We start from the raw sequence: 72,089 nt of genomic DNA, 5'->3' as shown, positions 1-72,089 counted from the left end.
TGGTACACCACAATTCTCTAAGGTTCTGGTTTCCTGCGCATAGTTCTGTGCATACGCAGAATCCCTACAACATGGCGCACCTAACGTTTGGTCTTAATATCTGAGATGCCTTAGTAGTGCTTTTATTAGTCCACAATGCCCTCACTCTGGTTTCCGGATAACGGGAGTGACGGTTTAACCTACCTAGGTTTTAGGCTATAGGTTCTTTCAAGCTTGATAATAAAAAAGGTTACACTAATCTAAGCCCAAGTGCTACTGAAGATCTCGTTGTATCTTCTTTTTCGTCCTAATGGCGGTAGAAATTCCCGCTCATAGTAGGGTGTCTCTACGTGCTCATTTGAGGACGTATGGGGTGCCTGATGACGGGATGGCAGTGGTGTTTGTCGTTAGTGCAAATGCCACTTACCCTTATGAGTTGTTTTACTCTTGGGTTACCTTTGAGGCTGTGGAAGATATCGATAAAACGTTCCACAAATACACTGCTACGCAGGTGCCTCTTCATTATACCCCATATATGGCTTTAGAAATTCCTATTTCTACCTGGCAGCACACTATTTGGTTTAATGGCGCCCTCCCCCACACGGTCACCCCGGCGAGACTGGGTCCTTTGTCAATTGAAGGAGCTACTTGGCCCGTGCTGGCCGGACATACACCTCATCCACGCTACCTGACGGTAGGTGTGGATAGCTTACGTATACTACACACAACCCTGATTACGGTCCATAGGGCTTTAGTGCAGTATGTGTCGCGCACTGTACAGGTGGGGGCACCTACAGTTGCGGGACAAGGGGCTGATCACCATCATGCGGTGGTGATCAGTCCTGTAATGGTAAACGCGGTTGTTGGCAAGCGCCCCCAGAATAAGGATGAGTATCCTTATTGGCTTGCAGAGAAATTCGATCAACTAGAAGCCGTGTTTCCTAACACTAGTCCTGTGGAAAAACACAGGATACTCACTATTACTTTGCCGAAAGAACTAGTCCCGGACATTGTCGATTGTGACAATTGGGGCAAGGTCTTTGCCGCGACCTATTCGAAGTGCTTCGGCACTACGTCTATGTCGGTACTACCTTCCGTTATCAAAAAAGTCCAGGAGGATCATGGTGCGGAAGCAGCTATTGAGTTGGGAATGCGGCTTATCGACAGCTTCGATATAGTATGTTCCATGATTATGGGAAATCTCAAAGGAGATGCCATGCAGTTTCAAGTGGGAAACATGATGGCACTAATTGCGGATGAAGATAAGCCGAGGGAGTTTGCAAAAGTTATTGCAAAAGCCTATAGGATGGTTGGACGTAGTGCACTAGGCGTGAAACCCACCATCAAAATTCCTGAAGTAGTACAGCACACTAAAGTGAGTTCGTCTACAAAAGACGATAAACCCAACTTTCCAAAACAAAATTGGCGAGCTAAGAAACAAGATAAACAGCAACAGAAACAGGATACTCGTCCTGCCTCTCCTGTTCAGGTGTATGTTGAACGCACTTATGATTTGCGTGATCGTTCTCGTATTAAGTCACCTGATAGGTTTCAGGTTCCTGACCAGCGCTCTCCTCGTTCTTCACAGGAATCAGCGGCTTCACACTTTGGTGGCGGAGACCGTGGGAGAGGCCGGGGTGCTCAAGGTCGAGACCAGCCCCGACAGGCGGACGGAAAAGGCAAGCAAGAAGATTCTGCACGTCCACGTCCTCCGTTTCAGAAAAAGAAAGTTGCTGCTATCTCAGCGAAGTATGCCTCAGATGGTACGGACACAGCTTCTGAACATGAAATGGGCTCTGACGCTGCTAGACAGCGCGGCGGAAGTTACAGTAGTGCGGGGAGCACTGCGTCCATTTCTGGAGGCGACAGCAACTAAAATCTATGTGACAGTAGAAACTGCTGATACTCGCGTAGCCCCCCCTGAGAGATTATTTGACGTAGTCCTCAATATTGAGGGTGACATACAACAAAAAATTAACGCGGTATTTTGGGATAATCTGACGACCACCTATGATATACTATTGCCGGAGAAAGATTGGCCCCCGGCTTTCGTTCTAGACGCTCCAAGGGGGGAAGAAGTCATTCTTCCTTCTTTTGGACACGTAGTGCCCAAGGAGGAGTCTGGGAAGTTAGCCGAGGAGTGGGCACGGGTGCTAGCACCTGCGTTGTATCGTAATCAGGTGGGGTGGGATAAATGTTCTGCCCTCCACGAAATTCCATTGCGGTCTGACCCCCAGCCACAACCTCAATACCCTATGCGTCGGGAAGCTAGGTCTCACGTCGCGTCAATCCTTGAACAATTGGAATATCAGGGAGTAATTGAAACGTGTGTGTCACCCATGAATAATCCTTTATTCACTGTGACGAAGCCTGATGGATCGTACCGCCTAGTTTTGGATTACCGGCACTTAAACTCGCACTGCCAGAATTGTGCGGTGCAAAATACACATAGTTCGACTCTCGTCGATAGTCTTGTGAGAAAGAGGTTCAAAACCACACTCGACTTGTCCAATGGCTTTTATTGCCATAACATATCCCCTCATAGTTATGAGTGGACCGCCTTTACTTCGGGTGGTAAACAAAAAGTGTTCAAAAGGCTTCCTATGGGCTATAAAAATAGTCCTGGGGTATTTGCTGCCCGTGTGGTCTCTCTCTTAGAGATGGTAGACCCGGAGGCATACTCGTACGTTGATGACATATACTTAACAGACGACGAGTTGCTTCCACACCTTGCTCGAGTGGACAACATAATTACTATGTTTGCGGACTTTGGTTACAAGTTTAACTTTAAGAAGTCCCACATTGCCGAGTACACAGTATTATTCTTGGGGTACGAACTCAACAATGAGGGCCGCGGCTTGGCTCCGCAGTTCCTTGAGAAATGCGCACGCCTTCGTATCCCTGCGACATTGAAACAACTACAATCATTGCTGGGCTTTCTGAATTTCGGTCGAACCTACATTCCTGAATATGCCCAGCGTATCAAGACACTATATGCCTTGGTACAACCAACTTTTACCAAATCTTGCTGGCTGCCAGAGCATTCGGCTGCATTGCACTCTTTGCAGTCTGACCTTCTTACTGCGAAATATTTACAAACTCGTGATAACCACACAAACCTGGTCATAAGAATTGTACCGGGTGTGGAGGGGTTCACGTACTTAACATACAATGAGGGCGACACGGTCCCCATTGCTTACAAATCTCATTTATATACTTCGGCTGAAATGCGTTTCTCCACTGTCGAAAAGGTTTTGACAGCAGTTCAGATGGCAATCCTGAAAGAACGAGCGCTATCACAGGGGAAACGCATGATGGTGGTGACACCATTTCCTGCCCTAGAGGCAGTCACTAAAGCAAGTGTGCCGAATTCTAAAGCTTTGCATCCAAGGTGGATACAATGGGCGACCTCCTTAGCCTCGCCTGATGTCGAATACATCTTTGACGCAGGGCTACAGACTCAGGAGAGTTTGGAGTATGAATTAGTTCATCCGGCTCCACTTACATTGCGCCCGTTGGAGGAGTTCCATTGTGTCATATACACTGATGGGTCCGCGCAGCCCGCAACTGGATCAAGGCACGCTTATTCAGCGGCTTGCGCTATTGTTGTTGGTACTTTCGTGAATGGAGAATTCATACAGGATGCGGTGCATACGCAGACTTTGGGTGATTGTACAGCACAATTGGCGGAGCTTCGTGCTCTGGTGCTTGCACTGGAGTTTGCTGATCATAGAGTCACAACTCTTATAGTGAGTGATTCTTACTATTGTGTTCAGTCTTACAACGACAATCTGATGTTTTGGATCGTGAATGGATTTCGTGATTCAAAAGGTAGCACAGTGAAGCATAAAATGCTTTGGGCTAGGGTGGCTGAACTAAAAGGCAGTCGACCCCTTGTGAATGTTATTCACACTCTTGGTCACCAACGAGTTGGCGTCCATGCTGTCGGTAACAGTTTGGCTGACGAGGCAGCTAAAACAACAGTGGCAACATACTTAGTAGCAGCAGTTACAAGATCCAAAAGTAAGATCGATGATGACATCTTGGCAGCCATTGCTGCTTCAGAGACTGGGACAAACTTCCCTAGAGGTTTCCCTTCTCGATACCATTATCACTTAAGTCCTGATAACGTCCCGTTAGTGAGGATTAATGATGTTGGGGATAGAGTTATTCCCAATGCAGACTGCAGGCCTGCTTTAGTGCAAGCTGCGCACGAGGGTGTTGCGTCTGCGCACGCCGGAGTGTCCGCAACTGTGTCACTGTTGCAGCAGCGTTATTGGTGGTCCGGTTTGTACAAACATACGCGGACTTATGTCCTCAATTGTGGTATTTGCCAACAATTAAAGCCGTCTTCTGTGGCGCGTCCACCACAAACGCAGCTGCATATATCTAATCAACCACTAGCGTGTGTTTATTTAGATCACTGCGGTCCTTTTTCCTCTGACACTGCGTACAAGTATATCTTGGTTGCAGTGGATTCGTGCACACGTTTTCTTTGGGTGTGGCCACACAGGAGTGCTGACGCCCGGACTGTCATCAAAGCATTGCGTGTCTTTATAGGGAGTTTTGCATGTGGAACCCTTCACTCTGATCAGGGCCCTGCATTCGCCTCTAAGGCATACAAAGAAGCTATGAGAAGTTTGGGGGTCCAAGTCGAATTTTCGTCTCCATACCGGCCTGAGGGCAATAGTGTTGTGGAACGAATGAACCGTGACCTAAAGCAATCATTGACAGCCAGGGTGTTAGGTACTGGCAAAAACTGGCTAGCTCATTTGTATGACGTCCAACGTGCACTTAATAATCTCCCTAGAAGGTCTCTGGGTGGGAGGACCCCGTACATGATGCTCTTCGGGGTTCGAATGTTTGTCCCAGACTTTGAGGGTCTAGACATGGCGGCGGCGGCCGCGCCTTTTGACTTAGATGACCACTGTACTGTCTTACAGAATCTTCAAGAAGGAAGAGACACTCTAGCAAAAGAGCACATATCCTCTGCGTCCGAAGCTGGACTTCAGATTCCGGTGATCTGGTCCGTGAGAAGGTGGAGAAGAAGAAAGAGTTTGGCCCCTCTTATCGTGCACCAGTGCCGGTGCTTGGAGTTGAGGGTACACGTACAGTTGTTTTGCCTCCACTTCCTGGTCACAGAGACAACAGGTACATTTCAGTTGACAATGTCAAGCTACACAGGGTGGCCGATACTCCATAGTCTGACACCTTCAGTTTCTTGCCCTTCAATGATGCGCAGTTCTGTTGTGGTGCCACCATCTGACATCGTGCCTGAGGTTGCCATTGAAATGCAAGTACTTTCTGATTCTGCTGTATCGCCTACGGATGGTGATTTGCCCGATGATGCTGAGTATTCTTATCCTGCTGATGTTCCATTGCCCCTTTTGCATTCATCAGAAATTCCCCAGTCTAATTCTTCCTTTGGAACTGAATCATTGACTTCCACTGCCCCTTCCAAATTTTCAATATTCTTTGCCTGGTTCAAGAGACAATTTTTGGTTCCCCCCTGGATTTACATTTGGCTGGTGCTCATTTGCATTTTTTTGTTCATGTCCATTGGCTTTGTGGTGGTGTTTTTTAGGCTTATAAATGGACACTACCTGAATGAACGTTCTACAATTAGATTCATTAATGGAACTTTGGCCCCACATTCATCGTCACACATCATGAAGAGGGACCAGACTTTTGTGAACATCACCGCCTGGCCTGTCCGTGATGGAATAGCATGGGATGCAGTTAAATTTCAAATTCATGGTCCCACGGAAGTGATTAATGTACCATCTGTATATCGTGTTTCTATGGTTGATGGGGTAAAACAGAACATTCGATCTGATGATTGGGATGTAAAAACTATATTGACACTGTTTTCTGATTTGAAATACTATGCCGCATTTGATGCTGAGGATTTGTATTTGAATACTGAAAACTATGCAGAGCAGTTTTGTTATCAACATTATGGTACTCATTTTCTTCATAGGGCTAACACATTTCGTAGTTTAGTCAACTTTACTCAGTGGGAACATTGCCCTGCCCCGATGATTGGTAGTTCAAAGACTTTGGTCAACAAATTTTCATATTTTTCAGATTTCAGTGTGTCCAATAATGCATCCTTTTATTTTAAAATTAAGGACGAACCTATTTCAAAGGTGCGTTTGACACACACTAAATTGTTGTTTTCTAAGTCCTTTATGGACGATTTGGCAATTGGTGGGTATGACGTTTGGAGAGATACTATTGATCTCAAATCGGTTTGGGGCACTAAGTCTTGGCAAGTACAAGGAACAGAAGCTTTACATCGTGCCTGCCTCATCCCAAACCACATGTTATTTTTAAATTCCACAATTTTTCAGACAACCTGTTTTGGATTGGCGATATCTAGAAAATTAACTTCTCTCTCGATCCCGGATCTGAGTGCTTATCCTGATTGGGAGAATCACACAGATCTGTCCCTTGCTATGTTGCAATCTTTTATTTCGAATTCCACCTTCAATATTAGTGCATTTGACCCTAAAGGTTGGTTGGTATGGCAGAGAAGTTCGGATACCTGTCAACGCAGATTTTTGGGGTTGGTTCCCGGATACATACAGGATAGAGTAGACCCTCGTTTTGTGTCCTCACATACTGTCACTACCTACTCGGTAGGTAAATTGTGCCAGACATGGCTGCAACATTCCACATTGGATTCTGTAAAAATTCACTTGTCCCGTTTACATGACAAAATAGATTTGAATGATTTTGTTAAAGGTCCCGCATTGGGAAGATTCAAAAGGTGGGTGTATGCTGTTTACAACGAGGTTTGGAAGTTGTCGCAGATTGAGGCTGCTTCCAGGCTCCGTGCTATTGACCAGGCCAATATGGAAAAAGTATTGGCAGTGATAGATAATAGTATTAACACCTTATCTTCAAGAATATATACATTAGATAACATTGTTTCATCTGTTGTAGATGTGTCTGTGTTATATCATGGTCAAAATCAATTACGATCGATTATGCAATTTGCTTGGACTTTGCAGACGTTAAAGGCGGGGAAAGTACCTTGGGATTACATGAATATTTCTTCTTTATTCCGCCCATTTAATCTGACAGCAAAGCAGCAATTCATGTCCATGAAAGATGCTACGTATTCACTACTACATATAGAAAAGTTAGAGCCTTTGCCTTTTTCAGTGGCTGAGACTGATTATGCAGTGTGGCTCATCCATGGGATGGTCACTCTCCCGATTTCTATGTATAGGTTTAGTTCGTGCATGAAACATTACGCCTTGGGCAGATATGAAAAACTTGGTTCTGCATTCTTGCATGAAGTCTGGTCTCTCCCATTTACATATCGATGTGAGAGAGACGGCAAAGAAGTTTATTTGAAGGGTGAGGAGTGTACGTCTGCTCCTGATCATTCCGTAGTGTGTAGACATATCCAATTACATGGATCGTGTAATATGAATGCCCCTAATTTAGCATGCGTGTTGAAGGGCATTCCTGTGCCAGTTATAACGTCGTCATTTACGCTGCTTGCAAATGGTAGTTATTTGCTTTTAAATAGTGAGGCTTGCTGTGGGATGTTAGCTGGAATTCCCTATATTGTTTCAGTTTCACGGAGGGTAATTTGCTGTAATAACGTGCTTTTCCCACCCCCGCAAAGCCGGCTTGATATATCCATCGGGCCGACGATTCCAACCTTGAAAGCAGAGTTCAATAGGATGAGCAGAATAAGGGCTCTTTTGTCTCAAAAGGAGGTTGCGTTGACTTCGTCCCGTGAAACATTTCTCCTTCAAGTGGCGAACACTCGCACAGAAGTTCAAGCTCTTTTGAATACTGACCTCCCCCTGCATTTTGGTACATTAATACACACTATCTTCAATGCTTCTTCCGCGACTGGTCTGGTCCATTTTTTTAAAATTGTAGGCTCTGGCCTTGTGACGTCTTTCCAGTCTATTTTTGGTATAATACCAGCTATTTATCATTCTATTTTTTCTGGTGTTTTTGGAGGGTTTCCTCTGATTCTCGCTTTAATTGCTGGCATACTCCTGTTGGTCTGCGCTCTACACTATGGATGCACGACTTGCGCTACTCGACCACGGATTCAGCCTGTTCCATCTGCGTAGCCGGATGTGGGAATCCTATGGGACTTTACCACTGGCTTCCTTGAGTGTCGCTTATGGATTATCCTTCCGGTTCCCGTTTTTCACTTGTGTACAGCCTGTTTTTCACTGTCTCGAATGTCCGTTCCAATGGGCTCTTGATATGTGTTTGTCAAACTTGGTGTCGCCTGACCTGGATTTTGATCGACTGATGTATCCCTTAGTGGTTCATGAGTTTGACTGTTCTGGAGTCGGGTTTATGGCCTTGGGTGCGGCGCATGGAGTCCTTGGTTTATGGGATATCGAGAGGGCAGCAGTTGACTTCCTGGCACGAAGTTACATCGAGATGCCTGCTTCTTGTCCACGTGGAGTGCTTGATACTCATTTCCCTGTGGAACACGTGTGTTCTTTTTCGTTGCTGAATTGGATGACAGACAATTTTGCGGATGACTCCAATGATTTTCTACTGGAAGCTGCGGCTGCATATGCTGCTTATACTTTCCTGGATTGACAACTGTGCTCACAATGTCTGGTGGCGAGTCATGTGGAGTTACATTTTTTCACAAGGGATCGTTGGCCTCAATGGACGATGGCTTGTGTTTTTATATATTTTTCTCTTTGAATTTTTTTTTTCTCTCTCTCATTTTCTGAAAACTCACATTTCGAGCTCTTTAGTCGGCATCGTTGAATTTGAACTCTGCGTTCTATTAAAAAATACGCCCCTGGTTGTCCCGTGGTTCGATCAAAGGGGGATGTCACGTGGTTTTAGGCCACTCCCTATTTACAGTGCTAAGTTAGCTCAATCACGTTAGCTGTTAGACAGCCATCTTGCTGCTTTTGCTGCCTTTGCACCCGACACTGTTGTTACATGTTATTCATTTGAGAAATGCAGACTCGCTCTTGTCTCAAGTGAATGTTATTTATACATCGTTAACAGTTGCTAGTGCCCTTGGTCTGTACATCGAGTAAAGAACTGTTCTAGGACACTAGACGGTGCCGGCTGATTGTATTCAGGGTGATCGTACCACTGTTTAGTCATAACATGCACGCAGCTGCAAATACCAGAAAGTCGTAGGCTTTAATATTACAGCGCAGCAGGTTTTTAGACACATTCGATAGAAGAGCTGAAGCAGAGAACACTGAGCTGATCCTGTGATGTGATACACCTAAGCTGATCTATACGGTATGGGGTCCCCTATGCAAGCCTATGAGACCTTCTAATAGTCTAATAATATTTTATTAGTTGCTAGAGAAAGGAGGGTGGTTGATTTCCACTGTCATTATTAATATGATCGCTCCTTTCATTTTCTATGGTATTGTAACAATGCTAATGGTAATGATCTTAACCATTTGTCTGCTTATGTTAGCCAAAGTACTGTATAACAGGACTCGAGGTTTATGAATAAATTCTTTAAACTTTACTGTGTCTTAGTTATTCTGTTGTGGACTGATATATAAGTGCACACGGGTATTTCGGGTTCCCACCATTCCTGAGAATAACTAAGTCGCATGTTCTGGGTTGTCTATACATTGGGACCGCCGAGCTAAATCTCGGATAACGAATGTGACACTAAGCTAGTCGGATAAGGGGTTCTTAGTTCTGAGGGGAGTTTCTGGTACACCACAATTCTCTAAGGTTCTGGTTTCCTGCGCATAGTTCTGTGCATACGCAGAATCCCTACAACAGATCCTGGGGGTCGCCATTTTAATACACCGCAGAGTTGCATACACTCATATCAAGACTTGGGGGGACCTGCAGGGCAGATATCACTTTGTGTAAGGCATGGTGGGTGGAGTTGCCTTGGTATTAGGGACCGTTTATGCCCCCCTGCCTTTTTCCTGGGGACTAGCGGAGAAAATTATGACCCCCTGGTCAGATATGCCTGAGTGTCTAGCGACAGTAGGAGGCGATTGGAACGATGTTATGGACATGGCCAGGGATAGATGGAGGTCGGGGGATCGCCTGGAGGTCCAGAACCCCATTAAATTATTCTCTTTAGTGACAGGCTTGGATTGGGTTGACCCTTGGCGCAGGTTGCACAGTACCAAGCAGGGCTACACCTACCTCTCGGTAGTACATGGCTCCTTCTCTCGCCTTGATTATTTATTCATCCCACGTGTCTTTGATAGCAGGGTGGTGGCGGCGGACATTCTCCCACGGGGTCTATCCGATCACTCACCAGTGGCCCTTACTATACGGGCAGGGAGGTCCTATGGGCCATTCCGGTGGCGCCTCTCGGCCTGGAACCTCCAGAAGGAGGATTACAGGGAACGGATGGAAGATGCCATTGATCAATATCTGGCCAATAACGTGGGTTCGGGTTGGGAGGCCGCCACTGTTTGGGAAGCTATGAAACCCACTATTAGTGGGGTGTATATCTCCTATTGTGTAGTATCCCGAAAATCACGTAGAGAGACCCTGGTGCGTGCGGAGGCTAATATCATCAGGCTGGAAGTGCGCAGTGGGGAGGAGGAGGAGGGCAGGCTCACCGTCAATTGTTACTTGCACAGCAGGAATATTCTCATATCCTATTAGATGAGGCTCGCCAGGCATGGTTGGCTACCCATAGCAGGATCTATCAGTGGGGTGACAAATCTTGTAAGTTGCTGCATAGATTATGCCAGGGTTCACTCCGCCCCCAGGTTCTTCCGGGTGTCACGGGGCCGGATGGGTTACCCTTGTTAGACGCGTCTGCATTGCTAGTCGCTTTGTGGAGTATTATGCTATATTGTACGCCCCCACGGAATGCCCATCAGCGGAAGTCATTGTCCGATCTTCCTCCGATGAAGCATGAGAGGAATTGGAGGGTCCTCTTACAGAAGAAGAATTGGGGCGGCTTTAGGGGATCTGAATCCTGGCAGGGCTCCCGGCCCGAATGGCTTTCCGTGCGAATTCTACAAAAAATACTTTCTGCAGCTGGGGCCACACTATCGCGGGGTGATGGAGGAGGCCAGGGAACGGGGAGACTGCCCGGTGATTGGAGACACGCGGAGGTAGTAGTATTCCACAAGCCAGGTAGGCCACCTAAACACCACTCCTCGTATCGTCCTATTTCTCTTTTGAATGTTGAGGCCAAGATATTGGCCAAAGCTTTGGCAAATCGTCTCCGACCCCATATAACTTTGCTCGTGCATCTGGACCAGGCCGGGTTTATGCCCCAACATGCGACCCACCATAATATTCGGCGGGCGCACGTTGCAGGGGCGACGGTGCAGGGCCTGGGGAAACGGGCAGCGCTCCTGTTGGCGGATATGGACAGGGCTTTCGATTCCTTGAGTTGGGTGTACCTATTTTCACTTCTACGAATTTCGGACCCCGTTTCCTATCATATTTAACTCTGCTGTATACAGACTTAACGGCGTCGGTGCGATTAAACGGCCTACGTCTCCTCTACCTTCTCTATTGGGCGAGGCACCAGGCAGGGGTGTCCATTGTCCCCCTATCTTTTCGCTTTAGCCATGGAGCCCTTGGCCGCTTAGGTGAGAATGGATGCTCAGGTGTCCGGGTTTGAATGGGTGCACGGACTGTCTGATCGCATTGCTTTATACGCCGATGATGTGCTGTTCTTTCTTACCAACCTGGATAGGACGGGTCCCAGGCTGCTGCGTATTATGCGGATCTTTGGGGAAACCTCGGGTCTGTATATGAACCTTCGGAAATCTACCCTGTGGGTATTAAGCGATGGGGGCGTGCTGGGCTCCTGGGCTTCATCGGTGCAGGTGGTACATGGCGGCTTGAAATATTTGGGGGTATATCTGTCTGACTCTCCCGCTACGGCATGGGAGTGCAACCTCGCACCAGTATGGGATCGCGTGCGCGAGGATATCAAGACTTGACCCCACATGCCCCTGTCCATTTACGGTCGTTCAGCCATGTTTAAGATGGTGTCCCTCCCACGCATTACTTGCTGAACTTGCAGGTGGCCCTGACAGTCCTGTGGCCGAATCTACTGGTACATTTGAGAGCAGGCACCTGGATGGCATTACAAATTATTCTATTGGATTCCTTCGAGGTTTTTTTGGACCAGAGGGAACCAGAGAGATTCTGCTGTTCTTCTTGGCCTCTTACCAATCTTTTAAGTCCCCTGCTACTGGATTATTAATACTGAATCCTGCTATGCAGTTAACCATACATAGAGGAGCCAAATCAAAAGGGACCCGGTACTTACCTCTGTTGCGCTGTAGACTGCTAACCTTGGATTATGCTGTGACTTATGCCATGCCACTTTTATAGACGTAGATTACTACCATGTAGCGTTCAACCCTTTCACCTTCACAGATTCCTTGAAGTTTTCACTGTGGCCCATGACCTTGTTTTTTACCGGGAGGGGCAGTTCATGGTAATTCTTGCGTGCCTCAGACTCTTAACTCTTATGGTGCTCTGGCTCACAGGCGCTCCGGTACTTGAATGCACTCAATTGCTCAGGCGGCGATACCATCACCCAGCTCCCGCGCTTCAGGTGCCCACAGCCTTTTCTCCTTTTCTCACGACGAGAAAATTCCAAACAGCGTCCCGGCTTCTCCTCCTGCGGGCGCGCTGCTTCGCTGAGATGCGTGAAACGTCCGGCGATACGTGGGTGGGCGTGGCTTATCAACGGCACCAGTCTCAGCTACAACAAAAGCACAACCTCTGTCTGCAAATGTTGGTATATTCGATCTATTCATATCCTTTATCTTGGCCAGGCTGAGACAGAATGTTTGCTGCACTGTTTTGCGCAGGAAAAATCATTTGTTGTGTTATAAGGCATGCTCTAAACAAAGCCTCATTGCCTTGAACCTTCCAATCTTCAGTTCCCCAGATAGATTTTAAATCAATGTTATCATTCCAAAAGTCATACCCCTGTATCGACAGCTGTGAAATGAAGTAGCCTGAACAAATCAGCATTGTGTCAGTTAGCATATTTTACTTTGCCAGGGATGGGAGAAGCTAATAACAATAGGATTTTGAGTCTACTGGATTGTGACCATAAAAATAGGCAAACTTCTGTGCAAACGTCCTTGAACTACTCACTGGCGGCGTAGGGCAGTGTTCCCATTGTGTGTAATTAAATAAAACATGTGAAGATTGCTTTGTGTATATAATGGTGTCCATAATGGTGAAAACAAAATGTTCCATCATAATTAGATGTACCTCTATGCATATCTTCACTTTCAAATACAGTACAATGTTCTAAGTCATCAAGCATTTGATTTACTGTACAAATGGCTCCTACCTGCACCTACTAACAAACCACCTTCCAAAATGTATCACAAAACCATTTTTAGGCAATGCATTATAAGCAAGTATAGTTTTTATAACCTATTGCCTTTTCAACGCTGATGGCCACACCCAATGTTTTGTCAGGTCCAGAAGAATGTCTAAGACCTTTGACCATGGCAGGTGCAGCCCATCCTTCAGGCTGAAGCCTCCACCCCCCATCTTTTTGCACACATGAAGAAGGTCTGTCAGGCTGAGCAAAGACCATTACATCAACAATGTGGAAAGACTGTGGCCAGAAAGTAAGTGAAGGTGGTCATTGCCCAATTACTTATAAGCAATCTTGATTACTCTGATTCGAAGTCTTTCCCCTTAGAGTCCTTCTATTACCTTCCTCCCCAGTAGACCATTCTTGTCGTTTCCCATGAATAACCGCAGAGGAAAGACTGGCTCGAAGAAATGTAGATTGCCAATAGGAAACAGAATATTTTCAGGCAGAGGATGATACATTTACATTGCATTCTAACACATAAACCATGCATTTTGTAGGCCTACTAAATCAGCCAAAAGCTTCATTCATAAAACGTCACCATTTAATGTGTTTTCTCAGCGTCCTTCCTTTTTGCTGATTTCCAAAGATGCTCTTTTCTCAAAAAGCTGGAAATAAATACTCTGTAAAATCGTCATGTAATCCTCAGCAAACCCTGAACATGCCTGTTTTCAAGAGACTACTTACTCTGTGCTCAGAATGTTGCCATAGCTTAAAAATACAAAGCGTCCTGTCCTCATCGGATATCATTTCGTGCTTTTACAAGGAAAATAATTGTTTGCCAGGCATCGTGATGCACATGTCAGAGCGAGGGCTGAGCGCTCCGCGAGGACGTTAAGTGCATACGCAGGTACAGATCGTGCATTACACGATTCATTTGCTGTAACAGCCCATCTGGTCTCTTTCCCCTTCAGAGCGCGGTTTTCCCTTGAGGTCCCTTCCAGGTGTACTTTTACCTTATGTAACGTTCTCTTTGTTGGAAGAGCCTACAGTGACCCTGTCAGGATTGCTACCAGAGGGGCGACCTCTGTAATGACCATCCTCGCGCAGCCACGCTAACTTGGCCAGTGTTAGCTGATTAAACTTTTAACAACATCCCCTGTGCGATAAAGGGCAAAATGACAACTTTGCCCATCGTCAAGGTGTCTGTATAATAAACTAATTAGTAAACCACACAGTCTTTGGAGCTTTTAATGAGTGCTATCGGCTGGCCTCTGTAATAATAACCCAGCCTGCCCCCTTTTGGGATTCAATTAAGGCACAGACTGTCATATGCTTGGCCTCGCTGATCAATGAATCCATTCCGACCTTTGTTGGAGCTGTTTGCAAGGTCAGTGGCAACAGCAAGGACAGCCAGCTTGGTAAAAGAGACATACACAGTGGCAGCCGACAGGCACCAGGGCCCGATATTAATGCTACCTGGCTCATATGACAAAAGAGTTTCTCTAACAGAAAGGATAGCAGAAAAAAAGTTCTACATTTTTTTTTTAAACATAGGCTACTTTTACAAAACAATACATTAATTGAGGGGTATGAATGCGATTATTAAAATTCAGACACACATTTAAATATCTTTCAGTGGGACTTGATTGTCATGCAAAAAGTGGAAATCTTGTCTAAATCCTACTGGCGTGGTAGCCCTTTCACAGAAATCAGTTGTGCATATATTTAGTTTTCTAAGGCTGTTTCCTCTAGTTTAATCCTTCCGCTAATCCTAGCACGCAAATATTAACGTGTCCTTCCTACTCTTGACCACGTTTTTTATCCAGGCACTTGGGAACAACTTATTATCAGGAAAGTGACACATTTCATCCAAATTATTAAAGATTGAAAAGAAAATATGCAAGCAGCACAACCAGAGCAAAAAGCAAAGCACAACACAATGTCGAGAGGGGGTACAGGGAGCTAATCGGAAATGAAAGGTCCAGTACCGGTGCTCCCAAGGAATCACGTAGGAATCCCTAAGGGGTAACTGTTCCTCTGAGACAGAAGACAACCTATTCTGGTTGAGATGCTAAAGATACTAAAGTGTGGTCTTGTTTTGCAAACGTGGTTGGATCTAGATGAAGGTGGGGGAATTTCTCCTTGTAGAACTAGTGCCCTCACACACCCTTGCGAATTCATGCATCATCATCGGGCGTTTGTTTCTCGTGGGGGTGACCTCACAGTCCCCGCAAGAGGGCTCTTTGTCAGAGATCTTTTAGGAGAGACACCGTGGTTGTGCATGTGGGTGTGTGGGCCTAAAAAGTGTGTGAGCGAGTTGAAATTACCTCCCTGGTACCAGGAAAATAAGTTTTATTCAGGGGTCCAGAAGGTAAGATTAAAAAACAAAGGATAAGGAGAACCTCTTTCAAACAAATGTAGTAGAGGGATGAGTATTATCCTGCTGCTCTCTTATCCATGAGTGTGAGTGAAAGTGAGATTAGCTCAACATGTTTTGTGCTCAATATTGTTCCCTAATGGATCCCGGTGCACTTCTTCAGGACTGTGATTTGAAAACGAAATATAAAAATAGGAATTAGGGAGGGCGACATCCTATATTCCTATGGTACCTATAGTCAGGTATTTGTGCGTCTATGCGCCTAATGGAACGTCTGACTCGCGTACCTATTTCCAACCTGGTAATGAGAAAAAAGAGACAAACAGGTACAGACAAACATGTAGAGATACTGTGAATAGAGTCATTCACTTCAATAAAATGCTGTAAACTTTGCATTCACATAGACGGATATTCATTGAGGCATGCTGAGTGTGACATGCCTTTTCCATCATTTTACAACATAACCGTGCATGACAGAATAGCTACACTAATTATGGCAGGTGCAGTGTCACACACACAGGCAGTGTGTCACCTATGCCTGGCATAGCAAAGCCCGAGGTGACTGGTATCATGCATGCGCTACCGTACTAGTGGACCCCATGGCTTTATGTCTATATCGTGGCAATAAAATCAAGGCATCGCTGCCATAGTGCTTGTGGCAGTCTGTTAACTTTACAAGATAAGAATTAGACTCTCGCAAGTTTCTGGTTGGTGTACGAATTTGCATAAAAATGGTAATGAGACATGGTGTTGTACATACAACATTTGCAATCATATGCAATATCATACCCCTCTATTTTGAATGGATTGGCCTCGCCGGCATACCCTCTGGTAGTGAAGAAGTATACCTGCGAATCAATTAAAAGTTATGAGCTCGCATGGCACTCGGCACATGCTTGTAAATACCTGTGTCCTTGTTGGAGTCAGCAGGAGAATACACACAATTCACCTCCTTCATTGCAGCCCATTACCTGCCCGGCCGCTCGTGAATCGCTGGTGATCGTACGCCAACAAGCAGCCCGAGCTATAGCTCCGATCCAGTGATGGAGCGGAAGTGACGTGTAAGGGGGTGTAGTAGGTCGGGGGTCACTACGTGATGCTGATCAAGTGTGTTTTTGATGTGCTTTCAAAGAGGCGGCCATATTGAAAGGTTATCAGAAATGAAAAATAAAAGGTACTGTATGGTTTCAGAGGCAAGTACATCTAAATGTGGTTAGCCATTTCGCAAAACTAAAGTAGTTCACAGATGATTATTGGAGGGAAAGTCCCATATGTTCTACTCTATGAATATAGCTTACTGTGAGGAATAAAAAGTAAATGGTGACGCTCTGTCACTTACATGCCTGACCACGTTCACCCCCAATTCCAATAGAATTCAGACAGTGATTAAGAGACATTGGGGTATTCTTGAGACAGGTGGTTTCACTCCAGGGCCATCTCCTCTATTTGGGTTCAAACGCACCCAGAACCTGATGGACCTCCTGGTCCATACATGTCCAAAGGCCATTATCACTACACAACCCACCCTATGGGCATTACCCCCGTAGAGGATCACGATCCCTGCAGTTCGTGTTCTGTATGTCCTCTCATGGGAGCATCTAAACAGATTGACCTAGGTCTGGCCAGACCTTGGCACCAGAGAAGACATACACACTGCAACACGAAGAATTGCATATACCTCATAACTTGTCCTTGTGACAAGAGGTATGTAGGTATGACATCTAGACCCGTAAAAAGCCGAATAGGGGAACACAGGAGTACAATATGTTGTAAGACAGCCATACCAAACTACTGAGTCACTTTCTTGAAAGAAACCATACCCGGAGAGTCTGAGATGGACCATATCGAATCTAACCATGGCTGGACAACAAGCACATTGTTCAGGCAAGAACAACGCTGGGTGTTCCGTCTGAAGAGTAATTCAGGGGGTCTTAATGATGAGATACCTTGATCAGAATTTCATGACCTAGGATTGCAGGCTAACTGATCACCTTGTGGGGTCTCTGCCATCCCAGTGACAATGATCCAACCTCTACATTCAACATTCCAGAGGGTACTTCAATCCTAGTGACAGTGATCCAGTGTCTATACTCAACAGTCCATAGGGCACTGATACCCTTTTGTACCATAGATATACATTTTAGCCTAACACTGGCATTCAACAGAACTGTGCTACCCTATTACTGACAGGTCGCCCAAAGGTATGGCTCTTCATTGTTAGTCACAAGATGTACTCCATAGCTCCTACGAACCTTGAGAATGATATACAGTAAATACACAGGGGCCATGCCCCTTATGCATATCTTTCTAGGTAAAATCTGGCACCATCGTTTTCCCATGGCAGCCCACACGGAGTATACGGTGTGTAAAAGATTCTCGACATGTACTGGCAATATGCACCTAAACTTCGTGCGGTACCGAGCATCACCATTTTCTTTTTATTCCTCACAGTGAGCTATATTCATAAAGTAGAACATATGGGACTTTCCTTCCTATAATCAAATGTGAACTACTTTAGTTTTGCGAAATGGCTAACCACATTTAGATGTACTTGCCTCTGGAACCATCCAGTACCTTTTACTTTTCATTTCTGATACCCTTTCAATATGGCCACCACTTTGAAAGCGCATCAAACACACATGTGATCAGCATCGTGTAGCAACTCCATCCTACCACGCCCCATTATACGTCACTTCTGCTCCATCACTGGATCGGAGCTATAACTCAGGCTGCTTGCCAGCGTACGATGACCAACGATTCACGAGCAGCGGAACAGGTAATGGGCTGCAACAAAGGAGGTGAATTGTGAATATTCTCCTGCTCTCCTGCTGACTCCAACACAGACACAGGTATTTAGAAGCGTGGGCTGAGTGACATGTGAGCTCACTACTTTTAGTTGATTCGCAGGTATACTTCTTCACTACCGCAGGGTATGCCGGCGAGGCCAATCCATTAAAAATAGAGGGGTATGATATTGCGCAAGATTGTGAATGTTGTATGTAGCACACCATGTCTCATTACCATTTTTATGCAAATTCGTACACCATCGAGAACCTTGAGAGAGTCTAATTCTTATTATGTAAAGTTAACGGACTGCCACAAGCACTATGGCAGCAATGCCTTGATTTTACTGCCACGATATAGACATCATCCATAATGCCATGGGGTCCACTAGTACTGTAGCGCATGCATGATACCAATCATCTCGGGCTTTGCTAAGCCGGGCATAGGTGACACACTGCCTGTTTATGTGATCCTGCACCAGCCATAATTAGTGCAGCAATTTTGCAACGCACGGTTATGTTGTAAAATGATAGAAGGGGCATGTCACAACCAGCATGCCTCAATGGATATCCGTCTATGTGAATGCAAAGTTGACAGCATTCTATTGAAGTGAATGACTCTATTTACAGTATCTCTACATGTTTGTCTCTTTTTTTCTCATTACCAGGTTGGAAATAGGAACATGAGTCACACGTTCCATTAGGCGCATAGACGCACAAACACCTGACTATAGGTACCATAGGAATATAGGGTGTTGCCCTCCCTAATTCCTATTTTTATATTTCTATTTCACATCGGATCCGTTAGGGACCAAAATTGAGCGCAAAACTTGTTGACCTAATCTCACTTTCACTCACACTCACGGATAAGAGAGCAGCAGGATAATACTCATCCCTCTACGACATTTGTTTGAAAGAGGTTCTCCTCATCCTTTGTTTTTTAATCTTAGCTTCTGGACCCCTGAATAAAACTCATTTTCTGGGTAACGGGGAGGTAATTTGAACTCACTCACACACTTTTTATACCCACACAACCAAATGCACAACTGCGGCGTCTCCTAAAAGATCTCCGACAAAGAGCCCTCTTGCGGGGCCCCTGGGGGACAGCAGCACCACCCCCACGATGAGCAAACGCCAGATGATGAAGCATGACACTCACAAGGGTGTGTAAGAGCACTATTTCTAAAAGGAGAAATTCCCCCACCTTCATCTAGATCCAACAGCGTTTGCAAAACGAGACCACACTTTAGTATCTTTAGCTACACAACCAGAATAGGTTGTCTTCTGTCTCATCTGTCTCATAGGAACAGCTACCCCTTAGTGATTATAAAAAGCAAAGCAACCTAGTTTGAGAGATCTCCAAGTCTTGTTTTAAGTCGTTCAAACTGTGCATTTTATTTGGTCAGATGAAGTATTCTAGATATATTTGTGATCTTCTGAATTCCAGGAAACCGTTATTTGTGTATTCTGCATAACTGTTTTGAATTGTAGCAAGGTTGGCTTGTGGGAAATGACTTTAACTACAAAGTACCATCAATATCAATAAATAACAACAGTTCACTGGAATATGTACTAGGTGGTAACTTAAATGACAACATAAATTCAGGTATTTTATAATAAAAGAAGTCATTAAATTAAAACTGCAGATTTGCTTATATAAGAGGACTCTGATAAAGTGGTGTTTTATTTTTTTTATTTTTTTAACTCTTCACTGACTTTTCGAGGTCAAAGTCCCCAGAGCTGATCACACACACCAGCTACAGAGAGCTTGAATACCCTGGTGATCAATGCGTATTTTATTTTTTGCAGACTTTTGTATTGCGCAAACTTGAACCGAATCCAATCAGGTATCAGAGCGCTTTACATAGCACCAGTTACGTTACATGAGGACACACATTCATTTATTTATCAGGCACGGGGATATTAAGTGATTTGCCCAGAATCACAGGATGTTCAGCATCGTTACCGAGACTCGAACCGAGTTCCCCAGGTCCGAGATGTAGCGCCCTAGCCTTTAGGCCAACTTCTCTCCCATAAAACAATAAAACATAAAAGTTGGTTAGCCACACGTCCATATAACGAATCCACATTTCATATCAGAAGTGATACTTAGCATATTAAAGGAGGGAAAATAGGAAGTCACAATACATAAGGGATTCTTGCCTTGAAAAACCAGGCAATAAAATACACTTTGAATGCTATTGAAGAAGTGTCTTTAATTCTCCTATACAATTGAATGCTTAAGCAGAAAGCCTAAATTGGTCTACATTCTGGCCCATCTGCATGAAACGTGTCCCTGGTGTCTCAAGCCTATGACCCATTATAGATCATGCACAGGGGTATTTCTTTTTGCTTTTTACAGTATTTTATTTTAGATTTTTCAACAAAAACAGTACAGCACATAGACTCAGCTGAGCAATACAATGCAATGGCGTGGGAAAATACCAAGAACAGTAGATACTGTCATTGGAACACATTCCATCTGAAGCCCAGCACTTTAAATTGAGGTATCTACTACAAAGGATGATGAGAGAAGGAAGGAAATGGTGAGGACAGTGAGGGGTGGTTGAGGGGTTATGGAGAGAGGGATAAGAAATACCGGTAGAACAGAGCAGGGGGAGTGTAGATAGGGTCACCAGTGCCCCTTCATGAAACCACTACAACAAAGACTGCCCTGGATATATCCCATGACCCAGGATACCCTTGGGTGACAGTCCCCTGCCTAGTCACGCAACATTAGAGAGGAATCAGGGCCATACCTGCATATAGATATCCAGTTTATTGTCGATCGCATAAATGAGCCACACATAGGACTCCATTTAAACATTTCCATCATTCCACATGCGTGGTTATACGGGAGGCATGCCACTGCTGGAGGATACACAGTTGCCAATATCAGGACCATGGTGAAGAACCAGCGCTCATGACAAGACATTTAGGAACATTTGTGAGGGCATGTAAAAGCATTGTGGGGTGGGAGAGCGGGTAGGGAAGTGGTAGCGTTCAGCTCAGCATGGCCTGCACCTCTGCCCACAGTCCACAAATGTCTAGACAGCCATATAGTGCAAGCAGAAGGCTGCAGCCTGGGAGGACGCAATGCCAACAGCACGAGTGGTGGAAGAAGTCAGCATGCTCCAATTTGGACGGCATACAGTACCAATCCTGTACCATTTTAAAGAGGCAAATCTTCATCCTGTCCTCCTGTAAACCACTGTTCATGCCCTCCAGGATCTCGCCCAGTCCACCTCTTCATAATCCACCTGTAGGAGCACCTGCCATGACATCTGTAACTGGCACGATTAGGGCAGGGAGAATTTGTGGCAAATCATCAGATTGCACAGACTTGACATCACCCCTTGATGGTGGCCCCACACCCAGAAGTAATAACAATCAGGGAAGACCCCAGATGCTACGGAGGTGCTCCCAGATGGCTACAAAGACAATGGCAGAGTTGCAAATACCACCAGTACTGGCATGTGGGAAGTTGAAACTCATCCTTAAGGTCTACAAAGGGCTTGAAGGTGCCATCAGCAAGTAACTGGGAGAGACTTTCGATGCCCACCTGCCTCCACTCAGGTCAGTCGGGCGGGGAACCCCCATTACAGATACCGGCATTCTGTCACAGGGGAGCCTCAGCATGTAAACAATGATCAACAAAAAAAAGGAAATGCGTACCCATATCTTTGGTGCTGTTTGACAAATCTTCATGAGATTTTCCCTAAAAAGTGTACCAGTGATTCTTGTTGCACATGGAAAGTTTCGGGGTGATCCATCATGCGGTGGCAGATAAAAAGGTGGGATAAATAGGCATAGCTCGCAAAGTTTTGCTACACTGAACTCCGCGAAGTTACAAAAAAACTCAGCGAAGATCCACGAGTGGCGTAGTATAGTGTGAACTGCAGTTTGTGCTGGTATTACGGCAGCTCGGGTAGAAATTGTCCCCGAGTGGCAGCTCGCGCTCTCGAACTTACTGTTCGCGATCGCTACCTTACCATTCACGATCGCGAGCGGGGAAAAATCTCTGCTGCACATCGTGAAGCGGAGTTTTCTTCACTCCGTGAGCTCTGCAGAGTGCGGAGTGCAGAAAACTCAGCAAACCGTGCGATAGGAGCGAAGTTCACCGCCCACTCCTAGGTAAAATAAAGGTGTGTTTCTCATGTTAATTCCCATAGGACCTTTAGTGGAAGCTACAGCCATGCAGGAAAATGCAGAGCTTTGATTGGCTGCAAAAACATTAACCAGGAAGTGTTGGCAGCCATCTAGGACTTGGCTTCAGCTAAGTCCCACATAAAAAAATCTTTAAAAAAAGGAAAGTGGCTAGGGTAGAAACTGATCACTGATAAAATATCGACACCTAAAACCTCGACCTACAAAAATAGTGCGGGAAAAATATTGTAAACAGAAATATCGACACCACATACTTAAACAAGACATTACACAAACATCGATAAAAATATATTGTCTATAACAATAGCGATAACAAAACTATCGACAACATAAATATAGCTAACAAAAATATGGATAACATTAAAAAACAAGAAATACACCAAAAATCTCGATATCAATATTATCTACTAAATATCGATAAAATACATATGAACTACATCAAAAAGAACATTTTAAATTGAAAAATACTACTTAAACTTATATAATTAAATTACATATCCAATTACTTAAAATAAACTATAACAAATTATAGAAAAATATTTAATTTTTTAAAACAAACACTATTATAATACTACCACAAAAAATAAATAAATTAACTATACAACATTAAATAAGTATTCAACAAACAGAAAATGAACTAAAATGAATATATATCAAATATAAATATGTTAAATTAAATTTATTTACAAATATCTTTAAGTAACAACAATAAATACCATAAATACAACAATTAAAATAACATTAGACATATGTTAAACTAGTTAAAAGGAAACTGCAAAAATATTCTAAAAAGGTATCTCAACCAATACATTTAAACAAAACAAAAACAAACCAATAGAAAATGTTAACTAATTAAATAAACACTATAAAAACAAGGAAAAAAATGAATGCAATTTAACCATATATAATCCAAACAAGGAGGAAGAGTTTTACTTTGCAAGAGAGAGAACAGAGAAGGAGGAGGAACAACATAAACGCGTATAATGTATTTTCTACTACACAAGTAAGACCAAGCTTTATAGCAAAATATTTAGTTTAGTAAAATCATTACATGTTTTTCTTTAAATATCACGGATTAAACTTTATTACAAATAGACCTAGAACATACAGGAGAAACATTTTAGTACCCCCAATATTTAACTCAACATTATAAAAAATATAGCAATGTAAATATAGAACTTAACCTACAAATAAATTAAATTATTTGATTTTTTAAATGTAATAAATGTACAAAACATAGCTAACAAATACTTTTCTTTTTCAGCTGCCACAAAATTCAACTAAACATCAACATAAAAAAAAAACCACTTAATCAACAAAAAAATGTAGTTATCTAATTTGATATACAAAATGTTTTAAAATAAAAACTAATTAGCACATGCATCAAGCTTCTTACCGGTCACAAACAAGCCAATAATTAAAATTGCCTCATTTGTAAGCAATAAAAGTACTTTTAAAATACATCAACTCAAAACTCAAAAGCAAAATAGGTACTATCAAACTACAAACAGTTTCCAATTGATTGCCATTACCCTCTACACCCATAGGAAATAATAACAAAATATTATACTCCCTATTACCGATTGTGTATAAATATACATTTATTTAGCAATTCCTACATACATTAAAAATTGCAACTCTTAAATAGCAATTCCTTAAACATGGTTATTAAAGATTTGCAATTCTTGAGCTTCATACATGTATTCATAAATTATGACAAAAATCTGATAAACTAAAAATATAAGCATCAGTTTACACTGCACCAAAAAGGGTGACAACAGAGAACTTCGAAGAAAACTACATTAAAGAAAAGCATAAAATAAAGTAAGTATATAAAGGAACTAACAAATAGAACAAAATAACAAACAATAAATTAAATTAAATAACAATTTTAACTAATAAATACTTTTCTCTTTTCAGCTTCTGCAAACTGCACCAACAAAAAACATCCACAAACATCAATTCATCAACTACAACTAGTAAGTATTAATTGTTTTACCACTAAATACAAAATGATACAATTTAATTAAAAAATGTATGTAACATTTTAATAACAGAAACATTTTGCTTAATTACCAACAGAAAATATAATAGTGAATAAACAACGACCATCAAAATATACCATCAAGAAAAGTAAAGCAACACTAATGTAAGTATATTTTATATAATATTAATTATACTAGCATGTTTAGTATATAAAATTGCATAATTATTATACATACATACATACATACATATATATATATATCTACACCTGCAGCTCTGACCAATGCTTTCTTGAGTACCCAGCTTGGGTACCCTCTTTCCCTGAATCTGTCAATGATACAATTGCTTTCCAGTTTATACGCCTCTTCTGTGTTGCAGTTCCTCTTAGCCCTCAGCAGCTCCCCATAGGGGATACTCCATTTAAGGGTATCAGGATGGCTGCTGAGGGCGTGCAGAACACTGTTACCTGCTGTACTTTTGCGATACAACGATGTATGTACCTTGTTCTCCCTTACTTCTAGTTTAACATCTAAGTATTCCACTTGTGTCTTACTAATGGTTCCACTTAGGATGATGTTAAAATCATTCTCATTAAGTTTCTTAATGAAATCATGTGCTTCTTCTAGTGAGCCTTTCCATACAATAAACAGGTCGTCGATATATTGTAACCACATCGACACCCGTTTCCAGTCCTGTTGTAGTGATGGATGGGATCGAATGCCTTCCTCCCAGCTCCCCATGAAGAGATTAGCGAAGCTGGGAGCAAAGCACGATCCCATCGCAGTCCCGTTGACCTGTCTATAGAGAACACCGTTGAACAAAAAAATATTGTTCTTTAAACAGTACTCTAACATCGTAAGAAGCATATTTGTATGTCAGTCTGTAACTCACAATACGAGTATTTTGGTTCGAGGTGGTCCTCTTTCTATGTTCATGGTTATCTCCACTATATACGTTGTGTGACACAGTGAAGGCATATACACTTGATCAAGCCTTTCGGCGAAACGCGTTGTGTGCGAATAAACAGCAGCTTAATTTCACCAGTGCTGGGTCCCTGATTTCTGAGAGCGCGCTTATTGAAAAATTGATTTGTGGATTAAATAGCCGGTTTCTCCGCCGGCGTGTGAGCCACTCTCCATGGGTCTACTCGAATCCGGAAGGAGCCGTCTATGAGAAAATATATATATATATATATATATAAATATTTATATATATATATGCATATGTTATCTACTGGCGGTCGCCAGTAAATAGTTATAGTTACAACCTAGTTTCCATAGGAAATCTCAAAATTCTATTTTAAATAACTTTGGCACCGGTTGACGAATCCTCGCGAAATTTTCAAAACAAATGGGGCGCTCCATTCAGCTCCTACCCTGAAAGTCTCGGGGTGATTCGTCAAGCGGGGGCCGAGAAAACGGGGGGGTCCCAAAACGCGTTTTCCCCATGTATTTTTCCGTAGGACCTTTAGTCGCAGCTACAGCCCGAACGGTAGGTAGCCATAAGGTCAAGGAAGTGCCTTTTGCAGGTCTGGTGTAAATCTGTTCAGTATTTCCTGAGAAAATAGCATTTAAAAGCATATCAATATCTATACGCGCGCACCGTGCGCACGGTGCTCGCACCCTGCCGTGCGCGAGCGCAATTCTGATTGGTTGTTAGATGTCGGTAAACATTCGAATCGGTCGAAACCAGGAAGTGTCGGCCGCCATTTTGTCTCTCGCAGTCTGAGGGGGTGAAAAAAAAAGGTGGAGAACGTGAAAAGGGGGCAGAGTGGACAGTTCCTGACCCCCTAGCCTTGGTCAGGGGGTCACAGAAGGACCCCCAAGGGAGAAAAAGTTATTATTTTTTTAAAAATAATCGCGAGGTGCGCGCACCGTGCGCGCACGGCACGCACTGCGAACCGTGGATGCTCGGTGCGCAAAGAGCACCGAGCACCCTCAGCGCGCGCACGGTGCGCGCACAGTGAAAAACCTGAAAAAAAAATGTAATAAATACATAACTTAGCATTTAAAAAAAGTACAAATTCACTGAAAAAAACATAGGTTTCACACACATTATAGTTACGAATTAGCATTTAAAAAACCTTGCAAATTCACTTAAAAAACCATAGGTTTCACACATGTTATAGTTAGCTGGACATTTCACTCTTAAAAAACCAATCAAATTCCCCCGTTATAGTTAGTGCAGGCAACTATAACTCACACGACCGCAATCCTCTGCTGATGACGTCCGATATTACATCACTGATGACATATGTGTCTTTATGAAAAATAAATATTTGTAATATATGTATAGCTAAAGATTAATGGAAGAAGACATGGGTAAATAAGTGTCTAAATACAGTGATGTAATATCTGACGTCATCAGCAGAGGATTGCGGTCGCGTGAGTTATAGTTGCCTGCACTAACTATAACGGGGGAATTTCATTTGTTTTTTACGAGTGAAATGTCCAGCTAACTATAACATGTGTGAAACCTATGGCTTTTTAAGTGAATATATATATATATATATATATATATATATTATCTCCTGGCGGTCGCCAGTAGATAGTTATATAGTTAGGACCGAGTTCCCATAGGAAATCTGAATATTCTATTTTGAATACCTTTGGCGCCGGTTGACTTATCTTCGTGAAATTTTCAAAACTAATGGGGCGCTCCGCTCAGCTCCTACCCTGAAAGTCTCGGGGTGATTCGTCAAGCGGGGGCTGAGAAAAAAGGGGGTCCCAAAACGCGTTTTCCCCATGCATTTTCCCATAGGACCTTTAGTCGAAGGCACAGCCCGAACGGCTGAACAGAATTACTTGAAATTTGGCAAAGATGTAGTCCTCAGGTCAGGGATGTGCCTTTTGCATATATGGTGTCAATCTGTTCAGTAGTTCCTGAGAAAATTGCAGTTAAAAGTACATAAATATCTATATGCGCGCACCGTGCGCGCACCGTGCCGTGCGCAAGCGTAATTCTGATTGGTGGTTAGATGTCAGTCAACATTCGAATTGGTCGAAATCAGGAAGTGTCGGATGCCATTTTGTGTGTGGCAGTGAAAAATAAAGGTGGAGAACGTGAAAAGGGGGCAGGGTAGAGATTTCCTGACCCCCAAGCCTTTGTCAGGGGGTCCCTGAAGGACCCCGAAGGGTGAAAAAAACATTTTTTTTTTTTCAAAAAATCGCAGGGTGCGTGCACGGTGCACGCACCCCCCAGCCGCCATTTTGAGTTTTAGAGGCAGAAGAGAGCTAAAAACACAAGTCGAGAACATGAAAAGGGGGCAGGGTAGAGAGTCCCTGCCCCCTAGGCCTTCTCAGGGGGGCCATGAAAGACCCCTAAGGTCCCAAAAAAAAAAAAAAAATATATAAATATTGCGCAGTGCGCGCACGGTGCGCACACGGTGCGCACACGGTGGCAAATAGTTCATAAGAAAAATAGAATCAAAAATCAAGTTTAAGTGTTTAGATGTTGGTTGGCTCTAAAAAGAGCCATTGTGTTAATTGAGTGTTTTTTGTACCTACAAGTAAGTACCGATGCAGAGTCTAAAGTTCAAGAGGAAGACTCTGTTCCCTTCATCTAAATGAACACCGTCTCCTCTATAAATGCCTTGCATGTTGTAACGCAAGTTGTTATGGTATATAGAACCCATACCATAGTCTCTGAGTAAAGCAGAAACAGACTTATTGACATGCTTTTTCGCTTTCTCAAACTGCGGACAATATTGGTTGGACCAGTTCCACTTTTGCCTTTGGCATATACTAGAATATACAAAGGTAGTTTGTGGAAAAAGTGACATCAATTGCACAAAGGTGTCCTTAACAAGCATTTTCAGACCTACCCCAGTTAAAGTGCCTAGGTCATTTCCACCACAGTGCACAATTATAAGGTCAGGCTGTGGGAGATGTAGAAAGGATTTCAGCAAAGGCATTAATTGGTGCCACTTTAACCCTCTCTGACCAATCCATTTAATGTCTACATTTGGCAAAGCAAGGTCTTTCACAATACCTCTTTTTTCTGCATACTTTTCACTCCAGTAGACATAGCTATGACCTACAATCCACACTGTGAACATCTTTCAAGGAGATCTGGATGCACTCAGAAGGTGTCTTTCAGTAGAATGGCAATATGAAAAGAAAGATAGTTGTAAAATGGAGGCTTACATACTTTTTTTAATAAAAAGAGCTCATTGGCTGTTTCAGACCATTCAACACTAAAAACTAGGCTGTATGTTTAAATTTTTAAAAGCATGTTTTGTATTGGTTCAGAAAAATGTGCTCCCACAGAAGATTACTTTGGATATGCTGTTAGGTTTGAAAAGTCAAGCACTCTTGCTCTTTGGATTAGAAACATTGTGTGCTGAACTTCTGACCTCTCTGCTCACACCAGTGTTCCATGATCTGTTGCTATGGTAGCAGGCAGAAGTCATGTTGGGGGTAGGAATCATTTGGAAAGGGTTGAAATTTGCAACCAATAGAAATGTGTGTTTCCATTAAAAAAAATGTGGGAAGCAATGTGATTTAAAGTTAACATGTATATGTGTGAAAAAAGAGAGGGAAATTTGGCCATTTAGTGGTTTTGGTGAGAGGAGTACAGCTCAGAGATTCTGGCTCTGATAATCTGCTGTGTGAGTGGCACATTTCTTTCTCAACTAACTACTTTTAAAGGTGAGTTATGAATTTGAGAGGGGATGTATGTGGTGTATTTTGATATAAATAATAGAAATGTGTTTCTTCTTTTAAAGTTGTGTTTTACATTTTATGTTTTGGAAGATATTTAACTGCCTTGAACTTGTAAGATATTATGGAGTATGTCTTCACCATAAGTTAAGGTGTACTGGTATCACTCAGGAATACTGTTTTATGCCTAGAATCACACCATGAGTCTGTGTGCACACAGGAATTGTTGTCAGAGATTTAATTTGTGTTGCTCTTGTTCTGTAAGACTTGCACTCGTAGGAAAGGGGCAGCTTGTTTTCTTAAACTGTGATGGTTAGCATTCAGCACAAATCACTATCTCACAGATGAGAGAGAAATACTTACACATTTGAAAACAACAGGGTAGATTTTCCTTCCACTCCTGCAATAGGTGAGGTAGTTCCTACATGTTCAAAACTCCAATTAACCCTTACCACAGGTGATCTTACATACATCTCTGCAGTCTTCATGCAGTTGTGTAAGCGTCCATGCAGATCTCTCTTGCACCTGACAATACACAGTCTCCAGAAACACACTCTTAGCACAAAGGCAGCTGTTTCTCCTGCACTCCCATGCTTACTATTCAGCACTGTGAGGTATTTCAGATAGCAGTGTGTAACGCTAACACATTCAACATCACCAAGGCTAATTTCCTTTGCTCTAGTCTAATCACTCACCCAGGTTCCACATGCTCATGGTCTCAAGTAGCTGTTAGGATATGTGCTCTTTTCTGCCTCTCTAAACTATAAGGAAAATGTGTCAGGCTGTTACAGTAATTATCACTTGCTCTACCACAGTAGTAAAGGTGCTTTGAAATTGCCTATCAAATATTGTTTTCTGCCTAGAATCACACCATGAGTCTGTGTGCACACAGGAATTTTTGTCAGAGATTTTATTCGTGTTGCTCTTCTTCTGTAAGATTTGCACTTGTAGGAAAGGGGCAGCTTGTTTTCTTGAACTGTGATGGTTAGCATTCAGCACAAATCACTATCTCACAGATGAGAGACAAATGCTAACACATTTGAAAACAACAGGGTAGATTTTCCTTCCACTCCTGCAATGGGTGAGGTAGTTCCTACATGTTCAAAACTCCAATTAACCCTTACCACAGGTGATCTTACATACATCTCTGCAGTCTTCATGCAGTTGTGCAAGCGTCCATGCAGATCTCTCTTGCACCTGACAATACACAGTCTCCAGAAGTACGCTCTTAGCACACAGCCAGCTGCTTCTCCTGCACTCCCATGCTTACTATTCAGCACTGTGTGGTATTTCAGATAGCAGTGTGTAACGCTAACACATTCAACGTCACCAAGGCTCATTTCCTTTGCTCTAGTCTAATCACTCACCCAGGTTCCACATGCTCATGGTCTCAAGTAGCTGTTAGGACATGTGCTCTTTTCTGCCTCTCTAAACTATAAGGAAAATGTGTCAGGCTGTTACAGTAATTATCACTTGCTCTACCACAGTAGTAAATGTGCTTTGAAATTGCCAATCAAATAGCATTTTCTGCCTAAAATCACACCATGAGTCTGTGTGCACACAGGAATTGTTGTCAGAGATTTAATTAGTGTTGCTCTTGTTCTGTAAGACTTGCACTCGTAGGAAAGGGGCAGCTCATATAATAGGATTTGAAAAGCTCCAAAAAAATATAGTAATATATTTAAATTGCATAAAGGTATTTTTTTTTTAGTTTCCTTTAGGTCTTGCTGAACAACACAGAAATAAGTTAAACATGCCTATAAAATCAAGAAAGAGAAAAGAACAGCAAAAACATCTATATTTGAAGACAACTGGACAACAGAAATTAGTTGAAGAACCTCATGTTGGAAAAAAGCAAAAGTCTTCTGTTAAGCAGATAAGGATTTTTTAAAAAATATCCTCAAACATAGAAAAAAATGTAGAAAGTATATCCACTGCAAATAGTGTTTCAAGAAGAAAACACCAAGACAGTAGAAAGAAATTACTAAATGCTAATGTACAATCAGAAGCAAGAAAGAATGACTTAAAAAGAAAAACAGAATTTCAAAACATTCGTAAAAAAATGTTTCAGAGAAGAGTGGTGTTCAATTTGCTAAAGGATGTGAAAAAATATAGGAAGAAAGCAATATTTTATAAGAAAAAGAAACGTATTGAATCAATTGTTGCAAAGGCTTTGGAATTAAAAAGAAAACTATTCATTTTAATTTTGAACAGGATCCGTACATTAGATGAAATAGTCAATGTAATGAAGTCAAAAAGCAAAAGGAAAAGAGTAGTGAAAAAAAAACACTTTTGTAATGTTTTCTTAGGAGAATGGAAGCATAGTTCAAGTACTGAACCATTTTTTAATGAAGAGAGTTATCTTCAAAGTAATAGTTTGCTGCATGCAGTTGACACCAGTGGTCGAAGTTATGAAGTTAAAGATGGTTGTGTAATGGAAAAGGAGAAAATGGTTCCAAGAAATGAGGAAGAAGTGTTAGCTGATGAGGTTATGGGGAAACGTCCTAAAGCCCCAGTGTACACTTGGAATTGTAGTAGTATTTGTACTGTACGACAAGAATCTATTGATATATTACGTGACTTTCTAAGAGAATATAGTAAAAAAAGTGTTAAACAGAAGATTAAGGTGCATCAAAGACTAGATCCATGCAGAGTGAGAAAGAATACTGGTTTGCAAGGACATTCTCTGGCTTGTCTTTCTAGGAAAGTTTGTCAAAGTGTTTTTCACCATTTTAGGATGCTGGCAGTACATCAAACTGAAATGAGAAAGTTTGTGAGAAGATTGTATTTTGCTAAAAGTCCAGCACTGAAGTTAAATGAGTTGAATAGTGCTCTGTTGCATGGATCTGTATCAGATGTAGAGAAGGTTACTGATGATATTCAGTTTTGTTACTTTGGTCCAGAACAAGAAAGTGCAGGAAATGACACAGTTATTGAAGAAAATGTGGAAGAGAATGTAGAACCCACTGTTAGTAAAAATTTTGAAGATCAAATGACAAAATTTACTATCATCTCTTATGAAAGACCAAATATTACTCGTATTTGTTACCGGAGAAGCCATTATAAAACTCAAACAAGGAATGTTGATCTCTATAAAAAAAGTGAAAAAGAAAATAATTATGAGTGGATGGATTTTGCTACATATTTGTTTCTGGAAAATTGTTTTGATTTGGGTGAAGATCAGCGTATTTGTAAATACTGTTATAACACGTTAGAAGAAAATAAAATGCCAGCTAGAGCTGTACATAATAATTTAGAATTGGTTGATATTCCTGCAGAACTTAGTGATTTAAATACGTATGAGTCTATACTCATTCAATGTGTCCATCCATTTCAGACTATAGTTCGTATGGAGCCCAAAACAGGTAAATTACCTCCTTCAGATTTACAAAGAGGTTTAAAAGGAAGAGTTGTCTATTTGCCATTAGAATTGAAAAAAAAATATTGAAACAATTGATGCAGATAGTTTGGAAACTGAACCATTAGTTATTCTGGTTAATGGTGTACCTACAAAGAATAAGAAAATTTGGCAGGAGCTAGTAGATGTACGAAAAGTACAAAGAGCAAATTTATATTTGAAAAGAAATAATAAGTACTATGAATCAATTTATATGGATGAAGATGAAGATGTTTTACTAGCAGACACAGGAATACCAACTGGCCAAATTGAAAAAGTGGATAAGTCAAAAGAAGAAGAAATTTATGAACATTTCAGCATACATCCTCTTCATTCTAAAGAAGTTATGGGAAACACTATTGATCTTTTTCAGATGAAAAAAGCAAAAGGAACTCCCGTGAGTGTATGGGAGGAGAGCTTAGAAGCTCGTTGTTTTCCCCAGCTGTTTCCTACAGGAAAAGGTGGACGATATGATGAACGTCCAGTACAGATTCCTGCTTCTGAGTATCGGACTACAAGATTATATGCAGAAGATCCAAGATTTCGTCAAAGTATTCCTTATGTGTTCCATCTTTTATTTGAAAGTGACTTGTCTGCACTATCTTATGCAGTAAATCACATTTTAAAAACTGGAGTACATCTACATAATGTGTCTGCAAAGGATTTTATGAACAAAGTGCAACAGCGAGATGATCATTTGGAATCTCAATTGATTAATCTGATGGCTTGTCAGCGTGGAACTAATGAATATTGGTACTGACAACATGGAGAAACGAAATGTATATTACGGAATTTAGGAACTCCTACATGGTTCCTTACCCTAAGCTGTGCTGAGTACGCTTGGGATGATTTACTGGATTTTATTCGAGAGGCAAATTCAAATATTGAAATCATCCAATACAAGACAGCAGGAGAATTGTGCTCATTGGATCCGGTTAATGTTTGCAGATATTTCAATCATAGATTTGAGGCTATGATGTCCTTCATCTGCAATAAAAAAAATCCACCTCTTGGAGAATTTGTGGATTTCTTTTGGAGAAAAGAGTACCAAGCAAGAGGTGCTCCTCATATTCATATGCTGTTGTGGATCAAGGATGCCCCAAAATTCGGAACAGATTCTGATGATGCAGTTTTATCTTTCATTGAAGAATATGCAACATGTGCTATACCTAAAAGCACAGAAGAAAAAAACTTAAAAGAGCAAGTTTTACGTTTCCAAAGTCATCGGTGTGGAAAATACTGTCGACGAAAATACAAGAGTAAAGATAAATTCTACACAAAATGTCGATTTGGATTTCCACGACCTGTTCTTTCAAAAGGAAGAGCAAACAGTTTTATGTCAGCTGTGCGACATACCATTACAAGAAAATCACCGAAAAATACCTACAACCTAAGAAGAAAAGAAGAGTCAAAACATATAAATGACTACAACCCAGTCATTTTATCCATGTGGAATGCTAACATGGATATTCAGTATGTAGCTGACAATTCTATTGCTGTTGCTCGGTATGTCACATCTTACATCACTAAATCTGAGAATACAGAATTGAAAGAAATATGGGAAGAGATTTCTCACAAGAAGACTGTCAGTAAATGCTATACAGTTTCAGTTTAAAGATGTTATCGCATCGAGAAATGGGGTCATACGAATGCTCAGATAGGTTATCATCTTTAAGTCTGTACTCCAAATCCAGAAGAATAATTTGGGTAAGTTTAGGCCTTGCAGGAATGCGAAATCGGGTACTGAAATCTATTCGAGAAATTGAATATTTAGCAGAGAATGAACCAGAAAGTACATACATTTTGAAAACAAATATGTTGGACACATATTACCCAAACAGAAGTCATCATCTTGAGAACATGTGTCTCTATGAAGTGCTGCAGAACTACATTTTTACACGGAATGCCACAGAAAACATCAACAATGGAAAATATAAAGTCATTGGTGAGGAAGGATGTTTGGTGAAACAAACAAAAGGAAGTTTGATTAATCACAGGAAGCTGAGTTGCGACACTACTGACAAAAAGGAATTTTACTACTTAGCACTTTTACAGCTGTTTAAACCATGGCGTTCAGAGGATGAATTACTTGGAGATTTTCAGAGCTATGAAGATTCCTTTAATGCATGTAAAGATAGCATAGAATGCAGTACTTTCACAAATTATGTACAAATGTTAAATGAAGAAATTGAACAAGAAGCTACAATTGCAGCTGAAGTAGCTAGAGACAGTTCTCAAGACAGTCAAAGTTCTGGTACGCTCAGTCAAGATCCCCTAGGACAACCAATCGTAGAAAATAAAGCTGCAATAGCCAAGACTGAAGTGGAAACAGCTATGAATCAAGCTCAGGAAGATTTAATAGACTTACCAAATTTGGAACAACAACTGAATGATGAACAACAACAAATTTATGAAGAAGTCACAAAACAAATTGATCATGGATTACTACATGAAAATAAAGAGTGCGCATGCACATCATTTGAACCAATCAGAATGTATGTGAGTGGACAAGCTGGAACTGGAAAAAGTTTCTTAATTAAAGTAATTAGAAGCTACCTACAGAAAAAAAGTGATTCAACTTTGTCTTGTGTTGTTACTGCTCCAACTGGGTTAACAGCATATAACATAAAAGGAATTACCTTACATCGTTTGCTAATGTTACCAGTAGAGCATGAGAACAAAATAGAATACCACAAGCTAACAGGAGAAGCATGTTTTGAAGTTTCAAGAGTGTTAAAGAAAATTAAAGTTCTCATTATTGATGAGGTAAGCATGGTATCAAACTTAATGCTTGCCTTTGTGCATTGAAGAATGCAGCAAATTCTAAAAACAGACTATGACGTGTTATTTGGAGGAAAACATGTTATAGTTTTGGGGGAACTACTGCAGCTCACCTCAGTTAAAGGACAACCAGTATTTAACCCCTTCAGTGCCACGCCCTTTCCCCCTCCTGTTCCGGGCGTTGCACTAGTGGGTGGGGTTCATGATGAGATAGTCTAGTCATGGGCACAGCGCAACTGTGCTCCATGACGAGACTATCTCGTCATGGGCGCTGAAGAGGTTAATACTCTTGCACATGAAGACACGAAAAAGTCATTAGGAAGTATAGGTAATGTGAATATTTGGTCATACTTTGAGTACAAAGAACTCATTACCAATATGCGGCAAGCAAATGATGATGATTATGCAAGTATTCTCAAAGATATCAGAATTGGACTACTCACAGAACATGGCAGAACAACTTTACAGAGTCGATTGCTATGTAATTTGTTTCCAACAGAACAAATAGTTCCAGAGAAAATATACAAGGAAATTGCAGAAAAAAATACTGTAATCTGCTTAATTCCAACACTACATGAATGCTCTATATTCAATGAAGAAGTTTTGAAATTGGAAAATGAAGAGATTATGAAAATGGAAGCCGTGGATAAAATTCAGCATGAAGGAATAACTATTATATTGACAGGCAAATTAAAAACTAAATTGGATTCTCTAGAGAAAAACATATCGAAAACAGCTGGTTTAGAAAAGAATCTTTGTGTATGTATGAACTGTCGAGTAATTTTAAGACGTAATTTGAATGTAGAAAAAGGTTTAGTGAATGGAGCTATGGGTAAAGTTGTGGGTTTTGTTAATTACCAGAAAAAAGATGCAATTGAATTTTTAAAAATAAAATTTGATCAGATTGAAGAGGTTAAAGACATTAGTCGTTGTTCAGTTCGTTTTTTGCTTGTGAAAGACTTATATGTACGTAGGAAGCAGTTTCCGTTTTCTCTAGCATATGCTGTAACTATTCACAAATCTCAAGGATTAACTGTAGATAGTGCTTTTGTAAACATTGGATCTAGTGTGTTCAAAGAAGGTATGGCATATGTTGCTTTGTCACGAGTGAAAAAATTATCTGGTTTATTCATGATAGACTTTTATGACTCAAAAGTTAGTGCTGATGCAAATTGTGTAAAGGAGTATAATAGATTAAGAAGAAGCTATGCTCCTCATTGAGGTCAGTATCCTGTGTTTGAAAAATGTGTTGTTTGTCGGAAAAGGAGAATTGAGAATATCTGTAATGAGGATGTACAGAAGAGAAAACAAAAGGAGAGTGATGTGAATCCAAGCAAACAGAAAAAGGACAATGTTGAAGAGGTTGTTGGTTGTCATTTTGAAAATAGCTCTGGTGTCAACTGCTACGCTAATGTAGTGCTGAATGTTGTATTTTATCTTGAAAGTTTACAAGAGCAGATAATACTAAATCATGAAAAAAGATTTTGTTCTCTGCTGAGTTTCCTTTATGAGAAGTTGAGTAATGATAAAACTAAAATAGAAAGTGCTTCTGATGTTAGAAATCTTTTAGATGTTTGTTCTGGATGTACACAGTTTACGCAAAATGTCCGGCAAGATGCACAGGAATTCTTAATGTATATGCTTATGGTACTGGAAGATGAAGGGGTAGAAATAGAAAATATGTTTGGTCTCTCTTATAAATGGGAACATTGTTGTGAAAACTGTACGAACACATGCAGCACTAATGTTGATTCTGAAACGTTCATACATTTAACATTACCAGAGAGTAAATCAGTGACTTTTAGTAAATTAGTTAAAGATGCAAATCACAACATGGAATGTTCTCAATGTAAATCAGAAATGTTATCAACGTTATTTTTAAAGAAATATGGACAGTATATACTTTTAATGATACAACGTTGTAGAGCTGATGGAACAAAATTGGACACTTTAATAAAGAAGTTTGTAGGAAATCAATTATCAATATCAGGAAAGACTTTTGTTGCAGTTGCAATAATTTTCCATGATGGACCTTCTATAACTTTTGGTCATTACACAGTTTATCTAAAATGTGAAAGAGGCTGGACACTGTGTAATGATTCTCAATTGATTTTCAAGCAACGTTTGCCTGCAGAATTACCAAATTCCTACTTAATTTTTCTAAAACCAAAATTTTAGATACAAATTACAGCATCTGAAGAAACCATTATTTCGATTTTATAGGATTACCATTGGATATTTCACCTAAAAAGGATTTAAAAATTACCATTTGGCCTCATGGAAAGGTAAATGTTTCTATTGTGGACTTCTTTGACAGATATTATTTTGGTGTATGTGCTTAAGCAACAAGATTTACAGACGTTATTTATTGCAAATAGTTATTGTTCTTAGAAGATATTTTTAATATAGATGTTACATTTCTATCAAGGTATGTTTTACTGAGGATAGATTCAGGGCTTTTTTAAACAATCTTTCAGACTGTTTATTTTTTTGCCCGCTGTTATGTGATGAATGCAATTGGTATCACTATTTTCAGTGAAATTCAATATATTCTGAAAAAAGCAAAAAAAGGGCAAAAAATTACTTTGTTGTATATGAAAATATGTGTACTGTATTCTAAAATGTATTGTTAAATATTACTACTTTTTTTCTTTTTTTTCAGATCTAGAAAGAAAATTTAGGAAATTGAATCAATTTTTCTTGTAATTAAAAAAAACATTTATTTCTAATTAAGTTATTTTGCTGGTCAGGTAAGTTTTAAATATCTGTATTTCTCACCCCTTCACTTTCATGCTCCCTATTCTTCACTTCTCCTCACTCTGCTTTTCTCATTCCCCTTCTCTCTCTCTTCTTCCTTTACTGCTCTTTCGTAACTCCCTCACTCCTTCTCTACTACTCCCCTAGGTTTACTGCCTCCATCACTATTTTTTCAGCCATGTTTCTCTCCCTGTCTCCATATGTCTCAGTCATTCTAACTGCCTTACTCCTTCTCAGTTCCTTGCTCTCTTTCTCTGATTCTGTCTCTCTCCCTTTGTCTGTCTTACCCTTAATTTCCTTAACATCTCTGTTTCTACCACTCCTCCTCTCTCCATCACTCATTTTCCATCTATGTTAATTTTTTAACCTTCTCTGTCATTCTTCTTCCCTCACCTTCCCTAACTGTCACTATCCTTTACTCATAGTCAATCCTATTCTCCTACTTCACTTCCTTCTGTCTGTATCTCACACCCCTTCATCTTTTCACATTCTTTCCTTCACTCTCCCTCACTCTCCTTTGCTCATTGAAATCCTGACTCCCTTTCTCTCACTCCAGTTTCCTAAATCCCTCCATCCCCTCACTCCCCATCTGTCACTTTGCCTTACCCCCTTTTCTAATCCTCATATCCCTTATCTCACGATCACTCCACTTCTCTTACTTTCAATCCCTTTACCCTGCTGTACTTCATCCGCTTCATCTGTTACTCCCTTTTCCTATCTCCGTACCTTACTCCCCTTTTCTCACTCCCCCTCCATCACTCTCCATTTCTCACTGCCATTCCCTTACTCATTCACTCTTCTTACCTGTATCCTCTACCCTTAGTCCTTTTGTTGCAGTCAGTCTTTCACTTCCCTTTCATGACTGATCATACTTTCCTTTTCTCACTCATTCTGGCTGTCCTTTCCTCCTCTTCACTCAGTCATTTCAATCATTTCAATCATTCATGTATACACTACACACTCATTCAATAAAATTACAACACAGTATATTAGGAATATAGCTCTTCTTGGAGAAGTGAAGTGAGTTCTGAAAATAACTGTTTTTTTTGTCGTTTTTGTTTTGTATTTTAGTTTTAGTTTTTTAACAATTTTGTATTTTTTTAAAAATTATTTTAGAGCACCAAAAAAAAAACTGGTAATGAAAAACTGTTCAACAGGAACAAAAAAAAAATGAAAAAAATTATGGGCTGGAGCATGTGTGCTGCTGTATTCTGTTTTCAATTCAGTTTATACTGCTCTCACCGTAGCTAAGAACAGCATTGAACATATTGCAATGTATGTGCACCTTCTGGAATAGGGGGCGGATGTCCAGTGGCCTGGTACACGGTGAATCTGCGGCCGCAGATGATGTGCTCGGCTGAGCAGGTGGAGAGTTGTCCCTTAGAGCTCTAGTTGTTTCACGAGCATAACGTACAGGATGCACTGTTTTAAAGTGTCTCAGCATGGAATAAATACTAAAGGAGTATTTCTTGCTGGGATCTCCTCTAGATAAGACACTTCCACAAATAGTGCATGTCACCTTTGGCGCATTCACCTTCTTTTGGCACTCTGGAAAGGTGAAGTAATTCCAGATGAAAGAGTGTTTTTGCTTGCTCTTCCTTGGTGGTTCCACAAAGGTCTCCTCCTCACTCCCTGAAGTTGACTGCTGTTTTGCCATTTTCAAGTAAGATTTCACTCGAGTAGCTGTTCAGCTCCTTGTCCCAGGAAGTAAGAAGAAATAGTGAGGGGAGTGGGTGTGGTGTTTGAAGATTCTGGAACAGAAACTACTATGAACCAATGAAAAGTGTTGTTTCGTAAACACATGACTTGCCGTGCGCGCACGATGCTCGCACACATGCGCGCACGGTGCACGCACGCATCAGAAATGAATTACTTTTAACCTGATTTCTAAAACATGAAAAGGAGGCAGGGAAGACCCTCCCTAACCCCCTAGACCTTCTCAGGGGGTCCCTAAAGGACCTCGTAAATAGAAAAAAAACATTTTGTTTAATAAAAAGAATTGCTGGTGCGCGCACGGTGCTCGCACGCATGCGCACACGGTGCTCGCACGCATGCGCGCACGGTGCAAGCACGCATCAGAAATGAATTACTTTTAACCCGATTTCTAAAACATGAAAAGGAGGCAGGGAAGACACTCTCTGACCCCCTAGACCCTCTCAGGGGGTCCCTAAAGGACCTCGTAAATAAAAAACAAACATTTCCTTTAATAAAAAAAATTGCCGGTGCACGCACGGTGAAAAACCCTTGAAAAAAAAAACATTTTAAACTGTTTATAAGTTTATAGAAGATATTAACTATGCTTTTCAACTTTATCCAAATTCAACAAAAAAGAGCTGAGCCATTCCATATTACAGGATACAGTCAATCTATAACTATATACATAGGTAGTTTATTGTAAAATAAATATATAAAAAATATAATAATACATAGATAAATTAGCATTTAAAAAACCTTACAAATTCACTAAAAAAACCATAGGTTTCACACACGTTATAGTTCGAAATTAGCATTTAAAAAACCTTGCAAATTCACTGAAAAAACCATAGGTTTCACACATGTTATAGTTAGCTGGACATTTCACTCGTACAAAACCATTGAAATTCCCCCGTTATAGTTAGTTCAGCTAACTATAACTTGCGCGACCGCAATCCACTGCTGATGACGTCACATATTACATCACTCATGACATGGTCAGTGACATCACTCATGACATCACTGATGACATCTCAAATGAATGAATGAATGAAATTATATTTATATAGCGCTTAGCTACCCTGAGGCCTCCTAGCGCTTGGCGGAGCGGAGAGATGAGAGCGAGGGGGACTACGGTAGAGAGCTGAGAGGAAAAGGTGGGTCTTAAGCAGTTTCCGAAATGCCAGCAGATCAGGTTCTCCCCGAAGAATGGGGGGTAGGGTGTTCCATAAGTTGGAAGCGTTTAGAGAGAACGACTGTCCGCCCCACCTAGATCTTCGGACTTTTAGGGGAGTGGCAAGAAAAGCCGAGCTGGAACGAAGAGTTCTAGAGGGGAGATAGGGGGTGATCAAGACCGAAGAATGGGGGGACCGGATTTCCATAAAGCCTTGTGGGCCAGGCAAACAGCCTTGAAATGAATCCAGGCTCGTATGGGCAGCCAGTGGAGGAGCTTCAAAGCAGGTTTTGCTGTTTGTCTACGGGGAATCTGGAGCAGTTGGCGCGCCGCACAGTTTTGAATAACTTGAAGTCTGTGAAGAGTAGACTGGGGGGCACCCAAGTATAGTGCGTTCCCGTAGTCCAAGCGGGACAGAATCAAGGCCTGCACCATGATCCTCCTGGCTTGGAAAGGAAGCAAAGGAAGAATTTTCCTAAGCATCTGCATCAGGCCAAAACAGGTGGCAGAAAGCTTGGTGGCTTGGTGGTTAAAGCAGAGGGAACTGTCAAGCCATATGCCAAGGCTTTTGATCTGTTGCTTGGGAATAGGCATGGGGCCAAGACAAGGTGGGCAAGTGAGTGACGAGGTGGGTGATGGATTTTTACCCAGGAACATAAGTTCGGTCTTATCCCCGTTTAGTTTAAGATGGGAGTGGTTCATCCAGTGGGCAACCGCCTCTAAACAGAGACCCAGCGCACTGGAAGAGCCCTCAGGGTGATTTAATGCCACCACCAATTGGGTGTCGTCAGCATAGGTAATGATTTTTATACCGTATGGGAGGACTATCTCAGCAAGTGGGGCCATATAGGCATTAAAAAGCGTGGGTCTTAAGGAAGAGCCCTGCGGAACCCCACAGCTGAGAGGCCAACGATTGGATGTGTTGGACCCCTCAAACACTTGGAAAAAACGGTCCTTAAGGAAGGACTGGAACCAGGTGAAAGCCAAATTTCACACACCCAAGTTTGCCAGCCGCTCCAGCAGGATTTTATGGTTGACAGTGTCAAAGGCCGCACTGAGGTCTAGCAGGATAATGCTGTCACTGATGACATCACTGATGACATCATCCTTGTGTAAGAGTGGCAGACCTCCTCTTATCCGAATATAAACTTTGATACACACATTGAAAAATACAAACTAAAGTTTTGAAAACTATAGAGATACCAATACCAGTTAGAACAACCTATTCAGTAATTCCAAAATCTACAAACACATCCACTCATTCATCAACACTTCTATATAGTCACTCATACAAGTACTTAGTCATCATATGTACTCATACACCTATACATCCTGTTACACACCTACACTCATACATAGAGTTACTCACACACATACTCACACATGCAAATAAACATCCATTTACTTGCATATACAGCTATACACACACCACTACACTTACTTCTACAGAAGCGTACACATACTTACTCTCTTACACAATCACTTATAGAAACACATATTTATTTATACAGGAACTCTTCCAATCTCCCACTCTCATATATCCTCACTTATATACATCAATACTCACATATACTAGTTCAAAACATATGGACTTACTCATAAAGACACTATTGAGACAGTCATTCACTCTCTTACTCACCCATACACACACTCATCCACCCATACTGTCCTGCTCACATACTGTCTTCAAAACACATACAAACAGTGAGTCACTCATTCATGCATCCATACGCTAAGTAACATCCCCCACTGAACCATACAGACACTCATACTGATAATCTAAAAACAAACTAATAACCCATATACACACTCATGTAGCTACTCACCAACCCATGCAGCCACTTATACACAAAGTGAGACACTGATACAGATATTTAAATATTTAATCATTACTCACTAATACTTTTATTCACTAAGATACTGTTAATAAGTCAGTTATACAATTAATTTTACAAGAAAAACATCCATTTAGACACTTATTTACCCATTTATTCTTCCATTAACCTTTAGATATACATATATAAAAAATATTTATTTTTCAGAAAGACACATATTCACTGGATGATGTTATTAGCGATGTCATCAGTGATGTCATTTGAGATGTCATCAGTGATGTCATGAGTGATGTCACTGACCATGTCATGAGTGATGTAATATGTGACGTCATCAGCAGTGGATTGCGGTCGCGTGAGTTATAGTTAGCTGAACTAACTATAACGGGGGAATTTCAATGGTTTTGTACGAGTGAAATGTCCAGCTAACTATAACATGTGTGAAACCTATGGTTTTTTCAGTGAATTTGCAAGGTTTTTTAAATGCTAATTTCTAACTATAACGTGTGTGAAACCTATGGTTTTTTCAGTGAATTTGCAAGGTTTTTTAAATGATAATTCCTAACTATAACGTGTGTGAAACCTATGGTTTTTTCAGTGAAATTGCAAGGTTTTTTAAATGCTAATTCCTAACTATAACGTGTGTGAAACCTATGGTTTTTTAAGTGAATTAGCAAGATTTTTTAAATGCTAATTTCTAACTATAACGTGTGTGAAACCTATGGTTTTTTTAGTGAATATATATATATATATATATAACCTACTGGCGGTCACCAGTAGGTAGTTATAGTTAGGACTTATTTTCCATAGGAAATTCGCAACATTCTATTTGGAATAACTTTGGCGCCCGTTGTCGAATCTTCACAAAATGTTCAAAACATTTGCCCAGCTCCGGTCTGCTCCTATCCTAAAAGTCTCGGGATGATTCGTGTAGCGGGGGCTGAGAAAAAAGGGGGGTCCCAAAACGTGTTTTTCCCATGCAATTTCCCATAGGACCTTTAGCCGCAGCTACAGCCCGAACTGCTGAACGGAATTACACCAAATTTGGCAAAGAGGTAGTCCTCACTTCAGACTCATGCCTTTTGCTTAAATGGTGTAAATCCGTGTAGTAGTTCCTGAGAAAATGACATTTAAAAGTACATATATATCTATGGCCTCGGGGTATCCACGTACCGTATGCGCACCCAGCGCGCACCCTGCCATGCACGAGCTGCTTTCTAATTGGCTGTCAACACTCCAAATCAGGAAGTGTTGGCAGCCATCTTGTGCCTCGGCACAAGAAACCCCCCAAAAAACCTCGCAAAACGCGAAAAGGGGGCAGGGTAGAAACACCCTGACCCCCTAGGCCTCCTCAGGGGGTCCCACAAGGACCCCCAAGGCCCAAAAAATGTTTTGTTTTGTTTTTCAAACGGGAGGATGAGCGCTGGTTGCGCGCATCCTACCGATAAAAAAAAACAAAATGAAGCGCACATCCTGCCGATAAAAAAAAAAAATTAAGCTTGTTAGGTATGTAGCCCCCGGGGGGCCCAATCCCGGGGGCAATGGCCATTTATGTAAAGGGGGGCCCAGAGGGGCCCCCCAGCCCCGGGGACCACCACCCCGGGGCTTTTTTAAATTATGTATGGGGGGCTCTCAGGCCCCCCCAGCCCTGGGGACCACCACCCCAGGGGCTTATTAAAATTGGGTGGGGGGCTCTCAGGACCCCCCAGCCCTGGTGACTGCCACCCCCCGGGGCTACTTAAAATTGGGTGTGGGGGACTCTGAGGCCCCCCCAGCCCCGGGGACCGCCATACCCGGGGCTTCTTACAAATGTGGGAGGGGGGCCATGCAGCCCCCCTCCTGGAGTCTAGTACAGGCCCTGGGGACCACCACCCCCAGGGCCGGCTCCTGCAGTGTCCTGGGGTGTCCACCCATGGGATACTGCTGTTTGCAATGACAGGGTGGGAGCCTCGTGGCTCCCACCCTGTCATTGCAAACTGCTTTGCTATTGGGAAGAGAGAGCAGGAAACCTGCTCTCTCTTCCAAATAGCAAAGCAGATTGCTTTTCCACATGGGGAGCAGCATGTTAGCTGCTCCCCATGTGGAAAAGTAATGCCGGCTCCCACAGGTTGCGGGGAGCTGGCTGGGGCCGTGGGGGAATTGGGGATCCCCCCACGTTCCCCAACAGAGTGGGCCAGCCCCGGGGGATAGGGTCCCCGGGGCCATAAGTGGCCCGGGAGGGGGGCCATGTGGCCCCCCTCCCCAAAATGTTTTTTTTTTAAAAAAGGGATGGCCCCGGGGGTAGGGGTCCCCGGGGCCATAAGTGGCCACAGGAGGGGGCAAGGCAGTCCGCTCTAAATAAAAAAATACATAAAAAAGGCCCATGACCTGGGGGATGGGGTCCCCGGGGCATATTATGTGGCAAGTTTTAGGTTGGGGAATTAATTTGTTGTCAATACTGGGGGTCCCTGGGGGCCAACTAGCCCACCAGGTACCTCAAGTAAGCGCCACAGAGCTGAGTGGCAGAGTGTTGTAAAAAGGGACATAGCCTCTGAACACCTGTCTGCAACGCAGCCTCTTGGCGCATACTGGAGGTACCTGGTGGGCTAGTTGGCCCCCAGGGACCCACAGGATTGAGGAGGATTAATTCTCTAACTTAAAACATGCCAGAGGGCGTGTTTGCACACATGTGAACTCTGGCCTCACCCCCTCCCTTCACCACTGTGCAAACGCACCCCGTGGCACGTTTTAAGTTGGGGAATTAATACTCTTTCAATACTGAGGGTCCCTGAGGGCCAAATAGCCCAACAGGTATCTCCAGTATGCGCCAGGGAGCTGTGTTGCAGACAGGTGTTCAGAGGCCACACCCCTTTTTACACCTCTCTGCAACACAGCTCCCTGGCGCATACTGGAGGTACCTGCTGGGTAGTTGGCCCCCAGGGCACCTCAGGATTGAAGAGGAATTAATTCCCCATTTTAAAACGCACCACAGGGTGTGTTTGCACACATGTCACCTCAGGCCCGTCCCCTTCCTTTACCATTGTGCAAACGTGCCCTGTGGTGCGTTTTAAGTTGAGGAATTAATTCCTCTTCAATCTTGAGGGGTCCCTGGGGGCCAACTAGCCAACCAGGTACCTCCAGTATGCGCCAGGGAGCTGCATTGCAGTCAGGTGTTCAGAGGCCATGCCCCTTTTTACACCTCTCTGCAACACAGCTCTGTGGCGCTTACTGGAGGTACCTAGTGGGCTAGTTTGACCCTAGGCACCCTTAGGATTGTAGCGCACTGAATCTCTCAACTTAGAATGGTGACAGGGCGCGTTTACACAGTGGTGAAGCGAGGGAACGGGGCCTTACGTGATGTGTGCAAACACGCACTGTGGCGCATTTTAAGTTAGGGAAAAAATTCCACTTCAAACCTGAGGGACCATGGGGGCCAAGTAGCCCACCAGGTGCTTCCGGGAAGTGCCACTGCGCTGCGTTGCAGAGAGGTGGTGCAGGCCGTGCCCCTTTTGACATCTCTCGGCTACGCAGCTCTGTGGCTCTTTCTAGATGTACTACGAATTCCGATTTACTCACCTGTTATAAGGAGAGACTTCAGTGCTGCATCTTTGAGCCCAGTACTGATCCTGAAAAGTAATTCTAACCATACTTACCAGTAACTTGAATTTCCTTCTATAGGCTAACATTGACAGTTTTCACTTGGAAATTCCTCTAAGTGTGGATTTTTGGAACTTTAAAATTTTCACCTAAAATCATCCGAAGAACGACTTCCGATTTACTCACCTGTTATAAGGAGAGAACCCAGTGCTGCATCTTTTAGCCCAGCACTGACCCTGAAAAGTAATTCTAACCATACTTACCAGTAACTTGAATTTCCGTCCATAGGCTAACATTGACTGGTTTCACTTGGAAATTCTTCTGTGTGTGGAGTTTTGGAACTTTAAAATATTCACCTAAAATCATCCGAAGAACAAATTCCAATTGAGTCACCTGTTATCAGGAGAGAACCCAGTGCTGCATCTTTTAGCACGGCACTGACTCTGAAAAGTAATTCTAACCGTACTTACCAGTAACTTGTATTTCCTTCCATAGGAATCCATTGTGTGGTTTTCGCCAGAAAAGTTTCTGTGTCGATTTTCCCAAACTACAAATATTCCTTAAAAATCGCCTGTAATAACTTAAAGACATTCTTTCAACTGGTTACAGGAGATGCACCAGTGCTGGATCCAGGATACACCACTGAGTAAGAAAAAGTAACAATAACACTACTTATCTGGTAAGTGAATTTCCTCCAATAGGATAACAGTGGTGATTCGATGTGAAAAAGTTTCTAAGTGTCAACTTTTAAAATACAATAATATTCCTTAAAAATCACTACTGTAACCAAAACGCTTTTACTTTACTGTTTACAGGAGATGTTTCAGGACTGAATCTAGGATCCAGTCTTGTGGTTAGAAAAGTAATCCATAAAGTAACTATTTGCATTTAACTAGAAATTCCCATTGAGCTCAATGTTGCATTGTGTTTGAAATTGTGATGCCCATTGCAACAACTGTAACTACTGTACTTAAAAGTCTATTGCCAAGTAATTCGTTCTGAGAAAGTATATTTTGTAATGTAATGTATGATGTAATTATAATGTAATAAAAAAAATAAAGTATCTAAAAATAAAGTTTAAAAAAATGTGGGAAATCAATAAAAAAAAATCAATATAACAATTCATACATTTAAAAATTGTCATTTACAAAACCTTTGAAATTCTCTAAAAAAAACATAGGTTTCAGGCATGTTATAGTTAGGAATTAGCATTTAAAAAACCTTAGAAATTCACTGAAAAAACCATAGGTTTAAGGGGTGTTATAGTTAGCTGGACATTTCACTTGTACAAAACCATTGAAATTCCCCCGTTATAGTTAGTTCAGCTAACTATGACTCGCGCACCCACAATGCACTGCTGATGATGTCACATATTACATCACTCATGACATGGCCAGTGACATCACTCATGACATCACTGATGGCATCTCAAATGACATCACTGATGACATCACTGATGACATCATCCTTGTGATAGAGTGGCCGACCTCCTCTCACCATATTAGAACTTTGATACACACACTCAAAAATAGAAACTAACATTTTCAAATGAATGGACATAGAAATACCACTTACAACACACCAATTCAGTAATTCCTAGATCTACACACATATCCACTCATTCACCAACAGTCCTATAAGTCACTCATACATGTACTCACTCATCATATGTACTTATACACCTATACATCCTGTTACACAGTGACACTCATCCATAGAGTTACTCAGGCACATAGTCACACATGCAAACAAAGTATCAAACATCCATTAAATTGCATATATACAGTTATACACACACCGCCACACTTACTGCTACAGAAACTTACACATACTTACTCGCTTAAGCAAAAACTTATAGAAACACAGACTAATTTATATTGGAACTCTTCCAATCTCTCACTCTCACATATACTCACTTATATACACCAATGCTCACAGATACTAGTTTAAAACATATGTAGTTACTCATAAAGACACTATTGAGACAGTCATTCATGCACTAACAGACCTATGCACATACTCATCCACCCATACAGTGCTGTACACATGCTGTCTTCAACACATACAAACAGTGAGTCACTCATTCATGCATCTATGCACTATGTAATACCCCCCACCGAACCATACAGACACTCAGAAACTCATACTGATACTCAAAAAAACAACTAATAACTTATGTAGCTGCTCACCAACCCATGCAGCCATTGATACACAAAGTGAGAGACTGATACAGATATTTACATATTTAAAGATTACTTACTAACCCATGTATTCACTAAGATGCACTTAATCAGTCAGTTATAGAATTAATTTTCCCAAAATACATTCATCCATTTAGACACTAATATACCCATTTATTCTTCCATCGACCTTGAGATATACATATATAAAACATTTTTGATTTTTAGAAAAACACACATTCACTGGATGATGTCATCAGTGATGGCATCAGTGATGTCATTTGAGATGTCATCAGTGATGTCATGAGTGACATCACTGACAATGTCATGAGTGATGTAATATGTGACGTCATCAGCAGTGCATTGCGGGTGCGCGAGTTATAGTTAGCTGAACTAACTATAACGGTAGAATTTCAATGGCTTTGTACAAGTGAAATGTCCAGATAACTATAACACCCCTAAAACCTATGTTTTTTTCAGTGAATATAGTTATAGTTAGGACCTAGTTACCATAGGAAAATGGCAACATTCTATTCACAAAAACTTTGGCGCCGATTGATGAATCTTCGTGAAATGTTCTAAACTAATTCTTTGTTGAGATCAGCTCCTATGTTAAAAGTTTGGGGGTGATTCGTCAAGGGGGGTCGAGAAAAAGGGGGGTCCCAAAATGTGTTTTTTCAATATTAATTTCCATGGGAAACTTTAAACAAGGCTACATGTTGAATGGGTGAACGGAATTACCCCACATTTGGCAGGGAGAAGGGTCTTGGTCTAGAAAGCATGCTTTTGTTTATTTGGTGTAAATCCATTCAGTAGTTTTTGAGAAATATCGAAATTTACAGATATCGATATTAGGGAATTCTGCCATCTGATTGGCTGAGGAGTTATGAGCACAAGCTTGCTGCTGATTGGCTGCGAGCGTTTGCAACTAGGAAGTGTTGGCTGCCATTTTGTGATTCCGTTGAAGCGAGTAAGGGGGAAAAAGGGTAAAAAATGCGGGAAAGAGGAGGGTAGGACCACTGTAACCTTTGTGGGGTGTTTAGGGTGTGCTATAGAGGGGGTGCGAAGTGAACTAATCATACCTACCGGTGTGAAAGTTCTAGGCTGCGAAAATTACGTGAGGTATTGGCTAGTCTGTGATGTTTCTAAGGTGAGCTTGTGCGCGACTCGAGGATTAAAGCATGAGCCCACACTGTGTTTCTTGTGCTGTGAAGTCATGTGCCCTGGCCGCTGCAGTACAGTTGTGGAAGTAGTGTCAGCATGTGATTATACCTACTAGGATGAACTTCTGACCCATAGTGGTGTGAATGTCCTGGGTGCAGAAAATATGTGAGGTATTGTCCTAGAGTCTCATGGAAGGAGGAAGTGTTGGCCACCATTTTGTTATTCCGTTGAAGAGAGTAAGGGGAAAAAAGGGCGAAAAAAGTGGGAAATAGGAGGGTAGGAGCACTGTAACCTCTGTGGGGTGTTTAGGGTGTGCTATAGAGTGGGTGCGAAGTGAACTAATCATACCTACCGGTGTGAAAGTGCTAGGCTACGGAAATTAAGTGAGGTATTGCCTAGAGTGTGATACTGAAAAGGTGAGGTGGTGCGGGACTCAGCGTTTAGAGTGTGAGTCTAAATTGTGTGTCTTATGCTGTGAAGTCATGTGCCGTGGCCCCTGCATTACAGCTGTGGAAGTAGTGTCAGCACGTGTTTATAACTACTAGGACGAACTACTTACCCGTAGTGGTCTGAAAGTTCCTGGGTACGGAAAATATGTGAGGTAGGGTGTAGAGTCTCATGCTGCTAAGCTGAGCTGCTGCCGGACTCGACGATGAAACCGTGGGCCCAAACTGTGTGTCATATGTTGTGAAGTCAGGTGCTCTGGCGCTGTGCCACATGTGTGCAAGTAGTGTCAGCATGTAGTTATAGCTACTTGGAGGAACTTTTGTTTCAAACATTGTAACTTGTCTATGGTGCTTAGGGGGTGTTATATAGGGAGTGCGAAGGTAAATTTGTGTGAATGAAATTAATTTGGTATTTGGAAAGTGGAAAGCACTGACTCCTACGGGTCTGATGGCGCTGGGGGCGTAAGGTGAGGTGCTGCTGGAGTTGGGAATAAAGCTGATGAACTACTGACCCCTATTGTAAACTTTTAACGTGCACGTGCCGTTGAATGTTCGATAAAAAGTTGCAAAAGTATATCATTAGATTAAAAAAAAAAGATGAACTTTTAACCTGCAGGTGTCGTAGAAGGTTCCAGAAAGTGTGGTGATAAAATAGGTTGAACTTGTGACCTGTACGTGGCACGGAATAATAAGTAGCTTTTCGGAAGGAAAATTCAAAAATAATCAATGGAGGTAAGTTTTGAAATGTTGTTGAAGGAATGAAATATTCTGATTTGTTCTTTATGTGTATTTATGTGTGGAGCGACAGAGAAATTGTGCCATTCCTGGTTTCATTCTTGATGAAGTCGGAGCTTTACATGTACTATGTGAGAAAGAGAGAATTGTATGCGTGTGTCATTTGAAATCTGGATAACAACTACAAAGGTGAGTTAGAAATGAACATGGTGTGTTATGTGTTTTATAGAATTGATTAAGTATTTGAGGTGATGTTTTTAATTTTGAAAGTATTTTTTATTTCAAAGTAATATAGTGTTAGTAAAGTGTGGTGTTTGATATTGGTTATGAAATATGCATAAAATTGGAGCTATTGTTGTTATATAAGTATTTTATATATTTTTAGGAATTTTTCACAGAGAAGAAGCGTAGTTTGTCATCTTTATAGGACTATTTTGTTTTGAAAATGAGGTACAGCATTAATTTGAGTTTGTAATATATTTGGGGAGATAAAGAAAATGTTGCACGTTTGCAACTGATACTTTTTGTGGAAATAGTGCGGTGGTGGGGGTGGTGGTGGGAGACGTATATGTTATTAAGTTAAAAGCGATAAAACGAAATGCAGAAATGTTATGTGGGCAGGTTGTGGTCTTATGTTTGACACTGAGAGGTAGGTTTGAATGTAAGCCAGGGAGGTTGTTGTACAGTGGGGCCGTGTACAGTGTTTGGAGATTACATGGAGAGAAGATGGAGAAAGGAAAAGTGATACGTTCCTTTTTTATGTACGCATAGTTTGAATCATGTGATCCTAAGTTGAGATATAATAAGAATATGGTTTCTGGTTTGCATTTGGGTATAGTTAATAGTTTTTGTAGTTTCTGATTAGTGAATAATAAAAAGGTAGATATACTAAAATATATGGTAGTAAACGTATTAATTATTGTCGGTTCTTATGGAATAGAAGTAGTTGGGATGTGCTTGTTTAGAAGAGATGTTTTATAAATGTGTGAGAGGTAAAAAAAAAGTAAATGTGCGGTATATTTTCTGTATGACTTTGTTGACATTAGAGAACTACATGTGATTATAAGTGATACTATTTGTATTTGTATTTATATTTGTAAATGAATTTGTAAGGCGCGCAGCTACCCACAAGGGGTCTCCCGGCGCCAGTAGATTCAAAGAATGACCCATAGCAGATGTTAAAGAGAGAAAAGCCAGGTTTTAAGGTCTTTGCGGAATTTAATAAGAGATGGTTCCAATTTCAGTGTGATCGGGAGAGAGTTCCACAGTTTGGGGGCGATGTAAGAAAAAGAGCAACCACCCATTCTCAAGAGTTTGAAGCGGGGAATCACAAAATTGCCCTGTGAAGAAGATCTAAGGGCACGTGGCGGAGAGTAGGGTTGAACCAGGGCCGTTAGATAACCTGGGGCCCGTCCTAGCTTGATTTTATGCAGAAAGCAGAGGGCGTTAAATTTAATCCGATTAGCAATACGGAGCCAGTGAAGGTCTCTAAGAAAGGGAGAGATTGAAGATTTCCACGGGACCTTACAAAGAAGGCGAGCCGCGGAGTTCTGAACCAGCTGAAGTCTTCGCTGGAGCTCCTGGGTAATGCCAAGGTAGAGCACATTGCCATAGTCCAGGCGAGAGATGACTAAAGCCTGGACCACCTGGCGTCTTGATCCTACTGGGAGCATCCACAAGATTTTACGTAGCCACCCCAGAATGGAAAAACACGTGGCCGCTACCTTAACCACCTGATGTCTCATGGAGAGTGATTCATCCAAGATGAATCCGAGATTGCGAGCCTGAGTCGCTGGAGCAGGTAATGGGCCCATTTCAGCCGGCCAGTGTGAAGGGCCCCAGAGGTGCTTTTGCTTGCCCAGAATGAGCACCTCAGTTTTATCTCCGTTCAGTTTCAGGAGATTCGCCTGCATCCACTCAGCGACTCGGCTAAGTCCCAGTTTAAGAGCGGAAGGAGAGTTGGCAGTGGCAGAAGAAAGGGAGAAAAGAATCTGAGTGTCAGGCTGTGTCGCATATATGTAGGTGTTGAAGTGGTTCGTGTTTTACTGATGGTGCGCTTCACTATCCCTTTTGAGACACTCGTCAATTTATTCATTCCATTTAATGTCTTTAATATAGATACAGTAAAGGGACTGTATATCAAAAGTTTGGGAATAAGAACTTTGTTTACTCTCCCCATGCCCTGCTATCCACCCTACAGAGTTGTTTAAATGACTTTTGTAACATATAGATGTCTAGCTAGTAAAGGTGGTGTAGTTCGACTGGGCCCATTTATAAACCGTGCTATGGGATGGTTTATGTTTTACCTGCCAATTTGCATGTTGAATACTTTTTGCTGATATGTGTTCCGGCACACACTTGTTAAAATTAACGTTGTATATGGGTATAGTGGCGCTACTAGGAATGGGGGGGTTTCTGTTGGATTTCGTACTCTTAAGCAAGGGCGGGGTGGGTGTGGGGGAGGTAGTTATGTTGCTGTTTGAAACACAGAATATAGTAACATGGAGATGTGGAGGTACTAAAGGTGATGTAGTACCACTGGGAGCACTTATAAAGTGCCATATGGCATGGTATATGTTTTACCCGCAAATTTGCATGTTTTAATACGTTTTGCGGATGAGCTTTTCGGGAGACATCTGTTGAAATTAAGCCTCTGTATGGCTATAGTGGCGCTTCTACGTTTGTGGGGCACATTCTTTTCTTGCGTAAAGTTAAGCAAGGGCCAGTGTTGAGGTGGTGTAGTGGTACTGTGACTATTTATATACCATCTTATGGTATGGTGTATGTGTGAGTCGCAAAATTGCAGGTTTTAATAGCTTTTGCTGATGAGCATTCCGGCAGATACCGTTGACATTGAGTCTACGTATGGCTATAGTGGCGGTAACGGGAGTGGTGGGCTCGTTGTTTGATTTCGTAAGATTAAGCAAGGGATGGGTGGGGGAGGTGCGTATGTTGCTGATTATAAGATGGATATTTGTAACATGGGCATGTGTAGTTACTAAAGGTAATGTAGTTTCACTGGGCCCATTTATAAACAGTGCTATGGATGGTTTATGTTTTACCCGCAAATTTGCATGTTTGAATAGGTTTTGCTGATAAGTGTTCTGGTAGACACATGTTAAAATTTAGCCTGTGTATGGGTATAGTGGTGCTACTAGGAATGGGGGTTTCTGTTTGATTTCATACTGTTAACCAAGGTCCGGGTGGGTGTGGGGGAGGTAGTTATGTTGCTGTTTGAAATACGGAATATAGTAACATGGAAATGTGGAGCTACTAAAGGTGATGTAGTACCACTGGGAGCACTTATAAAGCGCCCTACGGCATGGTATATGTTTTACCCGCAAATGTACATGTTTTAATACGGTTTGCTGATGAGCTTTCCAGGAGACATCTGTTGAATTTAAGGCTGTGTATGGCTATAGTGGCGCTTCTACGTTTGCTTGGGCTCTTTCTTTTATTGCGTAAAGTTAAGCAAGGGCGGGTGTTGAGGTGGTGTAGTGGTACTGTGACTATTTATAAACCGTCTTATGGTATGGTGTATGTTTGAGTTGCAAAATTGTAAGTTTTCATAGCTTTTGCGGATGAGCAGACACCTGTTGACATTAAGTCTATCTATGGCTATAGTGGCGGTGACGGGAGTGCAGGGGCTCGTTGTTTGATTTCGTAAGGTTAAGCATGGTATGTGTAGGGGTGGGGGATGTGCGTATGTTGCTGATTATAAGACGGACATTTGTAACATGGGCATGTGCTCTTAGTAAAGGAAAATGTCGTTTCACTGGGCCCATTTATTAACCATGCTATGGTATTGTTTATGTTTTTCCCGTGAATTTGCATGTTTGAATACTTTTTGTTGATAGGTGTTCCGGCACTCACCTGTTAAAATTAAGCCTGTGTACGGGTATAGTGGCGCTACTAGGAATGGTGGGGGTTTCTTTTTTATTTTGTACGGTTAAGGAAGGGCGTGGGTGGTTGTGGGGAAGGTGGGTATGTTTCTGATTAAAACACAGAATATAGTAACATGCAGATGTTGAGCTAATAAAGGTGATGTAGTACCACTGGGAGTACTTATAAAGTGCCCTATGGCATGGTATATGTTTTACTCGCAAATTTGCATGTTTTAATACGCTTTGCTTATGAGCCTTTCAGAAAGTGGGGGTGCTCTAAAAGGGGGGGGGGGCAAAGCTCTTAAAGGGGTGTGGTCTATGCAAGTTGGGCCATGGTCTAAATCAAGATAAGTATCATTGTGTGCTCTAGAAAATCCTCTCCAATTATCCTACGTTTGGAAAAAAACATTCTTTAAAGGATTTCCCTTCCTTCTACAATGTGGGTAATGTAGCGTGATGTCTCCAGTTCTCAGTAGTGAGCAAATAAGCATGCGTACATCGATGTGCATGCTCTCACTGGAGTACAATAAAAAAAATAAAAAGAGTTGACTATGTTTGCGAGGGCTGAAAATAAAATTGACTATGTTTGCGTTGGCTGAAAATAGAGCCTGAAAGAGACCCTTTTGGAGGCTCCTTGAAAACAAGTGCTGGTCCTCAGACCCGGCCCAATTAAAGCCCAGCATTCATTTATCCTAAGTACTGCGCCATCCAACCATCTTTTAATTGATGCATACATTCCTCCTTATATACATACATACATCTGTTCCTGCACTTATCTTAAGCATCTATGAGCGCACTCGCCTATTGTAAGCACTGTGTCATTCATGCAACCATACACCTACATATCCATAGATACATCTGTCCCATAACCAATCCTAAGCATCTATCAGTCCACCAGTCTATCGTAAGTACTGGTCCCTGTAGTCATTTATCCTTTCATTCATACATTGATACATCCATCTATGTATATATGCATTGATGCATCTGGCCATGCATCTACTCGCCTTTTATTCAACTATCCGTTCTTATTTTCGGGCATCGTCCGCCCCCGAACCTAAATAGGATTCATTATACTCATCCATCCAGGTTGAAAAGGTTGGCGAAAAGCATTGACAGGCCGAATTTTTCATAAAGAATAACAAAGCTTTGAGTTGCTCTTGTGGAGCATTCTTCACCATCCTTCTCTGGTGGTGTTTTAAAGAAAGGTACATATAGCGAAAGAAATGTAAAGGAGCTTTTAAATGTAACACGTTAATTTAGAAACATAACGTTTTGTTGAGTTGTATATAGGTACACTGTTTAAAAGTGGCCGTGACTGACAGATACTGCATACCTGTATTTCTTACATTTGAGAAAGTATGCCAGAGAGGTAATTTGGGGTGGGGAGAACCTTGATTTCTATATTTCCATGTGAAGTACAGTATAGGAATATAAAAGTAAGTGGAAAGCTTTTATGTTCATATTAACCCCTTGTGTGCCACGCCCTTTCCCCGCCCTGTGCCGGGCGTTCCATTAGCGGGCGGGGTTCATGACGAGCTGGACTCGTCATGGGCACAGCGCAACCGCGGCCCATGACAAGTCCAGCTCGTCATGGGCACAGAAGGGGTTAAAGAGGGGGTGTGAGAACTAAGTGAGGCAGGCAAAGCGTGTGTTTTCGTAGCCCTAAAACAAGAGAATGTGTAAGGTCAGAGCAGGTTCGTGCTGGAGTTGCTTGCTTGTGGTCGTTTCAAGACGCACAACCAGAGCAAAATTATGAGGAGCCTAATTTTTTCAGCAATAAGCAGAGTGGGGATGTAGGGGCTGTAAAAAGGGGTGAAAAAGAACAGAGTCTTCTTTACCAAAAAATTATCTTTTGAAAACCTGTGAAGTACTTGGGTGTGTCTGTGTGTGTGTGTGCTCGGAAAGCTGTTTGAGAGAGTCCGGGGCAATGGGCGATGTGCGCCTGGTGGTGTGTTTGCTAATTACCCCACGATGATGTTGCTCCTGCGTTGCAAATAGAGAGGGGAAATTCTGAGAGAAAAAGTGTCTTTTTAAAGGATTTCCCTTCTCCAAAAATGCGAGTCACCTGGTATGATGTCGTCACTTCTAAGTAGTGAGTAATGTGCATGCTCTCACAGTCTCACTGCAGTGCAATAAAGAAAAAAAAAAGGGATGAGGTTTGCGAGGCCCGAATGTAGACCCCATAAAGACCTGTTTCGAGGCCACCTAAAATAAAATGCTGTTGCTAAGACACCCACAGACACCCCTGCACTTAAAACCGGGGGGGGGCAGTGTTATGTTTTGAAAGTTGTAGATATAATTGTAGGCTAATAATGGTAATTTTTGTGTGTGCTTTTTGGTTGATAATATCATTTTAAGTACATAGATTAAAGAATTTTAAAAATACTATCTATAAAGTTGTCAGTGGTGGGATGCAGAGAGAGTGGTGTGGGGTGGTGGGGTGCGGCGGAGAGATGAAAAGTACAAGGTAGTGCAGTTACATATAAATTGTAAAGGTGTTTGTAAATAATGAAATAAATACGTGCTGTATGTTCTATGGCACTACTTGTCATGTTAGTGCTGCTCTGTCGTGTTCAATCAAGTTGCAGCATATGTATGTTATAATTTTAACATAGTAAACAAATTTGAAAAATATTTGAATCTATTTTTTTTTCCAGAAAATTATTTAATTTGGATTAAAATTTGGAAATGCCAAGAAGAAGTAAAAAAAAAAAGAAAAGAGAAGAAAAATATATATTTGTGCAAAAGGCAAAAGTTTGTATTTGGAAAAAATGGGAGCAGTACAGAAAAACTTTGTTCTACTATAAGAACAAGATGAAAAAAGGATAACACAAGAGGAAACATAGGAATTTTTCAAGTAAGGTGCAGCAGAGTTCAATTTCAAATACCAGGAAAAGGAAAGATGATAAAGAAATAGTATCTGTTACTCGGAGACAAAAGGAGTTTCATGAAAATCGTCAGAGACTTTTTCGATCTAGAGCGATTCAGAATTCAATGAAAGAATGCTTCAAATATAAAAGGAATGTTTTTGAATTGAAAGAGAAACAGCGTATTGAAAGTAGAGTGGGTAGTGCTTTCAATTTAAACAGAAGTTATTCATTGTGATTTTGAAGCGAAAGTATTAAACAGAATGTTAAGTTGTTACAAGGACTAGATCTATGTCATGTAAGAAAATATACTGAGAAGTATGGGCATTCTCTGCCTTGTCTTTGAAGAAAAGTTTGTAAAAGTATCTTTTATCAGTTGAGGATGTTACCAGTATGTTATTCAGAAATGCGTAAGTTTGAGAGGAATGTGTACTATGTAAAAAGTTCTGCATTATTTTTAAGTGAACTGAGTACAAGTCTTTTATATGCTTCTTTATTAGTTGTTCAAAAAAAGTGTGATGATATTGAAATGCGATATTTTGGTTCAGAGGAGCAGTTCATAGAACGTGAAAGTTTGACAATTACAGATGTTGGAGGAGATGAAAGTGATTAGCACTGATCAGTTTGAAGAAGAAATTGGATAGTTTAATGTAGTGTGGTGTGAAATACAAGACTATATTTGTGTTTGTTGTCGACGTACTGATTATAAAAGTCAAAGTAGGAATGTTGATTTGTATTTGAAAAGTGAAAAGGAGAACAATGGTAAGTGGGTAGAATTTACAATTTACTTGTTGGTGGAAGGTCAATTTGAGTTAGGTAGTGATCAACGTATATGTAAATATTGTTATCACAAATTAGAAGAGAACAAAATGCCTTTTAGAGCAGTACATAATAACTTAGAATTAGTAGCTATTCCAGAGGAACTGGCAGAATTGAATACATATGAGTCTGTTCTAATTCAATGTGTTAATTCTTTTCAAACTATAATTCGGATGGAGCCTAAAACATGTAAACTGTCACCAACGGACTTGGAAACACGTTTGAAGGAAGAGTGGTGTACTTAACTTTGGATTTTAAGAAAAATATTGAAACTATTGCTGGAGTGAAAAAACAAAATTAGGCAGTAGTCATTCTAGTAAATGATTTAGTAACAAAAAGTCGGAAAATATGGAAAGATTTTGTGGGTGTTAATAAAGTTGAAAAGGCTACCTTATATCTTATAGAGAACAATATTTATTACACAACTATAAATGTGGGTGAACAGGTAATAAGTTTAGAAGATGAATCTTGTTGATTGATATTCTGATGCTGCAATCAGTACAGGTGGATCATTATACCACCCACCTTCTCCTGTAGGCAACAGCTGTGGAAAATAATGACCTTTTCTCCTGTACACTTATTGGAGTTCCCCGTGCTTTTTTCATTTCAAATAACTCAATGCTGCTTCCTATTACTTCTTTTGAATGCAAAGGACATATTGTGTAATGTTCATAAATATCTTCAGTCCTTGGCTTGTCCACTTTCTCTATTTGTCCACTTGAAATTTCAGATTATATTCTGAAGATCCTAGATTTCGACAGTGCATTGTATACATATTTCACCTTTTTGTTTGAAAGTGATCTGTTTTCTTTGTCGTATGCAGTGAACCGCATACTTAAAACTAAAGTTCATCAATAAGTACTTTTTGGGAAAGAATTTGTGGAGATACTTCATGAAAGAGAAGAAAATTTTGAAGGACACTTAATCTATTTGATGGCATGTCAACGTGGAACAAATGAGTATTGGTATTGTTGTCAAGAAGAACTCAAGTGTATGTTACGGAACTTAGGTACAAGAACATGGTTTGTCTCACTTAGCTGTGCAGAGTATGCATGGGAAGATTTGGTTGACTTTCTAAGAGAATCGAATTCCAATATAAAAAATGTTGAAATAAAGACTTGTGGTGAACTGTGTTCATTGGATCCTGTATATGTGAGCAGATATTGTAATGATAGGTTTCAACCTATAATGTCTTTTATCTGCAATAAAAAGAATACAGCTCTTGGAGAGGTTAACGATTTCTTTTGGAGAAAGGAGTATCAAGCAAGAGGTGCACCTCATATACATATGCTACTATGGATCAAGGATGAACCTAAATTTGGAAATGATTCTGATGAAACAGTATTGTCTTTCATTGAATAGTATGTGACATGTGAGATACCAAGAGAAGATGAGATAGAAGCTTGAGATAGCAAGTTTTATATTTCCAAAGTCACAGTTGTTGAAAGTATTACAGAAGGAGCTACAACTTTAAAGGAAAATCTTACACCAGATGTCGGTTTGTTTTCTCCTGTCCAGTCATTTGTAAAGGAAGAGTAACTTATTTTTTTTCTTCTGTAAGTCACACAATAACTCGGGAATCTCAAAAGAATAACTACAAGTTAAAAAGAAGAGAAGTGGCAAAGTATATCAATGATTACAATCCAGTCATTTTAAAATTGAGGAATGCGAACATGGATGTTCAGTATGTTGCAGATAACTCAATTGCTGTTGCATGTTACGTTACATCGTGCATAACAAAATCAGAAAAAATAGAGATGAAAGAACTGTGGGAAGAAATTACACAAGAGAAAAGCCTTAGTAAAGAATTGTACAGCTTTACTTTGAAAATGCTTTCCCACCGAGAAATTGTTTTGTATGGATGTTCAGACTGATTGTGCTCTTCAAGTTTAAATTCAAAGTCACGAGTAATCATTTGGGTAAGTTTAGGTCTTGCCTGCAAACGAAATGGAGTCTTGAAATGATTTGAAGAAATTGAAGAATTAGCAGTAAATGAAGCAGACAGTACAGACAATCTTAAAACTAATATGTTGGACATGTACTAACCGAAAAGGAGTCAACATCTGGAACAGCTATGTCTGTATAAAGTACTTCAACATTACAGCTTGAAATTTTAAAGAGAATGTAAAAGAAGGAAAATATGCAGTAGTTGGATGTCATGGTTGTTCAGTAAGGCACGCAAAGAGTAATCTCTTAAACCACACGAAAGTTAGTTTAGATAAGGGAGAATTTTACTATTTAGCACTTCTGCAAATGTTTAATTCATGGTGTAGTGAAAGTGAATTATTTGGAGACTTTGACTGTTATGAAGATTCTTGTAATACATGTAAAAGTAGCCTTGCATGTACAATTTTTGCTATAAGTTTAAAAATGTTGAATGATGAAGTTGAACAGAAAAAGACTATTACAGCTGAAATTAGTAATGAAAGTTCTCAAGATAGTGAAACTAGTGGTCCATGTAGTCACGATCTTCTTGGACAAGCAATACTGGAAAATTAAGGAGTCATTGCTATGCATGAAGTTGAAATTGCAATGCGGTACAGCAGGTCCAAACAGTGAAACAGGGTCTTGATTCTATGATTGAGGATGTCAGAAGTTAAAGTCTGTGATAATTTCTGTGTACCCCCTCTGACCAGGTGCAATCAACTCTAGGTCCCAACAGTGGAATGGCGTCTTGATCCCACAATGGACAATGTTACAACTGCATCTGAGAGTGGAGATGAAGGTACTCCCTTCGACCAGGTGCAACTAACTCTAGGTCCCAACAGTGGAACAGTGTCTTGATTCCACCATGGGTGATGTCCGATATTACCTGCTGCTTGTTTTTCGCTGGACTGTTGAGGTGCATCAGACTCTGTGCTTTCGTAAATAACTGCTGTACAGGATTATTGGGGTTGGTTGAGTGTAGTCACTGGAGTACACCGCGGTACAGAAGGTCCGAATACTGAAACGGGGTCTTGATTCTATTATTGAGGATGTCAGAAGTTAAAGTCTGTGTTTATTTCTGTGTACCACCTTCGACCTGGTGCAACCAGCTCGAGGTCCTAATAGTGGAACGGTGTCTTGATCCCAGAATGAAAGATGTCCAATATTACTTGTTGCTTGGTTTTCATAGAACTTCCTCCGTTGAGGTGCATCAGACACTGTGCTTCCGTAGTTAACTTTTGCACATGATTATTGTGCTTCGTTGACACCAGTCAGTGGAGTACACCGTGGTACAGCAGGTCCAAACAGTAAAACGGGGTCTTGATTCTGTGATTAAGGATGTGAGAAGTTAAAGTGTGTGATGATTTTTGTGTACCCCCTCTGATCAGGTGCAACGAACCGTAGGTTCCATCAGTGGAACGGTCTTTTGATCCCACAATGGAGGATGTTAGAAATGCATCTCAGAGTGGAGATGAAGGTACTCTGTTCGACCAGGTGCAACCAACTCTAGGTCCCAAAAGGGGAATGGTGTCTTGATCCTAGAATGGATGATGTCCGATATAACATTTTGCTGGGTTTTCACAGAACTGTCTCTGTTGAGGTGTATCACACTTTGTGCTTCTGTAGTTAACTGCTGCACATGATTATTGGGCTTGGTTGACTGCTGTCGCTAGAATAGACCGTGGTATAGCAGGTCCGAACAGTGAAACTGGGTCTTGATTCTATGATTGAGGATGTAAGAAGTTACAGTTTGTGATGATTTCTGTGTACTCCCTCTGATGAGGTGCATCAAACTCTAGGTACCAACTGCGGAACGGTGTCTTGATCCCACAATGGATGATGTTAGAACTGCATCTGAGAGTGGAGACGAAGGTACTCCTTTTGACCAGGTGCAACCAACTCTAGGTCACAACAGTGGAACGGTGTCTTGATCCCACAATGCACGATGTCTGATATAACGTGCAGGTGAATTTTCAAAGGTCCTTCCGTTGAGGTGCATCAGACTTTGTGCTTCCGTAGTTAACTGCTGCACATGATTAATGAATGGGTAAGAAGGTGCCTTCAAGGGATTTATTCAATGAATATAACAAATTCTTGGACATTAATCAAAGGTAGGTTAGTTGTATACCTACAGTCTTAATCACTGTTATTTATGTGACTTTCAATCAACTTAATTTCTCAAAATATTCATCAGATAAATGAGAGCATATCGCATCAGATTAATCTTGACTGGAATATGGAGGAGAGAGAGCATGAACAAAATAATCAGAAAAATAGGTGTGTATATAAAAATTCAATTTTATAATCATAATTCAAAAGGGTACTTTACATAGCAGCAATTGTTTATAAAGTGAAAGAAGATAGTTGAATAATTCAAGTCTTCACTTGGTAGTTGGTCAAACACTTTTTCACAAGATGATAGACAGTTAGTTCATTGGAAAACAGTGTGAAGTCGACGTTTCGGTCTTTAAAGTTTCTTTGGTAAGACCATCCTCAGGACTATATAATTTAAAATGTGGACCCCTTACGTGGCTTAATAATTTCTTTAGCCAGTGGAAAACATCAAAAGACGTGTAGGCGAGTCTTTCATTAATTTCCAGATATGGAATCACTCGTTTCTCAATTAAGTAACCTTATGGACGTTCTCGAATTAATCTGAATTCTGATAGAATCAATCGTTTCTGGGTTGGATAACGTTGTAGACGCTCTTAATTTAATCTGAGGTCTAATGCGGGAAAATGAAGCACGTCAAATCGTGTGTGCAACGAGCGAAGCACACACGATTAATGGCCTTGGTTGACTGTAGTTGGTGGAGTACACCATGGTACAGCAGGTCCGAACAGCGGAACGGGGTCTTGATTCTATGATTGAGGATGTCAGAAGTTACAGTTTGTAATGTTTTGTGGTACCCCCTCCAATGAGGTGCATAAACTCTAGGTCCTAACAGTGGAACGGTGTCTTGATCTGACAATGGAGGATGTTAGAACTTCATTTGAGAGTGGAGATGAAGGTACTCCCTTCAGCCAGGTACAAGCAACTGTAGGTCCCAACAGTGGAACGGTGTCTTGATTCCACAATGGAAGATGTCTGATATTAATTGTTGGTTGGTTTTCATAGAATTCCCTCCGTTGAGGTGTATCAGACTCGGTGTTTCTGTAGCACATTATTATTGTGCTTGGTTGACACTAGTCAGTGGAGTACACTGTGGTACAGCAGGTCCGAATGGTGAAATGGGGTCTTGATTGTATGATTGAGGATGTCAGAAGTTGAAGTTTGCTATTATTTCTGTGTACCCCTTCTGCTCTGCTGCAAGCAAGTCCATGCTTTCGAATTGAACGGTACATGGCTGTCAGGTGTTAATGAATAGTGAGTCTGGCCTACAATGCAGACAGAAGTATTCATGAATGTCTGTGTGAGTACTGTTTACAATTAAAACTGCAGATAGCAGTGTTCACAATTCGGATCGAGTTGGTCTTGTAGATGACGCAGTTCTGTAGAAAAAGACATTGCTCCAGTGCACTCTGTCTACACCATGAATACTTATTATTACAGGCTCCAGACACGCTTTTGTTACTTCACGTACGACAAACTGTAAAGCTGAATGCCACCCTACGTAGCTGTGGGCCCTTGCTGACCGATCTCTCTGGCCTACACTGTAGACAGCAGTGTTCACAATTTAGATTGAGTTGCTATTGCTGATGATGTTCTGTTGATGGCAACAGATATTACTCCAAGTACAGCCTGCCCGTCTACAGCACTCATCATTGCTGGTTGTTGACATGCTGAATGATTTTGATGTGGCTTTTTGAGTGCACTAAAACTGATGGACCCTTTATGATAACATCTTTTTGTGTATTATTTCTGATCTATTAATTGTGTCTCAGTATACCATCAGTTGTGTTTCTTTTACGATAGAATATTTTAACTTTACATCTACTGTCCCTACCTTACTGCAGTACAAACTATTGTTTCTTTTATTATTGAATGTCTGTGTGTGATCCAATGATTACTGTTGTAGTAGATGAAAGCAGCAACTATTCCTTGAGGAATGGTTTACACTGACTCCACACCCATCCACCACAGACATTACTGGATATGTGACCTTGGTAATAAAAAGGTGTCGAGCGCATGTGTTCATACCCACTTCCACTATCTATCTGTGTCCGTGTGTTCATTATCTATGCATGATAGTGCCCCTGGGCCGTATGATATTACATTGTGCTGTGGGAAGTGTATGTAACTATGTTACCTCTGGTAGTGGGGAAAACTTTGCTTATGTAACTTGTAGGTGTATGGCTATCACAGGTGAAAGGCTACTTTACAGACCATGAATATCGATGAAGATGATGGTTGCATGTTGTGTGTAGTGTAAGATATGTTCACATTGCAAAAAGTTTTGAAAAAAGCTCTCTAAGCAGAAGAGGTGTGTCTCATCAAATGCAGTACAGAGATTGACTAAAATGGGTGGCGTTTTCCAACTGTTACAATGGGAAATGTTATGAACTAATGAAGTGCTTTTTTTTATGGTCACATGGCAATCGCGCACCTAGTGCGCAAGGAGACCGCACCCGACATGATTTTGAGAAAATATAATTGCTAAAATATAAGTTTATTACAGTTAGAAATATATAAATGTTTAAAATATGTTAGATTATCGCTTGCTCTCATAGACACTTTAAAGTTATTTAGATATAGTTTTGAGACAAAAAAAATGAGGGAATGGAGTATGCGGTGCAACACCGTACATTTATGATGTAACACAGGGTGCATTTGCAATGCGCAGTGGGCACGACCCCATACGTACATGACGTAATGCACGGCTTGGTAGTGCGTATCCGTCACATACTAAAGTAGCAGCTGGCGCGACCTCATACGTACATGTTGTTATGTGGGACGTGGTGTCACAAACCTGTCGGATATGAAACGCGCATCATTTAAATGTGGTGGATAGGATTTGCGTGCTGATCGAGGTTGGTAGAGTACCGGTACAAGACTGTAGTTTTCTCCCCCCCCAAAAAATATTTCATATGCATATTTTTGGGGGAAGATATAAAACATTACATACTTTTTAAAGTTAAAAAAAGGATAATAGTGTTTCAAAATATTAAAAAAAATTAGAAAAATATAGGTTTTATTAATATTAAAATATGAAATTAACATTTAAAAAACCTTTGAAATTCACTGAAAAAAAACATAGGTTTTACAGACGTTATAGTTAGGAATTAGCATTTAAAAAAACCTTAGAAATTCACTGAAAAAACCATAGGTTTTAGGGACGTTATAGTTAGTTGGACATTTGACAGAGAAATTCGCCAGTTATAGTTTGTTGAGCTAACTATAACTCGTGTGCCCGCAATGCACTGCTGATGATGTCACATACTTCATCACTCATGACATGGCCAGTGACAACACTGATGACATCACTGATGACATCTCAAATGACATCACTTATGACATCACTCATGACATCATCCACATGAAAATCTGATGCACATACTGATGCTCTAATATAAACTTTGATACACCCATTATAAAATGCTGACTACTATTTTTGAAACCATACACAGTAGAATGTCATATACTACATAGCACTCACTATATCCTAGGTCTACACACACATCCAGTCACTTATACATGTAGTTACTCATCAATAGAGGACTATAATATGCTCTTATACATCTATAATGCAGTCACATGCTGCCACTCATCCATAGAGTTACTCACACGCCTAGTCAATAATGCAAAGAAATAATCACATACCCATTTATTCATGAATACAGTTAAACACACCAACTTCATTATTTTTAGACATACCACATCACTTATTTATACAGATACTAACACATATTTACTGTCTTATACAATCACTGATAGAAACAGACACTTATTTATACAGCCACTCTTGAAATAACTTAGTCTCCCGTATACTCATATATATATATACTCCAACACTCACATATAGTGGCTTTAAACATATGTAGTTAGTCACAGATATACCACTGAGACATTTATTCACTCATCAACACACCCATAGACACACTAACTCACCCATACAGCCCTTTCCAGATGTACTTTTTTAATCCATACAACCACTGAATCACCCACTCGGACATCTATGCACAGACTCATACACCCACCCATCCACACAGATACTCAGGGACCCATACAGATACTCAGACAACAAACCAATAACCTATATAGACACTCATGTAGGTATTCAGCAACCCATGCAGCTACTTACACACCAATGGAGAGACTAATACAGACTTTTACACAGTTTAGTCAGTAACCCATGTATTCAGTAAGACATGTTAAATCACTCACTTATACAGTCAGTCACATACATACGTTACATACATTACTAGATGTCCCTCACGAGTCAAATGCAAAAGCTTCATGAAAGGGTTTCAATGCTTTTGCATGTGACTCGTGAGGGACATCTATTAACGACTAATGGAACTGCAGCTTGATGTAATAATAATTTCAATGCTTTTGCATTTGACTCGTGAGGGACATCTATTAACGACTAGTGGAACTGCAGCTTGATGTAATAATAATTTCAATAATTTCAATGCTTTTGCATTTGACTCGTGAGGGACATCAAGTAACGACTAGTTAAACTGCAGCTCTTTGTAGAATTATTTTGATATTGGACACTATAATATTCACTGCCCACTGCTAATCTCGTCCCATAATGCTTTGTAGGGCCTTCGGTTGGGATTGTATTTCTGCCCATAACTCTGCTTGGGGTGGTCCACCACTGAATCTTTCACCAGCATGATATGCTCTTTGTGTTCAAGGCATCTGCTTGGTCCTCCCCCTAGGTTAGGAGTGACCCCAAAATCATCACCTCTCTTATTGCCTAATAATTTCATTCACAGTTCACTTTTGTGAATTGGTTATTTGCTTTTTAGCATGTAAAATTGCTTTATCAAAGAATTTGTGGGTATTGATGATATTGCTGCTACGCTACCTGTTGTAAAGGACACACTGTTTTTGCACTGTACTACGTGCATCTTGCGTAGTGCGTAGTAGTGCAAACTACGCATGTTCCGTGAGCGAAGCATAGTACTACGTCCAGGGTTAGTGATGATATTCAGTTCTGATATTTTGGTTCAGAAGAGGAGTGCATAGAAAGTGAAAGATTGACAATTACAGATGTTGAAGGAGATGGGAAAGTGATTAGCATTGATCAGTTTGAAGAAGAAATTGGAAAGTTTAACATAGTGTGCTCTGAAATTCCAAACTATGTTTGTGTTTGTAGCCGACGTACTAATTATAACATTCAAACTAGGAATTTTGATTTGTATTTCAAATCTGAAAAGAAGAATAATAATAAATGGAAGGAATTTGCAACTTACTTGTTAGTGGAAGGTCAATTTGAATTCGGCAGTGATCAACATGTTTGTAAATATTGTTATAACAAATTAGAAGAGAACAAATTGCCTGCTAGAGCAGTACATACTAAGTTAGAGTTAGTAGCTATTCCAGAGGAACTGGCAGATTTGAATACATATGAATCCGTTCTAATTCAATCTGTTCATCCATTTCAAACTATAATTCGCATGGAGCCAAAAACAGAGTGGTGTACTTACCTTTGGATTTTAAGAAAAATATTGAAATTGTTGGTGGAGACAAATATGAAAATGAAGCAGTAGTCATTCCAGTAAATGGAGTACCAACAAAGAGTCAGAAAATATGGCAAGAATGTGTTGATATTAAAAAACTTCAAAAGGCTACTTTATATCTTGTGGAGAATAATATTTTTTATAAAAATATAAATGTTGAAGAACAGGTAATAAGTTTTGAATATGAATATGAAATTTCAAGTGGTCAAATAGAGAAAGTGGACAAGTCAAGGAGTGAAGAGGTTTATGAACATACACAATATGTCCTCTACATTCAAAAGAAGTAATAGGAAACAGCATTGAGTTATTTCAAATAAAAAAAGCAAATGAAACTCCAATGAGTGTATGGGAGAAAAGCATAGAAGCTCGTTGTTTTCCACAGCTGTTTCCTAATGGAGAAGGTGGACGATATGATGACCGACCTGTACGGATTCCCGTTTCAGAATATCGCTCAAAAAGAATATACTCTGAAGATCCTAGATTCCGGCAGGGCATTCCATATGTATTTCACCTTTTGTTTGAAAGTGAACTGTCTTCTCTGTCCTATGTAGTGAACCACATACGGAAAACTGGAGTTCATTAATCACTTCTTTCAGCGAAAGAATTTGTGGAGAAAGTTCAAGAAACCTATGAAAATTTAGAAGTACAGTTAATTAATTTGATGGCATGTCAATGAGGAACAAATGAGTATTAGTATCATCGTCATGAAGAACTGAAGTGTATGTTACGGAGCTTAGGTACACCAACATGGTTTGTGACACTTAGCTGTGCAGAGTATGCATGGGAAGATTTGCTTGAATTTCTACGAGAAGCAAATTCCAATATAAAGAATGTTGAACTGTGTTCTTTGGATCCTGTAAAAGTGTGAAGATTTTTTAATCATAGGTTTCAAGCTATGATGTCTTTCATCTGCAATAAAAAGAATACACCTCTTGGAGAAGTTACCGATTTCTTTTGGAGAAACGAGTACCAAGCAAGAGGTGCTCCTCACATACATATGTCATTGTGGCTCAAGGATGAACCTAAATTTGGAAGTGATTCTGTTGAAATAGTATTGTCTTGCATTGAACAGTATGTGACATGTGAGGTTCCAAGAGAAGGAGGAGATAGAAGCTTGAGACAGTAAGTTTTACGTTTCCAAAGTGACCGTTGTGGAAAGTACTTTTGACGAAAATACAAGTCTAAAGGAAAATTTTAAATCAAGTGTCGGTTTGGATTTCCACATCCAGTAATTTCTAAAGGAAGAGCAAATTATTTTTTTTCTTCTGTGAGGCACACAATAACTCGCAAATCTCCGAAGAATACCTAGAACTTAAAAAGAACAGAACTGTCAAAGTATATTAATGACATCCAGTAGGTTGCAGACAACTCAATTGCTGTTGCACGCTATGTAACATCATGCATTACGAAATCAGAAAAAAACGAGATGAAATAAATGTGGGAGGAAATTGCCCAAGAGAAGAGCCTTAGCAAAAAACTGTACAGCTTTACTTTAAAAATGCTTTCCCACAGAGAAATTGGATCCTATGAATGTTCAGACCGCTTTTCCTCTTCAAGTTTATATTCAAAATCACGAGGGATCATTTGGGTAAGTTTAGGTCTTGCCTGCTCATGGAATAGAGTATTGAAATCATTAGAAGAAATTGAATACTTAGTAGCAAATGAACCAGACAGTACAGACATTCTTAAAACTAATAGGTTGGATACATACTATCCGAAAAAGGATTCAACATCTGGAACAGCTATGGAACAGCTATGTCTGTATGAAGTACTTCAACATTACAGCTTCAAAAAAAATGTTAAACAGAATTTAAAAGAAGGAAAATATGCAGTAGTTGGATGTCATGGATGTTTAGTAAAACACACAAAAGGGATCCTTATCAACCACAAGAAACTCAGCTGTGAAACTCCAGATAAGCTAGAATTTTACGTTTTAGCCCTTCTCCAACTGTTCAAAGCATGGCGTCGCAAAAGTGAATTACTTGGAGATTTTGACTGCTACGAAGATTCTTTTAATGCATGTACAGATAGAATTTCATGTTCAATTTTCCCTACATATTTAAAAATGTTGAATGATGAAGTTGAACAGGAAAAGACTATTACAGCTGAAGTTGCTAATGAAAGTTCTCAAGATTGTCAAAGTTCTGGTCCATGTAGTCAAGATCCACTTGAGCAACCAATAGTGGAAAATGAAGCAGCGGTTGCTATGCATGAAGTCGAAATTGCAATGCAACAAGCACAAGAGGAGAATATTACATTGGAAAAGATATAAGAACAAGTAAATATTGAAATACCAAGTGAGAGAACAGATAGAACATGGTTTGTTACGTGAAAAAAAGAATGTGTATGTTCATCATTTAAACCGATTCTGATGTATTAGTGATCAGGCTGGAACGGGTAAAAGTTTTTTAATTAAAGTTTTGACCAGTTATCTTCAAAAAATGACTGGTTCACAATTATCTTGTGTGATGACAGCTCCAACTGGATTAGCTGCACACAATGTTAAAGAAATAACTTTGCATAGATTACTGATGTTACCAGTTGAGCATGATATTAAATTAGAGTATCAGAAGCTTCATATGAAGTGTTAAGAGTGCTGAAGAAGATGAAACTTTTAATTATTGATGACGTGTGCATGGTCTCAAACTTAATGCTTGCTTTTGTGCATTTAAGAATGCAACAGGTATTAAAAACAGATTACGACGTTCTATTTAGAGGAAAACATTTAATTGTATTTGGATATCTGACACACAACTAACTCCTGTAAAAGGAGAACCAGTCTTTAAAACTCTTCTACATCAAGACACTAGGAAATCTTTGGGAAGTATTGGAAATGTGAATCTCTGGTTAAATTGTGAATATAAAGAATTCACTCAGAATATGCAATAAGCAAGTGATGAAGAGTATGGAAATATTCTGAAAGATTTAAGAATTGGTGTTCTAAGCAAACATGGTTACAAAGTCGTCTACTAAAGAACTTGGGGTATATCATCAAGGGCCATATTGCCGCTTTCCTGGCTTTAAAAGCCAGAAAAGCGGCTATATTCACATCGTACTATCAGCAAGCTCACGCTAAGCCTTGTTAGCGCTAGTTTCCATGAGTTTGCTGCCGTTTTCTTATCGCCCTGCATGTCAACGCTAATGACATGCAAAGTTGGTGTTCCGGAGCAAAACTACATGGAAGTAGTCACTAACAAGGCTTCGCTTTATTAACAATCCTGCAGAAGACACACTTAGCGACACGATCAATCGTGCTAAGCCCCCTTATTGCAGGATCTTAACACCTGCTTAAAAGCCGATTAAGCCATCACCATAATGGGAGGTGGATTGTAGGGTTAAGGCAACTGGGGCATATCAGCAAGGATATCCTTATCTCCTCCAATTTAACTCTTGTTTTCAGGCGATACTGGCGCTTTTCGCTGTTATTGCTGGATTTCATATTGCCTCAGCGATAAGCCTTGATAATTATGCGCTATCTCGGCGTTGAGATCATGCAATAGCCGGCGATATGAGAAATAGCGCTAAGCGCGCTTTGCGATATTTATCTAAAGTTGTTGTTAATATGCCCCTTGTTTACAACTGAAACACACCAGCAGCAGTACTGTACAAGAACATTGCAAAAAAAAAATCTATAATTTGCTTAATACCTACAGTGGAAGAGTGTTATACATTTAATCAAGAGCTTCTGAAATTGGAAAATCAAGAAATAGTTCACATTGAAGCTATTGATAAAATCGAGCATCAAGGAATAACAATTCTTCTTTCAAATAAACTACAGACTGAATTGGATTCTTTGGAAAAGTCAGTATCAAAAACTGCTGGCTTAGAATTTTTTTTAGATGTATGTATAAACTGCCGGGTCATTTTGAGGCATAATTTGAATATAGAAGTAGGTTTAGTGAATGGAGCAACGGGGAAAGTTGTTGAATTTGTAAAATATCAAAACAGATATGCAATTGAATTCTTAAAAATTAAATTTGATCAGATTACAGAGGTAAGAGAGATTGG

This window comes from Triturus cristatus, chromosome 4_1 (genome assembly GCF_964204655.1).
Source record: "Triturus cristatus chromosome 4_1, aTriCri1.1, whole genome shotgun sequence".
Taxonomy (NCBI): domain Eukaryota; kingdom Metazoa; phylum Chordata; class Amphibia; order Caudata; family Salamandridae; genus Triturus; species Triturus cristatus.
Note: the sequence above shows the minus strand (reverse complement) of the source record.